A 63,681-nucleotide genomic window follows, 5' to 3' on the forward strand; every position below is an offset into this window, starting at 1 on the left:
TGTTGATCTTGTGCTCCACATCTCATTGTGTAGCAAAATCACATCCTTCAAGAACATGTACGTAAGCAGCAACTAGTTTCAGTGATTGGTGCAACCTTGCCAATAGGCAGATAGTTCATGGAGCACAGATATCAATCTCCCTTGTTCCAGAGGCAATGCAGATCTATCCCAAAGCATAGATAAAGCAATATAATGTACACATCTGATAAAAAACTTGTTAGGCTTTAAATATTTAAGATATTTAGTAGGTAGCTAACAGAATTAGCCAAAACATAACAGTTAGCTTGTTTAGGAACCCCAGTTATGAGAATAGATTTGGACTTGGGGGACTCTGCAGGAGCTTAACACCCCTAGAGAGCCAGTGAAGAATTTAGGGGATGTTTTGTAGGATGCTTTAATTTGTGTTCCTGACTAGATCTCTTTTGGCCTTACAGAAGCAATCAGCCAAAGCCAACTTCAGTCAGGACAGCCATCTTTAACTTCACAGCAGCTTTGCAGGTAAAAAGATGAGTAGCCAACACAATGCAATGCTTAGGTTATACTGTATATAGCTGTAGTTTGGCATGCTTTTGATATAACATTGCATTACATTGAATGCTTTTGATACAGATGCTATGCATGCCTATTTTCATGGGCTTATGTTGTTCTGTATATTCTTAAATTATAAAATTTACAACTCCAGTATAATTAATTTAAAAGACAATGTATGACCTTGGTTATGAAAATTGCTTGCACTTTTATTTTTAAGTGTCACTTTGCTTTTGCTACCTCTGGATTTGAAAACAATTGTTGGCCCCCAATGACAAGGGATTTAAATGCATTGTTCAACTAATAAAGCTATCACATATTTTGCCCAGCTCTTTCCCCACAACCCTCCCTCCCATATAACCCATCCCTTTTAGTTCTGGCACTCGTTTACAGCTTGCTATAATCCCTATTTGCATGCATATTAAATCAAAAATAGCAAGAATGCTTGCAAAATGTCAATTTTAAAAGGTTGCCTGCAATGTTAAGCACATAAGAAGTAACAGCCACAAGCGTCACTCTCAATGAAGAGTTTACAACAGACAATAAAAAGGTGATTGAAGGGCAATAATGAATAGGCAAATCAGAGGTTACCAAAGGGTGCTACTGATGAAGAAATTATTGCAGGAATATCACATGATGCTGAATCATCATGAGCAGATGTACCAATCTAACTTTCGCTTTTCACAGCGTACTTGTTATACACACACGCACGCACAATTGCTTATTATTATAATGCATTAAATTTGCTGCTGTTGCCCAAGAGCTTTGGGCTAGCAATAATGACTGTCAAAAAGTGTCACATTACTTGATTGCTTATTCCTTATCTTTCTTGGTTGCCATAGCAGCTCAAAGCTGTCTCAGATGTTTTAAATGAACTGGATCAACCCTTTGCTTTCTGAAGAGAAGTGACTTTGAATTAAAAAGGTCTAAATTAAATAAAGATGTAGGGAGCTCACTTGCATTTTGCCTGGGAAAAAATATAAAGAAATGCATTGTCTTTCAAATGGCTGAGGCCCTTCATCTTGATCATACCCTCAAAGCCCCTTGCATGAAGAGGCACTCAAAATAATACTGCAGATGTTCTTTGTTGAAAAGTGACACAGAAAGACAACCAGAAGAAGATCACAAAGCAAATGCAGAGAAAAACAATGGAACTTCGGAGTAAAATGCATGTACTTTATGATAATGACGCCAATCAAATAGTTTGATGGCGTCATTATGTCAGAGTCTTTAAATCAGTTATATATTTTTTTTCTTTATCGACGTGTCAATTTTTAACCTAAATATACTAGCGTAAAAACAATAAGCAGATCTTTTTATGAAGCCACTAGTTGCATGAGGTATTTGACGTTACATTAACCAGCTTCAGTCATTACTTTTATTTGTCCTTTATTTATTGCTGCGCAGCCCACGGAGAGCTCAATTTGCACTACGTGGAAATCTGCACACTGTGTGTGCATGCTCAAAAACTGCTTGTCCAGTCTATTAAATTTTGTGGCTGCTTAGTGCAAGTTTAAATTAACTAATTTCTAAGGAAACCTCTAATGATTGTGATCATAATATTTCAGATTTCTACATGACTGTGACAGCATGCACTGTGCAAACTTTATGATAACATATGTGGCTGCTGGAAATATGTGGTGATAGTGGAGCAACATGGTAAATTTGGTGGTAGCAAGAAGTGCTAAAATGATTTGTACAGCTGAAGAGACCTGTGATGTAATCATTCTTTCTGGGTTTGTTAAATCAACCATACTTTTAACAAGCAGGGTTTTTTTTTTTCTGTAGCTTAAATCTAAAAACATAGCTGAACACATTTGTTGCTTCGACTTTTACTTCGTACCCCCAAGCCACCTTGACTTCATCCCAGTAACATCACTGCAGTATAGCAATGATACACTTCATGGACTACTTTACATCTCAATGTATTTGACAAGGTAGTTAAGAAGTATGCAAGTGTAATATTAAGGGGGAAAAAACGAATAGCTGTAATTTATTGATCTAGATATTGTAAAATGGAAAATGTAAAAAGTCATATGTGGTAGACCAGTTTGAAATGTTGAACACATCCACAAAACATCTTTAGCTCTGTGGTACACAAGGGCAAGCAGTTATATGGACATCCATTAAGTCTTCCTCTGTGTTCAGTTTCTTCTTCCACTGCCATTCATCTGTCAGATACTTCATTTGCCAGCCACTGGTGGTGCATGTGGAACTGTGGCACTGTGTGTTAATCACTCTGAAATAAACAGGCCTCTACCACTGTCCCCTAGACCATAAGGGATACCCCTTGTGCTTGGTTTTACTGTTTCTCATTAGATGGAAAGAGGGAGAGAGAGAGAAAGAACAAGAGAAACTGTGGGAGCTAGTATGAGAAAGAGAGGAGAAGGGGAAGGATGTGATTATACTGCATGCCGATGGTGTCATGGGTGGTGGAATATAAAGGAGAGAGAGCGAGAGAGAGATGAAAAATAAATAAAAAAGACATGCAAGAAAGAGGATGGTACTTATAATGAGACCAAGATGATGAAATAGAGGAAACAGGCAATGACCACAGGGAGCAGTTTTGACAGAGCATGACATATTGCAACAGTGGCCACACATACAAGCGACGAATATCAGATGGTGGTATAATGTAATGTAGTGGGTTAATCACTTTGGTTATTATGTGGGTGTAATATAGATAGATTTGTTCACATTTTTTGGGTCAATTAAGAGACATAATTTCCCTGCCCTATCACAAAAAGAGGAGTTTTTTCTTCTAGAGGGGAGGTTTGATCCAATACAGAGACTCTTTGTTATAATATTTTCAGCTTTTATAAAAGTCACTTTTGCAGCCTAGTGTTGCTTAAAACCCCCCCAAAAAAACTCCACCTAGCAGCTGTGCAAGCTTTGTTCGCAAGCCAGAAAACACTAGAACTCTTTATGATATGTTTTTGTTGTATCTTTGTCCTAATTAGGCAGCAGACTGATCTCTAGGTAAAACATTCATTCAGAGGCATACCTTTGATGTTAAAACATGACTTTATTGTTCAGGCTTATTACATAATTTTGTAATTCCACTAATTTGTGCAGACAAGTACAAACTAGGGGACACAGTGTGACACACTATTATTTATTGATCACACAACAGCTACTAACTAAGAGATTAGATTATCATGTACATATTCCATCTGAAATTGTCTATTATTATTTTATTTTAGACATTTTGCATTGTTTAGTTTAACTGGTGATTCTAATGGTCTTGTGATGTGTCCAGGTTGTACCTTCCTTTTGCCCTATGGTGACTGGGAAGAAGGTTTTTAATGAGATGTGTTCTTCACTTATCATTAGGAAGATCATTAAGAATCTAAGTAGATAACTAAATCAGTCTACAGTCTGGCATTATGCTGCTGGGGAACCTAGTAAGTGTTGAGTTTGAATTTATTTGGATGTGCAGTGGTTAATTTTGGGTGTCTCATGTGTGCCTGCATAGATGGTGTTACACTCATAGTGATATCACCAGTTTAGACTGACACTAAGTTTACTTAGCAAATTCAGTGGTTTTGGTTTCGGCCTTTTGTGGGATGTATGTATGTATATATATATATATATATATATATATATATACACACACACACACACACAGTGGGGCAAAAAAGTATTTAGTCAGCCACCGATTGTGCAAGTTCCCCCACTTAAAATGATGACAGAGGTCAGTAATTTGCACCAGAGGTACACTTCAACTGTGAGAGACAGAATGTGAAAAAAAAAAATCCATGAATCCACATGGTAGGATTTGTAAAGAATTTATTCGTAAATCAGGGTGGAAAATAAGTATTTGGTCACCTCAAACAAGGAAAATCTCTGGCTCTCACAGACCTGTAACGTCTTCTGTAAGAAGCTTTTCTGTCCCCCACTCGTTACCTGTATGAATGGCACCTGTTTGAACTCATCATCTGTATAAAAGACACCTGTCCACAACCTCAAACAGTCAGACTCCAAGAGCTTTGGAAGGACACCAGGAAAAGTATTGTAGACCTGCACCAGACTGGGAAGAGTGAATCTACAATAGGCAAGCAGCTTGGTGTGAAAAAATCAACTGTGGGAGCAATCATCAGAAAATGGAAGACATACAAGACCACTGATAATCTCCCTCCATCTGGGGCTCCACGCAAGATCTCATCCCGTGGGGTCAAAATGATCATGAGAACGGTGAGCAAAGATCCCAGAACCACACGGGGGGACCTGGTGAATGACCTGCAGAGAGCTGGGACCAAAGTAACAAAGGTCACCATCAGTAACACACTACAACGGCAGGGAATCAAATCCCGCAGTGCCAGACGTGTTCCGCTGCTGAAGCCAGTGCATGTCCAGGCCCGTCTGAAGTTTGCCAGAGAGCACATGGATGATACAGCAGAGGATTGGGAGAATGTCATGTGGTCAGATGAAACCAAAGTAGAACTTTTTGGTATAAACTCAACTCGTCGTGTTTGGAGGAAGAAGAATACTGAGTTGCATCCCAAGAACACCATACCTACTGTGAAGCATGGGGGTGGAAACATCATGCTATGGGGCTGTTTTTCTGCCAGGGGGACAGGACGACTGATCCATGTTAAGGACAGAATGAATGGGGCCATGTATCGTGAGATTTTGAGCCAAAACCTCCTTCCATCAGTGAGAACTTTGAAGATGAAACGAGGCTGGGTCTTCCAACATGACAATGATCCAAAACACACCGCCCGGGCAACAAAGGAGTGGCTCCGTAAGAAGCATTTGAAAGTCCTGGAGTGGCCTAGCCAGTCTCCAGACCTCAACCCCATAGAAAATCTGTGGCGGGAGTTGAAAGTCCGTGTTGCTCGGCGACAGCCCCAAAACATCACTGCTCTCGAGAAGATCTGCATGGAGGAATGGGCCAAAATACCAGCTACTGTGTGTGCAAACCTGGTAAAGACCTATAGTAAACATTTGACCTCTGTTATTGCCAACAAAGGTTATGTTACAAAGTATTGAGTTGTATTTTTGTTATTGACCAAATACTTATTTTCCACCCTGATTTACGAATAAATTCTTTACAAATCCTACCATGTGGATTCATGGATTTTTTTTTTCACATTCTGTCTCTCACAGTTGAAGTGTACCTCTGGTGCAAATTACTGACCTCTGTCATCATTTTAGGTGGGGGGAACTTGCACAATCGGTGGCTGACTAAATACTTTTTTGCCCCACTGTAAACCATAAGGCAGAGGACTCTAAGAACCGAGAGACACAGAGGGGAAATCAAACATGCAGACACAGACTTACACAGAACAGAGGGGACATAGAGAAACATGAAGGGCAAGGGATCGAAACTAGAAACTCATAGAAACTCACACCAAGTACAAAAATCACAATGAACTAAAACGCTGGGTCAGGAGACCCAGGACCCTGACACACCTCCTGTACATGGATGACATCAAGCTGTATGCCAAGAGTGAACGAGACATTGATTCACTGATCCATACTACCAGGCTATACAGCAATGACATTGGAATGTCGTTCGGACTGGAGAAGTGTAGTCGGATGGTAACAAAGAGAGGGAAGGTAGTCAGAACTGAGGGGATTGAACTACCAGAAGGCAACATTGCAGACATAGAGGACAGTTACAAGTACTTGGGGATCCCGCAGGCGAATGGGAACCATGAAGAGGCCGCTAGAAAAGCTGCAACCACCAAGTACCTGCAGAGGGTCAGGCAAGTCCTGAGGAGTCAGCTGAATGGTAAGAACAAGATCCGGGCCATCAACACGTACGCCCTGCCCGTGATCAGGTACCCTGCTGGGGTAATAGGCTGGCCAAAGGAGGAGATAGAAGCCACTGACATAAAGACAAGAAAGCTCCTTACCATGCATGGAGGGTTTCACCCCAAGTCCAGCACCCTGAGGCTGTACGCTAAGCGGAAGGAAGGGGGCCGGGGACTGGTGAGTGTCAGCACCACAGTCCAGGATGAGACAACGAACATCCAAGAATACATTGGGAAGATGGCCCCAACTGACCGAGTGCTCAGTGAATACCTCAGGCAGCAGAAACCCAAGAAAGAGGAGGGAGACGAGGAACCATCATGGAAGGACAGGCCCCTGCACGGTATGTACCACCGGCAGATAGAGGAGGTGGCTGATATCCAGAAATCCTACCAGTGGCTGGACAAAGCTGGACTGAAAGACAGCACAGAGGCACTAATCATGGCAGCACAAGAACAAGCTCTGAGCACAAGATCCATAGAGGCTGGGGTCTATCACACCAGGCAAGACCCCAGGTGCAGGCTGTGTAAAGATGCCCCAGAGACAATCCAGCACATAACAGCAGGGTGCAAGATGCTAGCAGGCAAGGCATACATGGAACGCCATAACCAAGTGGCCGGCATAGTGTACAGGAACATCTGTGCCGAGTATAACCTGGAAGTCCCGAGGTCAAAATGGGAGATGCCCCCAAGGGTGGTGGAGAATGACCGAGCTAAGATCCTGTGGGACTTCCAGATACAGACGGACAAAATGGTGGTGGCTAACCAACCGGACATAGTGGTGGTAGACAAACAGAAGAAGACGGCCGTAGTGATCGATGTAGCGGTTCCGAATGACAGCAATATCAGGAAGAAGGAACACGAGAAGCTGGAGAAATACCAAGGGCTCAGAGAAGAGCTCGAGAGGATGTGGAGGGTGAAGGTAACGGTGGTCCCCGTGGTAATCGGAGCACTAGGTGCGGTGACTCCCAAGCTAGGCGAGTGGCTCCAGCAGATCCCGGGAACAACATCGGAGATCTCTGTCCAGAAGAGCGCAGTCCTGGGAACAGCTAAGATACTGCGCAGGACCCTCAAGCTCCCAGGCCTCTGGTAGAGGACCCGAGCTTGAAGGATAAACCACCCGCAGGGGCGTGCTGGGTGTTTATATATATATATATATATATATATATATATACTGTATTTTTTATAATTAGTTCCTGCTTCCAAATGTTTATAGTGAAAAAGCATGGAAATTACACCAAGTGACATTAACATTAACAAATGACAAACCTTTTAAATGTGTCCTTTTTTGCTTTAATTTATTAAAGTTAAATAGTGAAATGTTATTCTACTGGGCACACACTCCAAACTTCATTTAAAAAGTTCTACGGCTATTTCTGTTTTTCATTTTGGTCAATAAAGGTTAACTGTCACATACTTCTAAATGCCACCTCAAATAAGCTCATTATAAACCGTCAGCCTGTTGCTGTTTGATCTATGTTAGAGCCAGGTGAACCAGTACAGACTTTATGTCCTGACTTCTTGATGCTACAGTGCTTCTGACTGTTAAAGCTGATTACATGCAGATACCTGACATACTGAAAATACCACCAATGTGTCAAAAGCAAGCCACAGTAGAATACTTAAAGAACATGGAAGTAATGATGAAAACTGGCCCCAGGCTACCCTGTAGTCAGAAACATCAGATGCTGTAGCTACAGTATTTCTCCCATCACATTTATCTATTGAGATGGAAGGAGGGCAGAGCAGTGTCAGGAGAAAGGAGCTTGATTATTGTTTTTGGATCAACAGTAATTGGCTGATTCTGTTAACTGATTGCTTGGATGGGTAATTAATGGGAAAATTGAATAACTGATTTGAAGAGTAATTGGTTTGTGCATTTATTAATGATGGGTGGGGGGGTTCTATTGCCCAGGAGTCACAAACGTTATTGAAATGTTCACCCACAAAAGAATAACTTTCAGATAGCGCTACTGTACGTGCATTTGTAAGATAAAAAACACAGTTTGTGTTCCTTCAAAAGCATCACACCTCTCATCACACTCTTTTAGAAATAGCTACAATCAGGCAAACCTTTCATCATCCTACACCTAACCCCTCTCCTCCACTGTGTGATGAGCAATTCAAGATGATGATGATGATGCATTGCTTTGACATATCACAGACTTCAATGCCAGTGCTTTCACCAAGCTACAATATGTGGCCTGGCATCGTACCAGTTAGGCTGTATATATACAAACGTTCACAGTTTAGCCTGAGGCTGGTAATGAGCTGGTAGGCTGTGGAGTCCTCAGTGGAGAGCGAGATGGGAATGTATCCCTGGGCTTCCACTGGGCTGCTGGATAAACCTGGCCTTGCTGAGACTGAGAACACCCACTCACATCTGCAGTATCTGCTTTGTGACTCAGTGGATATCCCTCCTATCACAAGCACGCACACACAAAAACACACCCTTTTTCTCCACCCACCCCACCCCACCCCCACCATATCATCTTCCCCTCACCCACGCTTATACACCCACGCACTCCCAACTCCCACTCACACACGCCTGTGATACTGTCAAACACTTAAATGCCAGACGACCTTCCACCTACCTAGTGCATCCCACATGCACAGACGAAGTGAGAGGAATACACATATGCTATTCCTGAACACACACAGACATACACACCCACTTGTGGAAACAGACACGTACAATATCCTGCTGTCCTAGGGGACAGGGTTAATCCCTTTCTCGCTCGCACTTTAGCTTCTACTTCACTTCATGAGGCAAAAGATGACCTTTTAATCCATAAAACTTTTTGTCGGGTTACTCCTACGTGCCACAGCTTAGTTATCCCTTTTCGACACATTGTTAAGATCTTACTAATGTTAGACTTGCTCAGGGCATTTTTTTAATCCTTAATAAACAACAAAAACAACAAATAAAACGGTTTAAATTGCTGATCTATTTTATTTGGGTGATTAAGGTTAAAATTATTTTTAAAAAATATGTGAGATTGTCTATAGTGGGAAATGCAAAAATGCAATTTATTGCAAAGAAGCAATCTTTTATTATTATTATTATTATTATTATTATTATTATTATTATTATCATTTTTTATACCAGATGTTCCTTGTCACGTTCTACCTTGCCAGAATCTGTTACTTACATTCCCAACAGTGGATACTAACCACTCAGGTAACGTCACTTGAGGCAATTAATCACACTTTGCACTGAACAGGAGGATGCACTGGAGGCGAATAACAAATGACTGCAGGTGCAGGGAAGGATACATAGAGAGATGGTAAGGCAGGTAAGCACTTGAAGACCACAGGGCCTGTAATAGATTTAATATACATTTACCAACCACATTTTTAAGGACTACAAATAGACCACTTGTTGAAGTTCAAACTGAGCATCAGAATGGGGAAGAAAAGTGATTTAAGTGACTTTCAACATGGCATGGTTCTTGGTTCTGGTGGATCAGAAACTGACGATCTATTGAACACACAACATGTCAAACCTTGAAACAGATTGGCTACAACAGCAGAAGATCACACGGGTGCCACTCCTGTCAGCAGAGAAAATGAAACTGAGTCACAGACATGAATCCATCTTGCCTTGTATCAACATTTTGGGCTACTGTGGGTGGTGTAATGCTGTGGGGGATATTTTCTTGGCACACTTTGGGCTCTTCAGTATAAACTCAGCATCATTTAAATGCAACAGCCTACTGAGTATTATTGATGACCATGTCCATCCGTTTATGACTACAGCATAGCCATCTTTTTATGACTGTTTCAAACAGGACAATGCGCCATGTCACCAAGGTCTCGTTTCTTGACCATGACAATAATAATAGTTTTCTGTCACCAGATCTCAGTCCAGTTGTGCTGCTTTGGAATGTGGTGGAATGAGAAATTCATAACATGGATGTGCAGCCAACAAATCTCCAGCATCTCAATATGGATTAAAATCTCTGGGGATCATTTCCAACATTGATGTGATGAGGCTATGTTAAGGTAGAATGCTGACTGGTTGAAAAGTTAGCATGAACAGGACAGGTGACAGTGGAGTTCGTTATAAAGAGAAAGAAGTGTTTAAAAAAACATGTAAATCAAAGATCAACAGGCATGCATGCACAATACAACCACTGACTGCAGTGTACAGTTTTTTTCTGTCATTTCCTTGACTATTATGACTTCTGTCTCCTCTGTGGTTGAGGCTAACAAGGACCAACACCAGCCCAAGCATAAACAAGAGCAGCCCTTATTATCAGGTGTTGTTTTGACACTGCGTCCTGGTGACAATAGGCTGCACAATTACATGCTCTGGTACCTTCAGACAGGGACCTGCAGCAACAGCATGTGCTGTACGCTGATCGCTGATTATTATCACTAGCAAGTGACATGAACATCACTGATCATCTTGGTACAATGTGTTTCTGGAAGACTCCAGAAACATACATGCTGCTATCTCAACATGTACCAACAACGCTGTGCATAAAGTGGGTGTAGATCAAACACACCCTTTACGACAGGGGTGGGGACTCCAAACCTCAAGGGCCGGTGTCCTGCAGATTTTAGATATCACAGGGTCAGCACACCTGAATCAAATAATTAGTTGATTAACAAGCCTGGAGAACTTCAAGGCATGTTGAGGAAGTAATTCAGCAATTTAAATCAGCTGTGTTGGATCGAGGACACATGGTCAAGAAACAAGACCCCTGCAGGATTCCGTCCCTAAATTCTACCATCTAGGAATGTACCTGAATAAGTCCAATTCATGGAGAGTTTACCCCACAAGACCCAGTGGATCTGGTACCGGATAGCCAAAGCTCTTAGATGTTTCACTTCCATTATTCAAAGGGTCAGAGATTCTTCAGTCACGTGGTGGAGCCACGTATGGTTGTAATGTTGTGGCTGATCGATGTATGAGCAATAGATTGTGGTAGAAGTGGCAGCTGGTAATGGCAGAGAGAGACTCATTTCCGCTACGTGTTACAAGTGATGAGATTAGTCTGCTGTGTGTACGAGTGTGTGTGACAGAAGGAGGGAGAGAGGGAGACAGTATAATTGGTGGATTAGAGAAAACACTGTATATTTTTGCACGAGCTTGAGTTAAGAGAAGGAAATTGAAAAGCAAGTAGGTTACGCGATGAGTGCATACGTGTTTATTTGTGAAACAAGGAGGAAGGCCCCGTGCTGAGCCAGACAGGCAGACAGCTTTCCACATCTCCCTCTAACAACACCTCAAGGTCAGCTGAGGTTAGAACTGCTGAGGCTGGAATCTGAGTCGTCTACTGCACAACCAATATCTGCTCAGCTTTGTTCCTTTTTTTTTTTTCCCTATCAGCACTGTATCCCACAATCCTCTGCAGTGATTAAACATCTGAAAGGGAGTGTGAATTGGGATGATGGGATAGAGAACGACACCGAGTATTTGAGTGTGCGTGTGGGTGAATATTTTGGGCCATGTGTGGAAAAAAGAAAGGAGGAGGCAGATCTGCAGACAGAGACAGATGTGACTCGATGGTTGTGAATGCCTCTGTTTACATTTAAAAATAGTCTTGTACACCTCAGCCACACCTCATTGCTCCTTTCCACTGCAGCTATGTCAGTGTAAGGAGAAATGTCAAACCAAAGGTGACGCAAAAAGGGAGGGAAGCAACCAGAAAAAATGTTTAAGCATATTGCAGAATGATTTTCTCTATATGTCACTGTCAAATGAACAGAGATAACCATCGATTCTGCCATCTCTCTGCCCTTTAGCTCCCTTTCTATTCTTATGTGCAACATCACACATCAAATCAGCTTTTAAAGCCTTAGATGGACTTTTTTTCTTTTATGTTTCTCTGCATTTAAAGAGAAGAGGATCAGCTCCAAGAACATATTCTCTGGAGTGTGTGCCTCTACGCTGATGTTATTGAATGAGTGATTGAAGTTCATCCATCGAAATCAGTACATTACAGCATAAAGAAGTCTAAAAGTTTCACTGGCTTTGGGCCAAGCTATAAAAACAGTATGTTTAACAGCTAAAGTTCTCACTAAACTATGTTGAAAGCAGATGAAAATCATTAGTAGTATTTCTGTCTGGTTATGGGGGCTGCTGAGTCTTATTATTCTCCAGGCATGCAGCAAGATAATCAGAACCTCTTGAGATGACATTATTATTCACAACCCACCACTTTTCTTCTGTCAACATTAAAATGTAGGTGAAATGTGATTTGATGTCACTCATGAATAATAATACAGCTGTACTTTTAAAGACTATATTTCAACTTGCAATAAGAACTGGATGACAGCTTTCAGGTTTTCAAGATTACTTTTTGACAAATAGTAAAAAAGGGAGGAAAAGTTTCACTTTGGTGTGACAAAAGCCTTTCTTTGCTGCTCTGTGGCGTATATTTCAAGACCTCATTGTAGTTTCCCTCCTTTGTGGACGTAAACCATTTTACTTATTAAGTATCTTTCTTCATTAGACAACACGAATCAAAATAAAAAGTAATAAAGGCAGTGGAATTAGAAATAAGGTATAAAATAAATGAAATTATTACTTCTCAATAGCACTTCTAAAATACTTGGGTCTTGAACTTAACCTCCTAAGACCCGAACTCTTCCACGGCATGCATTTTTAATTTCTCTTTGATATTTGGGCATATTGGGACCCGATGAATGTAAAAACAAAGAATTACCAGATTCTTTTTTTTTTTACCAGATTTTTGGTTCTAAGAAAAATGAAAGCCACATATGAGGATATTTGTTTAAAATTTCGATAGAACAGTAGCAGTATAATGTCCTCGTAAGTGGATATCAGGCCCTTGTAGAGCAAAATTGAGTATTTTGGTCTAAATAACCCAAAATGTGATGTCCACATATGTGGACGCCAGGTCCTAGGAAGTTAACTGTTTTTTAAGCTATTCACAGAGTCAACACATTTCAAGTCTACACCACTACCTACAAAAGGTTTTGAAAGGTCTACATGTCACAAAGGGTCACAGTGATAATGAAAGAGTGTTGGCATAGTGTTATTTTCTGGTTAGCTTGGGCCTTTCTCTTTCCTGTATCTGTAAATCCTGTATAGGTCCTCTTACAGTCCAAAGACATGTTTGGTAAATTGGTGAGTGTAAGGTGTGGCTGCAAGGTAGATAAATATTTAGTGCAGATCAATATATATGTGAATATATGGGGAAAAGTTATACCTAGCTTAAAGTGTAAAGCTCTTGTGGGGATGAACAGAAAAGTATTTTATCAGCATAATATAATCTGCAGTATGATCATTGCTTTAACAATGTAACAGATAGCTTTAAGATGGCCTTAAGATGTTTATGCATACAAGTTATTATATTAATTTTGTATTTCAGGTGCAGTTATAACTATTTTATACATATTGCATATCTGTGCTTATTTGAGTTGATGTTCAGGTTCTTTAAAGGTCTTAAGCTTCATCTAGTGAGAGTGTCTAGGTGATACATGCTGAGGGAAAACTAGAACATAGAAGGAATTGCAATACATGCTTACAAAACACTTATATCAGGTTATTTTATATTAAGGTTTTAGTAGAGGTTCTTGGTTAAAACATTTATTTAGTAGAAGACATACACATAGTCTCAGTGAGCCTCTGGTCTGGTAAAAGGTCAGAAGTGCAACAGGTGAATTGAGAAAGAGCATTTGAGGACGAGACACAGACAGTAGGAGGTGAAGAGGTGACACAAAGAGCATGTGAGGTCAACACATACACACACATTAGTTAGATTTATTTAGAGGAGAGATTAGTTATGTCTCGACAAGAAAGAGGAACAATTCACTTTAAGATAAGAATGGAAAGTACCAGCCATGAAAATAGAAGATGATCTTCTGGGTGAAAAGTCATTCTGGTGTTGATCTGATCTATGTATAAAATGTACCGGTGACGCATGAAGGGGCGTCAGTAAACAAACCCTGATGTTATAAAATAATTGTTTGTGCTTTAGTAAGTCGAAGATCAATTGCTGTTTCCAGTGATCTTCCCACGTGTGAATTAAAATCTTCGTTTGACTTCACCCGGCCGGACCAGTGTGGTTATTTTTCGATCACCTCTTGTACCCTTTCTCAATTTTTGAATCTTAACACTCTCTGAGTGATCAGTGAGACTAGAAAAGCTCTATGAAGGCCATTTAAGCTAGATCTTTAATGGAGAAAGGTGTGTGGTTCTATAAGGTAATCACAATTATTTCGAACTAGAATCTGAATTTGACTTGGAGGAAAGAGTTTCACAGGACCTCTTGGTCAAAGCTTTTGCAGACTCATTCTGAATCACTGCTTAAAAATCCCAGGATGGTTTGCAAACTGAGAAATTAATTAAAGCAGCCTAAATGAAATGGAAAAAAAGTAGCATGAATAATCACCTTTGTCACAGCCTGAGTTTCTAAATATCTTTCACATGCAAAAAGAAGAAAATCTTACACTGTGGTGAGACCCCAAGAATTCTGACTGACACTTCCCTGCTACTTGGTGTCACACACGGACATAAATAAAAACCTCATCGTTTTTGTATCACATTTTACACAATCATTTCTAATTAGACATATTACAATGGTTAAAGGTTTGTAACAATATTTTTTACATACCACTCATAAAAAATACCTTTCAGTTTATGCTCAACTGCAAATGATTACCAACAGCAAAAGTTCTATCAGAGTGTCATGATGTGAATGAGTGTGTGGTATTCTTCCATTTGAGTCCTGTGAGTTCCTGTGTCCGCCCATGTGGATGAGGCTCTGGTTCCTCACCTGCTTCTCTCACCTGTAATCCATTGACAGCAATCAGCGACTCTTAAGGCCAGTGCAATCCTGCACTCTTTGCTAGTTTGTCAGCTACCTCATGGTGATAACTAGGCCTCCTTGTCTCCCACAGCTCATGGTTTTTGTTTGGTTTGGTTTGGTTTGGTTTGGTTTGGTTTGTTTGGGGGGGGCCCTTGTACTTACTCCCATCTCCTTGTGTCCCTAGATCTCTTGCCTCCGATTAACCTCACCTGCTGTGTAATGTCCTGGATGCTGGCCACACCTGGTAACACTCTCCAAACCTGCTCGAAGCCCCTTTCCTGGAAACAGCACTACTCACTGGACTCGCCTGCCATCACTCCTGGATTCCTGGAGTCACAAGGTTGGAACCTCACCTTTCACAGACCCCTTCATTCAGCCAGACGCTCACTCGGCTACTCTCCCGAAGCCTCTCACATCCCACCTGAAAGTAAGCCCGAACCGATTAAACTCACCTTCGGCCATCCGCACCACAGCTCTGGATCTAACCGCCCTCTCCTCTGTGTCAGAGACCCTTGCTACATTCCTCTTGTCGCCTTTTGTACATGTTTCCTGTGCACAATAAAACCTTGTTAAATATCATCTTGTTTTGTCCATCGAGTCTGCTTTTGGGTTCCACTCCCACGTACTAGCCTTCTGGCCTGTGACACAAAGAGAGACAGAAAAGGAAAATGATGGCTGAACCAGAGATGCTTGCTGTTAGTGGATCAGAATACTGCGATTCGCATAGTTTTGAGGTTTGAAGACGACTTCGAGATAAGGGTTGTTTTGAGACTGCAAAGGCTCCCCCCCCCACCCCAGTAGTAACAGAAGGGAGACATGTTTAAGATTGTTATTTATTACATGAATGTCAAATGGGGCAAACTAGGGTTTCATAGAGTTGTTTATTCCATCTCACTCATGAATGTAAGTATTTTCTGAAGATTTGAAATACATAGTGTAGGAATTACGTGGGATAATATTGTCTTGATTATTCATTATCTTATTTCCAATGAAAGGAAAATATTACAATTTGCACATGAGAAAACAGCTGCAGCAGGTGATGCAGAAATAATAAAACTACTATTAGTATCAAAGGAAAATTTTTAGATTTCATCTATTATTGGAGATCGGAGAAGTGTCTAGCTCTGGCATCACTGGCCTATTGTTCAAAGCACCTTTTAAATGAAGAACGTGAACTCAGAGTTCAGTGAATTTCCACAAACTAACACAAACAAATCTTTGTGAGAAAGAACAATTGAGTCAAACTGAAAAGCTACAGAAAACGTAGCAGTGGAAAGGTGGTTCAGGATGTAAGAGCTAATTTCACACCAGCAAATCAAAGAAGCAAAATTAAAAGACAAATCAAATAAGACACATAACACATAGAAGAGGGGTTTAATAAGACAGAGTGGGTGGACAGAGGCAACAATCATCCTGAAAGTTTGCTGGTAATGAGCTGAGCAGAGGAAAAAAAACCTTCAGAGGTCTAAATAGAAACTGGAAAGATCTGTGAACTATAGCCTCATGAATTCTAAATTATTCTTGGGATTTTATTTGTAACGCTTAAAGCTGGAGTTTGACACACAATATTTCTGACCTTCTGCCTTCAAACGTTTCAGTTTGCAGTTTACTTATTATATGATCAATATCATGCACATGTAGTAACTTCAGCACATTAACAATTTGCATAACAAAGCAGTTAATCTGCTATGCAGCTGCTATCACGGAAGAATGAATTTGATCCAGAAAGTGAGATCAAGGGGTGAGCTTGCTGTAATGCCCACTTGGGAAACAGAAGACTGAGAACAATGGGTGTGAGGGAGAGGGAGGTCTGTGAAAGTGAAATTGTTTTCCAGAGACAGATTTGTAAACCGCTGGAGCAGCTTGTAAGCAGCTTTCACTCAGATGAAACAATACCAACAGAGTCGTACATCTGCAGGCTTTCAACGCACGTGCTTTCAGAGGATGTTTGTGTTTCACTTATGGCTAATATTTGGTGTTTTTTCCTGATGGAAGCAAAGCATCAGACGTTCTCTTTTTATGTACAGTATATGCCCTTTGCTGCTAGTCGCAGCCTACAGTGTGTCTCAGAGCAGTGTGGGTATTAGCAGTGAGCTACTGGAGGGATGTAGGGGAGCCATGCTAGGCCAGCAGGGCTGTAATGATGATCTTCACCATGAGTGATAATGAGTGCTAAGGTAATCCTCGCCTGGGACCACAAGCAAACACACAATAAACACACCATTCTCACACAGTCATGAACACAATGTCACCAAGATACCGCACAAGCACTTATCTGGAATCACCCCCACACTTTGCCTGGACTTATCAGTCTGGGTACTGAGCATGCAGGGAAATCGGAGGCGCACAATCTTGCCCCTGAGGGAGGGAAACTTATGGCACCCCAAAGACTGTTATGGTGACACCCCCCTCTTGCTTCTTCTTCTCATCCTCTTTTAACAGCTTTATTCTTTTATCACACAGGCAATCAGATAGATAGTGGTGTCCTGAAACCCTTCGTACAGCTCAGTGATTGGGGACTGTAGACAGTGGACCTCCCTAATGCAACCCTTGAGCCCTGAGGTTTTTAGCTGGAGCCACCTCTGAAAGAAAAGAAGGGGAGAAGTATGAGAAGCAGGAAAGATGAGTGCTAGAGGTTTGTGAGTTTCTGTGTGCAGAGCAGAGAGTGTGGACAGCAGAGTTTCAGGTGTTTTTTACGAAAATGGATGTGTACATGAGTGGGTTGTGCACATAGAAGAGATGCTAGTAGCACAGATAAAAGGAAAGAAAAGCGAATCTCTTTCCCATGTGTCATAAGACTGTCTCTTTGAATGAGAGTTAAATCTATCAAGTCAAAGTGGAAGAGCTCCGTCTCTCGCTCTCTCACCTCCCCAACGCAACGTCCTCCCTTCCCCTTTGCTCATTCTCCCTCTCTTGCTCTCTCTCTCTCACTTTAACTTCCTCTTTGATCTGATTGTTTCTCTCCCTCGCTGGACCAAATCAATCTGCCACCCACACATCATGTTATCACGAAAAGAAGACAAGGACACGTGTGTTTGAGCCGGCCCGCATGACACTTAATGGCTGTTTGCGCATGTCCGTCTGTGAATGTGTGTAGCTTAAGTGTCCCTTCACAGGCACGACAGCAGTCTTCCCGCTAAGCTTATGAATAAATATGATATTAATCCTTAAAATATGGAGGAGGGGATTACTTTGTTTACTACGTGCGTTTCTCCTGAAATGGAGTGCTACCACAGAGTGATGGTGGCATTTTTGCTTGTCCAAAAAGCTTTATGAAAAGGCATAAAAGAGTAAAAAAAAAATGAACGGAAGAGGAATAATGTGTAATATTTCTGTGTGTGTGGATGTTGGCTGTGTGTGGGTGCATAACTGCCATATGTTCTTTAGGCAATTCATGGAAAATAAGAGATACGTTGGGTATTACAGCTCTATTTTTAGCACAGGCAATCTCAAACCATGCTCCTGCTTCCGTTGCTTTTAAATCTGCTCCAGCAACTTGCCAATATTTCCTCTGTCTTCTCAAAATCCTCATCATGATAAGAGAGAATATGAGTGGGGAAAAAAAGAGGAAAATTTCAGAGAAGCTAAGCAACCAATCTCCCAAAATAGGTCAGTTTGAAAGCACGATGAATTTTCATACAGCCTTTTAAAAGGCTTTTTAGGACTGAGGACTGTGGAGAAGATGCTGCTGAGGATCCCTTTCTCTCACACGCGTACACAGAGCTGGGTCGAGGTTCACTGAGGGGGCTTGAAGACTACTACTGCCCCCTGGTGTTTGCCTCTGTGGTAGTGTGTTTTTCTTGGGCGTACATCCAAAGGCTCACCCCTACTGAGCATTTGGAGAGGCAAAAACGTGTGGGTTCAGTCTCCTCATATAGAAATCATCTCACCGAGGCTTCAGTCAAGGTGTGGGTGTTAAACACTGAACGAGAACGGATGAGATGTCCATTTGTTCCCCTTCACACGCCTTCTTTATGTAGTGGAGCCTACATAAACACATGGGAGAAGAAGAAATCAATAAAGATGTGCCAGACTTACCCACAAAATTGGAGCTCTCATAAGCTGCCACCTCACGTTCCGCCTGTGGTTGCATAAGAATAGGGAGGGAATCTCTGACTCATCATCCCAAAATAAGCCAAGCAATTATTCATATTTTAGGATCAAGTGAGTTAATACTGCTGACAAGGCTCTCAGCTCACCTCCAATCGCTCTTCTGTTCAACTCCGTTTAACGAATCTGCCGTATCTCTTAAAACAGCTTCTTCACAATGAAAGATTGGACTTGTGGTTTAAAATGTTCCATAAAAACTTGTTTTACTTATCATAAAAACTAATTTATTTAACTCATATTCCGAGCCTTTTCTACACAATAAAATTCTGTATTGCATTGTAGACCATAATTGTGTCCTTTAGCTTTCTGTTCAGATTTTATTTCCTGCTCCTTCTCACCCAAAAATGAACAAAATTAGATCTTGAACATTAGAGAGAAGGAGCATGTGCCTACCACCGCAAGAGGTCCTTGATATTTTAAGTACCACGTAATACTTGCTATCTTGCTAGCTATTTGCGTCCCTGGATTTTTGGTGCATAAGATTTTACAAGACTGTGTTTTATCTGTTTATTAAGAGCATGTTATTAAACCAAGCAGACCTTGGGGACTAACTATAGCTAGTTGGGATTTAAATATGAACATGTTGTGTGCATTTTAGATTATTATTATATGAAAAATGATGCAATGTTTATATGTTTAGAGACTTCTGAGTCCCATAGTGAGTGAAAACTGTATTTCCTGATTTTAGAATGGGTAATGACACGAAATATTTAGGGAAATAAATGATCTGTGATGTTTCAAGTAATGAGGATAGACAATGCTACATGTTATACACAGAATCAAATATTCTAGGTCTTAAATGTAGATATTATACAGCATCTTTGAAGGCATTTTTGTACCTACCCATATGCTGCCAATCTGGAGCTACAAAAAAAGGCAGGTTGCAGAGACTCACAGTGGATTATAATGACAGCATGAAGCTGTTGCTCAAAGCCGCAAGAAACTCCAGCACAAGCCAGATGTTTGCTAATGTCGGTATGCTCACCTGCTCTGCTGTGATAAGAAATCTTTCATTTAGATACATGCAAAGGTTATCGAAATCTGCAAACAATATTTTGCCTTAAGCAATCCTCAACCCAGCAGTGGCTTTCTGCCAATTCATACAGAATGAAGTATTTTACCAAACTTTTAAAATGATTTTTCCTTCATAATCCCCATTCCAGTCTCATGTTCTGAAAGATGTAGGATAAACGGATAAAAGTCACTTATTACGCTCTCTGGCGAAACTGAAACATTCATGATCAAAAGATTGCTGTTATAGGTCACTTGTCCGACAGTAGCTTTGAAGTTTTTCTTTTTTTTTTTTTTCTTCAACGCAACAATATAGTGTCTAAAGGCAACTTGCAGTTCATTCTCAAAGTTTCTGAGTAGTTTTATGAGTATTTCCCCAAAAGGCTGAAAAACAGAGAGAAATAATTTTAAGGAGACAGAGGTGGCAGGATTACTAAATGAACTGGAGCTGATCTGGCTCTGAGGGTAAAAGATTGGTTTCATCAATTAAATGTGGGCAATATGTCTTATTTCCCCTGGTATCTAGTCATGCTGATTGGGGCGGGGAGAAGAAATAGCCCCATTTTGGAAATGACTCATAAAGTTCAGTTTAACATGGTTAACTACTGCTGGCAAAAAGCAACTCGATGTTATCACCACCGAATCCTAACACCAATCTGGTTGATCGCTGCTTGTCTGCTCACTGCAGAGCTGCAAGATAACCAGTCTATCCCCTGCACTCCTTCTGCTCTCAGCATCACTGGTCATGTAAAGGTTCCTCCTACTGTTTCGGCACTTTAATTTGATCCCCGAACCAAGAGCCACCATGCTGTGTTTGTTTGTTAAGATGCTTCTTTCTCTAAAAAGATATAAACATGTATCATCAAACAACCTGCATACAAGTATGTGGGGGATTTTATAGGGAATGAAAAATATCTCACTCACTGTACAAATTATAAAAAGATCTTGGACACAATTTTGTACACAGTGGGGGAATAATTCCCTGCTGAATTTGTACATTTGCTCACTTGCAAAAAATGAACAATCTGATATTTTTTATGGTAATTTCATTTTAATAGAGAGAGAAAATATCAGCTAAAAATCCAGAAAAACTACATTAAAGTTAAATTAATTACTGGAATGAAACAAGTATTTGATCTCGTACAACCCGCAACAAATTTACACTGTGTGCTGGCTTTGTGCCCATCAGACAGATTACAATCAATCAGTTACAGAAACTTCTGATCTCACACCTGTCCACAGAATTGATTCCTTCCATTCCAACCTCTTCACCACAATAGGCAAAACCAAAGAGCTGTCGAAGGACAACAAAGACAAAGTTGTAGACCTGCACAAAGTTGGAATGGTCTGCAAGACCATCAGCGAGAAAGTGACAACTGTTGGTCCGATTATTCAGAAATGGAAGAAATAACCATTAGTGACACTTAGTCTGAAGCTTCAAGCAAGAGCTTGCCTCATGGGGTAAGAATGATCATGAGATAGGTGGCAGATCACCCCAAAACTACATGGGAGGAGCTTATTAATGATTGATACACTGTCTCTCTCAATGAAAACTAAACTAACATAAAAATAGAAACTGTTCATTTCTTTGTAAGTGAGGAAATGTACAAATTCAGAAGGGGGTCAAATAATTTTTTCAACCAATGTAACAAAATCGAGTTCAGTCACCTCTAGTGTCTCTAGCCTTAGCAGTTTAGGGAATCAATTATTAACATCACACTATATCTCCTTTTCTTTCTACAAGAGGTCAGAAATCACAAAAGAACAAGAGGCCAGAAAAGTAGAAACATAAATAGTTTAAAGATTTTAAATAAAGCAAATGTAATTTTATGTATAATTTGTAATATCAGTGCTTCCTTTAGAATAATGTCATGGCAGAGCAAGAATATTAAACAATGTAACTATCAAAACTTTCCTTTCACAGAGAAAAACTGTAATTGTGTAAAAACTGAGTGATGCGTAAGAAAGAAATGGAGTCTACCACATGACATATTCACACATGCAGTTTCTGCTGTATGATTTTTCTACTTTATGCAATACCCTTATCCCACCTCTGTTGTAGATTTCACATAGATTGACAGAACAAAATTCTAATGCATGGAAGCACACACACACGCACACACGCACACGCGCACACACACACACACCCCAGACATCAGGTTCAATCCATCCTGTGATTGGGAATTGTTCTTTTTCTTATTAAAAGAACAGGTGGCCATGAGATAGCAGTCTCATTTTTCACTGCTGCTGCACTCCATGAGTCCAAACTAATGATCAAAACACTGAGCCGCTCCAAATCATCTCTCACCCCACACTGATAGATGTGGGAACTGATGGGAAGAAAAGTGTGGGTGCCTGCGAGTATTTGTGTGAACCCACAGCCGGTACACGATTGCGTGACTTTGTTTCCATATCTGCTTCCACACCTATATGTATATACATAATTGCATGTGCAGGTGTGGTAATACCAAGTGTGTTCATCTGTTTGCACGTGTGTGTGTTAGAGGCAATAGTGGGATATCTGTGCTTTCAGGGTAAGAACTGGAATGAGGCTGTGAAGCCAGTGGCTGTGACAGATCACTTGCTCTGCTCCTTTTCCACACTGTTGGTATTCTCTAAGCAGTTTCCTCTTCAACACACACAGAGAGCTTCCCATCTTCTTTCCAATTTTCCTTTTTTTTATGCAGTCGTCAGTCATTCGTGCTGCACCGTGCTTATCACTTACAAAGAGAAACCAGCATACATCTCAAAGGGAGAAGATGAAAGTGGTTTAATAATCTGTAATGTATGGGTGCCATTCATTGGCACAGAATAAAAGGAGAAAGAGGAGATGGTAGCAACAGTAAACTCTAAGAAATCAAGTCACCCCCTTAACTGGTGACTTTATGGGAGAGAATTTGGAGGTTGCTGTCAGAGCCATTGTGTTTTTAATTCTTTCTGGGCAGCTTTACTCGCCTCCAAATGAGATTACTGAAAACACAAGCCAGTCAGTGATGACAGAGTGACTGAAAGAAAAAAATTAATTTCAGCGATGTGTGAGGCGTGTGATATGTTATCTGCATGAATTTTCATCCCCCCCTGTCATAAAAACTGCGATAAAGGCCGACACTCTGCCACACAAATCCACTCAGGAGATGATTTTTTTTTTGTGATTTCAATTTGATAGCGCAGAGATGACACCGATGGAAGTGGGAAGACGCGATGCTTTGGTGTGTGAAATAAAAGTGTTTTCCATGATCCAAACTTGACAGCAGGCAAGACAGAAAAACACAAACTTTCCATTGCTCCCTTCTTTTCAGTGTTTCTGATCATGTGCCCCTTTCTGCCACTCTATATGGGCCAGTGAAATTAGTCATCGAAGGTCCCATCTGTTGTGTTTACGACTCATTTGTTTACTCACTGGTTCACATCAGAGCTTACTGAGGCCAGGGGGGATTCCTTCAGTGTGGGACAAGGTCTGGGCTCTAGGGTCAACTGAGCTCAGTGATTCATCATATTTTTCACTAAGTAGCTGTGATGAACACAGATTCCTTTCATTTCCATCTGTGATGAAAAGCAAAGTAGTGGAAAAATGTCACTAAAGAGCCAACGGAACAAAGACAGAACTAACCAACAGTTGGTTGGTCAGGTCAGCCAACGATTTCACTACTCATAGATTTAGATAATTTTCAAGAAAAAACAAACAAGTGCTCATCGTCCAGACGCAGTTTGGTAAAAAATGGTTTGTTGGTGCTTGCTGCCCATGGGGAAATAGCTGTGAGCATGAACATGGGTTGATAGAACAGGTGGTGATGTTAGGTAAGACTGCAATAAATTCACATTATGCAGATGAGCAGTAAAGACAGCAGAGGCAGCTGGAGACATTCACAATCAAAACTTTGCTGAAACTCAGTGTTGTCCACCAACACTTTTAAATATATGCCAGACTGGGAATTACCTCTTTGTCTAAGCTGATTTCCCCAGGCTTGCCTATCCATCCCTTCATTCATTTTTATACCCACTTATGCTAATTCTGGATAACAGGAACCTTGTGCTATCCATATATTTTGCTATGTAATTCAATCTTCATATATCAGTTCTTTGCTATCAGTGATGACATATACAAAAGTGAAAGATGTTTTCAATTTCAGGCATAATAGCTATCTTAGACTATTACACAGAAATAAATGCAAAAGTGTTTTGTGTATAGTGTATCGGTACAAAATAATGATTTGTTTTTTGGTATCCCAATCAGTTAACCTCCCTCTATATGTAGCTCTAGTTTTTCATGTGTCATTTCCCAGCTTGTCTTGTTCTCACCAGAGTTTTTCAGGCATTATTCTGTGTATCTTCTTTTATGGGTTGCAGATGAACAGTTAATTTTGCTTAGGAATGTAACTCAAATAAAAGATATGGAAGTATTTGCATGACATTGGAAAGAACAGCTGGTCAAATCTTCTACATTTTTACGAAATACTCCCTTCAGTGCTTCCCTTGTTGCCTTCCTTATCACTGGACCATCTTTTATGGAAGGAAAAAAGATAATACTGTTCCACAATTCAAAGCACTTTTCATGAAAACTAAAAATCAACTTCACCAGCAAGTCATACAAATCATGTAAATTTTGTTAATAGTGGGGTTTTCATTTTATGCTATTAATAGCGGATATATTTTGAACCTTCAGTGGCAGGTTAGCTATGAACATTAAGCTTTTTTTTATAAAATCTACGAATTACAAACATTAAGCTTCAACAATAAAATCTGCTCAGTATAAAGTTGTTGCCTCATGTGAAAAAATATTCTTAAAAAACAGGCTCTGTATAAATATGACCTATATTAAAATGCATGAATATTCAAAGTGAATATAAGGTTTAACATAATTCAGTTAACACTAGTTATGTCTGTTGTATTAGTATGTTAATAGACTTTGGTATTATTATTAATTAGTTTTAGTCCAATTATTACTCCCTTCCCAAAGTTCATGACCATAACTAAGTTCAGGTGTAGATTGATTGATAAATTGACAGTTTTGCTTTCATGCTAATCTCTTTACCAAAATAGACCAGCTCCAGTGCACACCCTATAACTGGAACATACCCTCTGTTCTCACTTCTTAAACATGGGAAACTACGGAGCCCCGCAGGGGACATGGGAGAAAAAAAAAATTAGGGAGAAAAAAAAAATTAAGACGGACTTTTGCGAGATCTCGCAAAACAAACTCAGGATCTCGCAAAACTTTTGCGAGATCTCGCAAAACAAACTCGGGATCTCGCAAAAGTTGAATTCCAACAATGGCGGCAGCTACTTAGTTGTAATATTACTCTTTCTGGGTCACAAAATACAGTTTTAAGATATTTTGAGGCGTGAATGTAGTTGTGTAAACGTCAGATACCTGCTCGGTTTACAAGACATCACATATTTGCAAAAGTGCTCCGACGTTTTTGGAGATCTGACACCCACTAGCTCGAAGCTAACGGGAGGTCGAGACCTACTACAGCCGGGAGGAACACCGCTTTCCCGGCACATCGTGCCTCGACCTCCCGGTCGGCTTCGAGCTGGCGGCCTCCGAAGAATGCGGCTAAAACTTTTGCGAGATCTCGCAATACTTTTGCAAAATCCCGAGTTTGTTTTGCGAGATCTCGCAAAAGTCCGTCTTAATTTTTTTTTTTCTCCCTAATTTTTTATTTTCTCCCTAATTTTTTTTTTCTCCCATGTCCCCTGCGGGGCTCCGTAGGAAACACATTCCCATGGATGTTGCAAAACCATTCCAATCCAATTCCAAGACAACCCAACAAAATCCAGGGCCTTAAGGAACTAATTATGAATTTTATCTTCCCCAGGGCCTATGGAGTTGTTTAACTACCTCAGTGTCCTCACCTCTAGTGATGGGCACATCATCCCCCTCGACCCTAGGCTCTGCTTCTTCTATGTAAGGCGTGCCAGCGGGAACTGTAGCTCAGGTGGTGGAGCAGGTCACCTATTAATTATAAGGCTGGTGGTTCAATCCCAGTCTACATGCCAAATATCCTTGGGCAAGATACTAACCCTCCACAACCCAGTTGGGTCATTTGAGCCATTTCGACGGCAGACCCATGTCAATAACATTACTACAGAGTGTAGCGCAAGTACAGCCGTGTGGTTCAAGTCCTTATGAATTCTCCTTTATATCAATGCATAACATGATGAATGATTAGGAAAAGACATGCAAGGTAATTTTGGGGGGCTGTTATGGACCGTCTAGGGGTGGCCAGACCATAACATAAGGGTGATCCATCCCCGTCCGACCCCAAGAAGCACATCACACAATTAGTACAGTTTGATGGTGATTTATTTACAATGAGTGGATTTAAAACAGGGAAAGGAGCAGACTATAACTTTAGGGTGGACCTAACAGCAGAACAGCAAACAAAAAGGAGCCTATCTCAAGGATAAATCAAACTTGCCTACTCAAAAGAATTAAACCAAATGACAGCAACTTACCTCCCTAACTAAAAAAAACTTAAGAAAACTGTAATTAAACAAAAAGGCAGTCCTACGTGCTCCTGTGTAAAACAAACATCACTAGACAGGTAACAAAGTCTGCGGGTTGGGATGGGCCGAGGATGAATGGCTGGCCGTCCATGGCGGTGTCATCAAATACGTTGCCAGTCCGCAGGAACCGACATTAAGACAGTCGTAACAGGGGCTGTTTGACTCTAGTCTTGATGTTTGTTTTTTTCATTATCCTTTTGCATAAAACATCTGACCTATTATTTATATATTTATTATTATTAGTATTATTATTTTTACTATAGTTCTGCTATCATAATGAATATCTTAAAAAAACAAACACTATCAGCAGCATTTGTTTGTTATGACTGACACCTGTGTGTGTGTGTGTGTGTGTGTGTGTGTGTGTGTGTGTGTGTGTGTGTGTGTGTGTGTGTGTGTGTGTGTGTGTGTGTGTGTGTGTATCTCAGTAATAAAGTCTTTTTTTAACTGCACTGTGTGGTAGTTTTGGTTTGTTTCACTAGGGGTTATGAACTGAACTATTTATTAAAGGTCGTCTACAGAGCAAATAAGCATATAATGTCAAAGTACATTTGTAAAATGGATGCAGACTATAGAGCATAGCCTATTAAGTATTTTTCAGGAACCATGTGTGAGGTATTCATTAATTAGGACTAAGCAGCAACGTTTCTGGTTTGTTGTGTTTCTGTAATTACTTAGGATTTTATGCATACCTTCTTGTTAAGCATTGCCAATTATTTTACCAGGAAATGTCAGTGTCTTGCAGAAAGTTAACAGCCCTTCCTCCTTGTTAGACATTTGAGCCAACTTTGTCTCAGATGTTGTTATAAAATATTGACAAGATGTCATGCAGCATTTTCACTGATGCTGAGTTATACTGTGCTTGTCATTCTGACTGGCCATGTAGAAATGATCTTGTGATTATGGTGCAATGTCAGGAAATAGAGTCTATTGTCTATTCTTGGAAGTCTTCTTTCTGCACTTTTCTCTATTTCCACTTTATTAAGTAATATTTGTATGGAAGAAGAAAACAATTTAAACACCATAGCCAACTCATCGGCCTTCAAACTAATTAAGCCTATAAACAGCTAACTTAATTTTACCGTTTCCGCTTCGCCAACTTTTGGCTGACCCAGGCAATTAAAATTGTGTAAATGTTAGGTGTCAGGTGTTACGACAAACTGCATGTAAGGATTTTACAAAGATAAAAAAAAATTAAAAACTCTTCCTACTTTCTCATTCAGAATGACTTTTTTTAACTATTTATACTTTACAATATAGTTTTGCACACTTCCCCCGAAGTTTACTCTTAATTTTAACATTATCTTAAAATTGAGGATATGATTAGAGATGTTGAAGTTAATGTGCATTGGCCTAGTTATCTATTTTGTGCACTGTGAGCCACTAATCTCTCAGTTTGCTGTCAAAAGATAAAAACAAACCAAAACATAATACTCTTGGATGGCTCAAAGCCACCATACTGTCACTTTATCTATTGGCATACAAATCCTGATTAGAGCTTAAGTGACGCCTAGAATGCGGCAACAATCCAATCTAGCCTTTGTTCTACAGAAAAACAAAACTTTTCAAAGTCACACCCCTGAAAATTGATGTTCTGTATGTATTTAAACAAAACCTGTCACATCGTAAGTAGTCATTATTTGAAAAACCCTGGGCTGTTGTGTTCCAAGCCAATGGCCACAGCCAAGACACAAACTTAGGTCCAAAATGGTAGAAACAAGAGCCCAAAGAAGCCAGTTATGTATGCCACACATCACATCTTGCATAATACAATGTCAACATTCATTATATAAAGTAAATTAGTCTATGCTGATGTTATTACATTCTTGTGTGCTTTTAATGTAGAGAGAACTGTTGCTGTGCTTAGAGCTTTGCTGACCTAGAACTTGGGTAGAATTTTTCACTTCTTAATGTGTCCTCTGAATCTACTCATGCTAACCAGAAAAACTCCACTACCCTATAAGAAGGGATTTATTGGCAAATGTATACTCAAAGGCACATCTTACATCAAAAGTAGACTTGATTCTTAATTAAACTGATAGAACACAGCAACGGTGACACCTCTGCGGTGCTCTGCCTCAGTAAAACTGAACAGCCACTAAAGTTTCTTCTGAGTAATGATTAATGCATCCAATTTCTGTGATCTGTATTGAGCGTAGCATCATGGGTAATTAAATGATGGTCTACAGAGCACCGACTGCTCTCATAAAATGACAAGGCCATAATCATCATGAAGCTTGGTTACCCTCTGACTCAAATACTAATTGCGCATCAATAACCAAGCAGAATATGTCACCAAATTAAAACCTCAAACAACTCAAGCTGTACAAACAGTTCAAAGCTATAGCATTTCCGTCAAGGACATCAAAAATATGCATGACTTCACATACTTTATATTCACATATTTAGCAATTTCACAAGCATATTTGGTAAGATGCAAATTCAACAAATACATTCTGAGTTAAACATATTTACATTGTCAAAAATCAGAATTGCACAGAGTTGTCTAATGTAATAGATAGTGCTCCAACATGCTAGGAGGTATCTTTGTTGTAAGAGGTCCAGTCTGTCAGACAGACCAGAAAAACAGATATCAATGCCAGATTCAGGGGGCTTTCAGCCTCTTGAGACCAGATTTAGCTTGCTTTATAGACACCCCAAATGGATAAGGGCATGCTGTAGATCAGTCAAAATGGAGAAACAAGACAAAGTGCCCACATCAACAAGCCACAAACAACGAGAAAGAGCCTCAACAATTCCACTATAACAGAGACCCAGATTTAAACGTTCACTTCTCCACCAGCATGGAATCAGTACTTGGCCTATTAACCATAGAAACAGAACCACAATCACAGGAAGGGAAGAAAACTATTAATAGGTAGGAAACTATAACGGAGATACACTTCAGTGATAAAGCCAAGAAAATACTTAATCAACCTTTTAAGACTAATAGGATGAAATTATTGTTGATATTATTGTATTTGCTTTACAGTTACAAAGCTCATCATCAAAAAGATTGATCAAGAATTAAAAACTATATGTTTAACAATTACTTATGAGACTGAGCAGACAGATGGTTAAGAGACCTGGGATTGATCTGAATTAAGTTAAGAGTTGGATTTAAAATCAAGATTTGGACATGAATTGACCAAAATTGGGGAAACTTTCAGTCTGAGTATAGAACACATACTGTGGGCAAAAATATAACTTCTCCTAGTGAATATAATAACAAGGATGAAGAAGAGAGATGTGCTTTGATGAGGCAGTTATACTTCTTCATGACACATAAACTTGTATTGTTTTAAAAATGTCAGTGCAACCTCAAAAACAAACATACAGTACTGAGAAGCACATATACAGTAGATATACCTATATAGTTTACTTTGCTAACATTTATATCAAGCATGTTATTCTTATGATTCCCGTTCTCCTTGAAAATAAATAGAGCAATAAAAAAAGATGCCCAGCCCAGTCTTGTTGACATTTTAGGAAGTCCTTCTGGAGCAGTAAAGTTGCCCATATGATGGATATTAGAGCTCTACAGACAGTGGGAAAACAAAATGAGAAATGCTTATGGATGTAGAGGTGCAGAACAGAAGGAGTGAATGGAGTGAAGGTGGATAAAATCCTGCAAGAGCAGAATGCTGAAAAACACTAGTAGGAAAAAGAAAAACTAGTGACCTATGTAAATAGTCCATCAGTAAAAAAAAAAAAAAACAACTTCAAAATATAGATTAAAACAAGAGATGTGCTTAAAAAAGACAGCACAGGCAGCTATGATGATGGACACTAACCAAAGAACCAGATAAAGAAACCCTCAATAATCTTTACTAAATCTTTTGTTCTTTTCAGTACACTGGTTTGTAAAGAAGCTCTCCAGAGGCAAGTCTCCGTTTCAGCTCTTTCCAAAGCAGTTCCCTCTCCTTCTGGGCCCCCTTCATGAAGCCTCGGTTCTCCTGTGCTCTCCGAGACAGGTAGGGCATTACCTCATTCACTGGTCCATAGGGAACATACTTATAGACAGGGAAGCCTGCCTGGCCTGGAGTGAAACAAAAGAAAATGGGATTGATAAATGTAGACAAAAACGATTTCTCTCTTTATTTGTCAATATTATGAAATTCCTTTTCATAAAATATCATTTTGACTGACTAGTTTAAATGACAGGAGAGTATACTTTTTACAGATTATATTGGACAAACTCTATAGAACCACAGCATGAGCATCATCTTGATTGGTTTCTCTCACTGAATGTTTGCTACGATCTGTGTAATCAGACGAGACTGCAGTATTTGCACTGACATCCTCAGTTTACAGCATTTCTATTTGAAGATTTCCTCTCGTCTGTCAGTTAGGCTCGCACACTGTGAAACTGCTTTGCCAGGGCTTAACTCTTTAGCTCTGTCGAAATAAATGTTGTTTTAACTAATCCATCCAAAACATTATAACATGATACAATAAACTCTGCCCTGACAAGCACATCCTGAGTAACAGCTTATCTGAAAACTGAATTATAAAAACTAACAAAGGTACATTTGGTGCAGTAAGTGATGGACAAATAATATGGGTCTCAGCTCCAGTCTGCTTTATTTTATGAAACAACTTCTTTATTGTTTCAGGATTCAAAAGCAGTGCTGGCAGCTCCATCCCTCAAAAAATCAACAAAGAAACACATGCCTGTCTCTTTACATCAATACTGGTCAAGGCCATGTCAGCTTCAGCCTCACATTGACAGACAACTGCCTGCCACCACTATGTCTAGCTTTGACTGACAAACAAAGCGCTGAGATCCAGCAGAGGCACTTCGTTAAGAGGACTGTTCAATACTGAGGTGTCTTGGCTCATATGTCATGCAGAGTGGCTTCTACATGTGCACTCCTTGGGGCCTGTGAGGTACGTTTGTGCAACTTAAAGGTCTTATGACAGAGTTGAAAGCATCACAGGGTGTATGGCCTGTCTGGCTGGCACTGTCAAAATTATTCTTACTATTTATGACAAGACAGATTGGTACCTAGACATTGCATGGTTGTGTATTTCTGCTTCTGTACTTTTCTTACCCAGTGGGAAGCTGATTTGATCACACATGCCCAGTAGCTGACCAAAGTATACCTTGTTTTCTGTGGGAATGAGACCCAGCTCATTCATTCTGATTGAGAGAGGATAAAAATATAAGCATGTTTATACAGATGCAATTTTGTATGAAAGAATTATAGTTTTAAGTTTCAAGTTACTGGATACAGCATAAAATTTGCCTTGTTAAGGTGTGTTTCACTGTGTCTTCATTGTGGGAAGCCACCATTACATTTGCTTTTCTGTTGAGTGCAATCTCATCCAACACATAGTCCAAACACCTTGCACAAATACATGACACACAACAGGGACAATTTAGGTAGTCATAATAATAGGTTTGTTTGTCTTTCAAGTAGGAATTAGTAACTTCTTTTATATTGTTCACTATAAAATATGCATTTTTATTCTATTGTGCTTACACTGTTTCATGGCACATTGAAATAAATCAATTTCATCAGCAGATCACATTTATTGTAAGGTGTGGGACTACTTTTACAAACCTATACTCCATAAAAAATCTCTATAAACATCAAGTACTCACAGTATGTAAACAGAAATCTGGCCCTGTTCATTTGTTTCTCTGTTAGTAAGGCTATATTAATACACATATTCATAATCACCATCTGCATGTTCTGAATCCACCTCATGTTATACTGTATCCAATTAAGCATCCTGAGTTTTTTCTTCATTGATTACATTATTCCATCAAAATCTTCTCAAACTCTTGAGACGAAAGCTTGTTGCCATAAGAACAAGACTGCAGTAACTCCAAATAAAAGACTCTGTCCTTTGTGGTGTTAACCGGTGCCTAAAAGGTTGACAGTTTAATTCTGTTATTTAAAAAAAAAAAAAAAAAAAACGAAAAAAACTACAGTAAGCAGACTGTTCCTCTCTGAATATGATAAATGAGAGCTTGGCTAACAGCAATCAAACTCTACATGTGTAGATTTATGCAGAACAAACAGACTGACAAGCCTTGGCTCTTACCTGTGGTACATCCTATTGGTTGACTCATAGTCAGGGTTAATAGGGTCTTCATATCCAATCTCTTTGGCCCTTTCTCGCTCCTGATACATGTAGGCCCCACGCACCAGCTTGGCAGCAAAGTGCCAACCCTCACGTCGAGACAATTCTACATCCATAGTTACATTGTCATAGGCCTCCTGCAGAACAAAAAGGAGGAGCACCGAATCATGAAAATCAAGTCCTCTAAGTTTAGGTACCAGTTTTAAAACATGTTTTATATACAGAGCTGACCGCATTTCCATGTTTATTACAAGAAGAAATGTGCAATGATATACCTGCTTTATTTTTACAGAAGGATTAGTCAACTTAATCTGGGTTACCTGTCCTATCTACCTTTACATAATAAATAAAATGACGTGTAAAAAAAAACAAAAAAAGAACTATGGAAGACAAACTCTGTAAAACAAAACAACTGTCCAATGTGGAGATGATGTATAGCACCACAGCATATCAGCACAATGGCAGGGCCGAGGGTGATGATTTGGGCTTGGTTTGCAGCCACAGGACCTGGACACCTTGTATTCTACGTATGCGGAAGGATTTTAGATATGAGCTCATTAGTTAGCTTGGATCCAAAGGACAAAAGAAAATATTTTATAAGAATCAAGGTATTAACCTCTCGATCAACTCGAGACCTGTGCCTAAACAAATGCCCACTAGTGAACCAAAGTAACAACCGCATAGTGAAATGTTTAAAAATTCCTCCAAATGATTTGAGAGACTGCAGAAGTCCTACAGAAAATAATGACTTCAAGTTTTTCCTGTAGGCGGCTCTATAAACTATTGAACTATGAGGAGTATTTGGTTTTTCACAGGATTGCACAAAGCTCTGTGAAATTTTTCTTTTTTCATGACTGTAAATGCCAGCAACATAAAAAATAAAACACTCACAATAAACCTTGTAGTTATGTTGTAACCAACAGATAATATTCTAAAAATACAACTATTATGAACCTATTATGAACCTATGCACTTTTGATATCATAATGATAATAATAATGCTGGGAAAAACACACAAAAAATAAATCACCATATTTCCACCACTATTGTTTTCTCGTCTTTGTTGCGTCACTCTTTCGAGCCCAGCTTGGCTGACTAATAGAAATCTGTTTACATGCTGGCATTTGGACCTGTCACAGCATGTTTTCTTCGATAAAAATTACAACGGCTGTGTCAATGGATCTCATTAATAAAGAGAGGAATCTCCATCTGTTTTGGTTTTATTTGTTTGGGGTTTTTTAGCTATTTTCAACAACTGTTCATTGGATCTATTTCAAACACACTGAATATATTACTAACCTAAAGAAGCACATTGTCAAAACTTGAGGTTTCTTGTGAGCTGAGAACATGGATTTAATCACTCAGTGACAATAACAATCCTCCCATTCACCACAGAAACATTTTGCATAAGCAAGGCATTAGTAGAAGTTTGCAGCTTTGAAGATCTGTTTTTGTGCCCGCTGTAGGCCCGACCTTTAGGTAGCATTGATAGGTGTTGAAAATGACAGGCTTTTCTCCGTTGTAGGTCCTCTGCATCTCCAGTGTTAGTCTGCTAATGGCTGGCTGGAAATAGGTTTGCTCTGCATCCACCATCAAACGAACACCACTCTCTAGGGCATGCTGAAACATGAAAGATCTCATTATTTTGGTGTAATATCATCTAATATCCTAGAGTTTCATTAAAATAGTTTTCAAGGTTGAATTAATGAACATTTTTTATTAAATAAATGAAACAAAAGAATCAGTGATTCTTAACACTGTGACATTAAAACACAGTAATAATAATAATAATCCCTGTAATTTTTTTAATTATTATTATAATTATACCAGTGCAGCTTTTATAGACTATAGTAGCTATATACTTATGGGAATTATATCATATTTACAAGATTTACAAATCTCATTTAACCGATACACATAAAAACATCTTACTAATCGCATATAGTTGATCTATAGGTGTTTATTCATAGTAGTTAAACAGCAAATTGCCTCTAAGTGTGGGCATGTTCATGTATGGTAATCAGTCCTTGTGGCTGGTATGTAATTACCTTCGCCAAGACATCTACACGCTGTAACATCCGCTTCATTTGTTGATCCTCCTCTACAGTGAACTTCCCCAGCAGAGGCTCCAGCTTACCTAGCTATGAAAACAACCCAGGAGAGAATCCACTGTGAGATACTAATAAACCAAATATCACACAGCATGACACCTATTAGTCTTCCCACTTTATGGCTTCTTCTTAACCCAGGGCTAAGTCATTCACCCTAGAAATTCCAATGAATGATGCAGAAAATCTGCAGTTAAAGGTTGCAGACTTTAAAGTAAATAAAACTCCAAATGGCTGTTTACGATTTGCAGTGTAATTGAGCTGATTGTGTTCAAGGTCTGGTTATAGTAAAATAACTTCAGATAAGAACATTTAAACTTCAAAAAGCACTTCATTTTCACTATAGCAGCCAGAGAGCAAATGACCATTTAGTAATGAAATCCTTATTTTAAATGTCATCACAATTAATTACTAATTTTGCTTCAGTTTTTCCAGTTGCTTCTGAAATGAACATATTACAACAGGGAACAAAAATAACTGGATCAATAACAACAGCCTATGGCAGCTACAGTACATTTGAATGAATTGCTTAGAAGTCAGAATTAGCTCAGCAGGCACAGCTGACACTTAAAACTCTCCTGCCTGCTACAACCTGAAAGCATGCCAAACTTGGAGCAGTATTATCTAAGTCAATTGTAGTCTCCAAGGAGTAATGGTAGAAATATATTTTAAAAGTGTTTCTTAATTTTGAAAACTGTTTTCTTTAATCTATTGTATCCCAACAAAAAAATCTCTCTTTTTCAGGATTCTATGCTACTGACCTCTACATTTGGAACAACAAGCAGATCCGATATCTTTGTTCTGTCATCTATTAGGCTGTTCCAGTCAAGCATGTCAATGCATCTGTCAGGAAAAAGGATGGAAAGTATTACAGGAACAGGGTTTTGGTGAAACTATTACCAGTATCTTTTTGTTACCAGAATCTTTTTTTGTTTTTTTGTTTTTTTGTCTTACTGGCCACTTTGTGGATAATTATGTTTTTAAAGTCAAAGACATATTTATAGCTACCCCCTTTTTATTATTAATCATTACTTTTATTACTTGCCGAATTTTGTCAGGTTAGCAGAAAGGAAGGTGATGATTATTTCTTCCATTTTTTAGAAGTAGTAACATATATTAAAGGGATCGTATTTTATAGTATTAAACATTGTATAAAATAAATTATCAAATGCATGAACTAAGAATATCTTCTTTAGTTTAATTTACTTTATGAAATTAATATTAGTTTAAAATTTCCATACAATTTTTTTTCATGAATTACTTCTTCTGCAAAACTGCTTCACAACTAATGAAATATTTCTCTGTGTCAACACGTCTTTTATAACTATTTGAGAAGTCCGGTCTCGCTTACCCTGTCGAGTCCTCTTTCCTTCCTGTAAACCAGCCATAGAAGTCACCATTTGCACCCAGTTTGGTCATGAACTCCTATGAGAATACAGAGATTTAAAGTTCTGCACAACACACACTAAAAACCTGTCTTGCATTATCCCAGTTGTGCATTTATGGAAATGTAAAACCTATCTGACATGTTTAGCACATATTACACAAGTATCACCATAATTCATCAATGCGAAAAACATGGAAAAAGAAAAAAAATACTACCTGCAGTTGTGTAAGCTCCAGCCTCTGCTCTAAGGCCTCCAAGCCATCTTTACCCTGCTGTGACGCTAGGAAGGTGAAAAACCGCCGCCATTTCACCAGCACCTCTGAGAACTGGAGCTTTTGTAGAAAGAAAGTAGTGTCATTCAGCAAAACTAAAAGCTTACACTGACTTTTTCATCGCTCTTTAGTGCCTACCAGAAACTGAGGTCGTCCTAGTGCAGTCATTTTGATGGCAGAAAAACCATCCATTGAACTCCCACCTACAAGTGGCACATAACATTAAAATAAATGAAATGACAAAAAACTAAAGATAACAGTGTGATGGTACGATAGAATGATGTCTGGTGTCATAGACTACAACTTCAATGCAAACACATACAAGTGTGGCTTCTCCTGTGTTTGCCTACCAGACGCTTTGATGCATTTGATAAAGGTTTCCATATGTTGGTCACATTTGGCCTCGTCAGCATAGAAATATGTGCGGGCTCCGGTCACTCCCCCACGGCGGTCGCTGAATTGTTTGTGCGCTTGATATTTTCTCTCTCTGTGGTCCTTGCCTGTGAGTGAAAAACACATTTGCATATCATTACTTTTGATTACATCTCACAGTACAGTTTGTCCACAAATGAGGGGGAAAAATAAGGCAGTTTACCTATGTTCTCTTTCTCTGCAGCAGACACACATGAGCTAAAACAGAAGTTATATGAAAGGATAAAAGATCATGGTCATGAATTTAGGCAACTTCAAAAATGTGAAAACTTGCACTATTTTCTGTGAACATTGTGGCCTTGTGGCAGTGGCATGCTCGAGGCTGCAATTGTGTTTACTGATGCTTTGCTGAATTTCTGCTGCTCACCCTCTGCAGAGGGGAGTTGCAGCATCACTCCACACTTGACCTATTCCCCCCTCATCATAAGGCACAGGGGAGCTCATGTAACCAAACAGATGACTAAACAGTAAGCATCCTGGACATCAGAGACATCAAGAGGCTTCAAAGCCAGGAAAACTAAAGGGAGCCATATTCTTTTAACTTTGCTTGCTTTTGACAGGGACTCTTTTTAAAAGCAAAATCTACAATGGAGTCCATCTGACATGGTCTAAAAGTGTACTATTTTAAATGTTGTTTTTTTTCTTTTGTCCTTCCCTTGCATGATAGTGTTTTATATACAATCTGCTTATGCTTAAAAATGAGAGATTTACTATTTCCTAGATTTTTTTTTTGCTGTCGTTCAGATACTATTGATTGATTTTCAGCCCTAAAAAATAAGACGCCAAATCTCCAAAAATTAAATTGAATTAAACAGCTTCAGTGGACAGTGTCTGTGTCAAATAACATTTGTGTTACGCTCTCTGTGTCACATTTGGGATATATTTTATCGCCAGCACAAAACACTGGCACCCAGCTGCTTTAAAAAGCATGCAAGCCTTCAAAAGCGTGCATTTGTCAAATCTAAAGTGTAAAACTGGGAATGTATTTTTAGTATAGATGGTCTACACATCCAAAGGCTGTCACTGTAAATATCATGCGTTCAACATCAAGCTAGGATTTGCTTCTGTTCCTTATACAGCATCTTCCTTCTTTTGGAAGAAACTGACTAATGTTGTTGCTATCTTGACATATGACTGGAGAACTTGTCAAACCTGCTGTCTCAGATCAAGCTGGCTTAATGTGCCTTGTCCTACAGTCTCAATGTTTGAAGGTGTATGTTTGGCAAACAATATCTTTCTAGGCTCAGATTTGATACCTCGCTTGATGTTTCTAAGCAGGCATCCCCCAACACAAAGGATATCAAAGCTGTGCCATGACATCTTGTTACTAGTGATGAGGTCTTAAAAATATATGCAGTTAAAATAAAAGGGAGTTTATAGCAAAGAGCTTACCTAGAAGTTTTATCACTTTACAGAATGTGATAGGATGACAAAAAATTATGTCTGGCTCAAGATGTTATCACTGTCAGCTGTTACTCTATGTCAACAGACTTAACCATAAGATACCTGACTAGAGGTAGCCCCATTTATTCATCACATCTGAGCTTTATAAAACTAGAGAAATTCTGAGAGTTAGAAAAGGTCAGTCTTTTTTCCTCAATATTAACTTTTTTGCTAAGTATATCTGACAAGTACATTTGTCATTTTTACTTCAAAGAAAAAGGAATCAAAATATTCCCTTTTCTCTACTGATTTGTCTCTGGAACATCTCCAAAGGGGACCAAAATGGCACTCGTGCATTACTCATAATGCATGAATGCCCAAAGCTGAAACTAAAGTAAAAGTCCTGCTATTGCCCACAGAGATACTGCTTGCAAAAGGTTTGCACTGTTGTCCAAGTTTACATCATCTCACAGATCACTTAGGAATCCCGTCACACGAGCTGCACGAGGCAATACCTAGCAAGTGAGAAATTCTCTTCAGCCAGCCAATTCCACACTAGAAAGCCACAAGTATGCCAACAATTCATGGTGTAAAGAAGATCGACCTCCTGGCTAAAATAAAAACACATCTATATTTGGTATTAAACTACAAGAAAATGCAAAAAAATGTGCTTTTGCTTTGTGTTGTTTTTTTAATCTGTAATATGTGTAATACAGACAAGCATAGCCTGAATTCAATGTGTCTTTGACAGTAATGGCATGCAATTTTGGGCCTGAACCAATTGTGAAATTCTAGGTCAATACTGATATGTAAATAAAAAAAGGGTATAGATGATTTTTTTTGTATTCCCCATTTTGTGCAACAGGGGAAAAAATCATTATCAAGAAATAAATTTTTTGAGTTATTTCCTCCTTCACCACATTATAGCTGTTCTCACAAAGGAATTCCAGGTTAAGTTAAGTCAGGGCACTGTCCACAATTGCCCTGCATCCTGTACAGCATAACAGGAGATAATACCAATCAGAAGTGTTCATAAAACTGAAATTACTCACTTTGGTTTAGGTGAGAGCTGCTGCATGGGTAAGCAATTGTCTGTTCTATTCTCAGATGGATGCATTAGACATTACACCGACATTTTACCAGGGCGCTGGCAGGGTAAAAACTGTTAAATGTGCAATTCAGCTGCGTCAACCACTTGTTTTCTCACATACAGCTCCACTGGGTGGTTTTGATAAACGTTCAGGGCTGCAGTACAGGTGTGAAAACAAACAAATTAGGGACAAGGGATCCAAGAAATCAAGACTAGAACATTATTAGGACACAGCAAATATCAGCCACTGCAATAGTTGAAGGTCATTTAAAATTAATAAGCTGATGGCAGTCGGCAAAGCAAATACTGCCTAATATATTGGTACATCACTGTGTAATACCTTTGACCTTATCCAACCAGATGTGGTTGGATAAGGTCAAAGGTATTACACATTACAAAGGTGAGGTGTGGGGGGGCTGGAGCCTATTCCAGCTGACACTGCGCAGGAAGCAAAGAACAGTCTGGACAGGGCACCAGTCTATTACCCATGCTAACACATTCCAAACCTTCAACCAATTTAGAATTACACATTCATCTCTGGTGCATGTCCTTGGACAGTGGAAAAAAAACCGTGAGCCCAAAGATGTGCACGTTAGGCAACAAGCATGTCAAAACCCAAAACCTTCCTTCTGTGAGGCAACAATGGTTATCACTGTAACGGGGTTGAGTCTATTGTATTATTAAGTAAAGCAATAGAATTTTCATACTCCATTTCTTTCTGCTCCGCTTCCTCCTGACTGATGTCTTCCTCAACACTATAGTCCAGGACAGAGCCAACGCCGTAGGAGTGGTTCTTCTGAATCAGTGGCTTGATGTCATTGTGGTCCTCACCAGCCACAAACTGACCATAAAATGTCATCTTCATGAACTGGTCAAAGGTTTTCTGGCCTAGAATCTTCTTAGCCAGATCCATTACCTGGGCAAAAAGGGAAGGACATTACATACATTACATTTCTGATTAGTAATTCTAATATGTTTTGGGCTTTCATCATGTCTTTTACATCGTCCCCATTGATTATGTAAATATGTGTGCCATGCTGGATGTGTTTTAATGCACTCTACTCCCATGTATATAACACATTTGCTTAAAAGTCTTAGATGAATGGAAACTGCCTTGTGCCCTGATAGATTTATACAGCAGCCTGTATGCTAACAGTACACTACAATAACAGGACAGCTGAGGTTATGTAACATGGACTGGATAGCTGAAAAACAGGTTGCAACTTGAGAGGTGTGCATTGCATTTAAGGGTGGAGCGGAAACTGTTAGGCCTGTCTTCATATGAGAACATATATAGCCTACAGTACATTACTTTACATACAGCCTATGGTTGAGATTTGATCAGCTGACAGAACTTTTGTTTACCTTCAACGCTACTTATGGCTGACATAAATGGGAATATTCCCATATTGTTTGAAAAGAAATTGTCAACATCACTGTCAATGCTATATCTATTAGTAAAAAATAACATAGTAGCAATTAAACTGTATTATATAGTATATAATATAATATTGTATTATACTATACAATTTATCGTCCAGTGACTTGCTTACACCTGTTTTCTTTGATTGTGACATCTCATTTGCTTGTTATGCGAACGTTTCACATAGAATTCAGTATTTATGCTCAACTTTATTTTTAAAAAACTGTAATTAGAAAGTGATCTGAACACCTAAAGGCACATTAACAAACAGACTTCGTGTTAAATTGCCGGGCTGCGCGGTGAGATAGCGCCTCATTACCTCTTTGTTCGTATCAACCAGGAAGTCATATGAACAAAGTTTGAAAACCACCAAACTTCTGAGAAGCTCTAATGAGTCTTTGCTCTTGTAAGCCTCCCGGGTCTGCTCAAAGTCTACGGAGATCTCATTAGCAGCGGCGGCGGCGGCGGTGCCTTCTCTCCTTCTCCCTCCTCTCCCAGACAGTCCGGGACACTCTGACCCGCCGCGGCTTCTGACACCGTCATGCTCCGTCTGGGCCGTCGAACTGGAGGTCACGGTGCAACGTACTGCTCGGTTTAAGACTAACCGTTTAAAGTGGATGTCCGCCCTCGCCCGTTTGAGGGCTGGCACGGTTTTGACGTAAAACATCAGCGGATAGCTGGCCCGGGTATCAGCGCTGAGGTGAAGCTAGCACACCAATAGTGTTTGCTAGCTGCGCGTGCCCAACTGTAAACAAACTCGGGCCCGAACGGGCACATTATCATCACTTGGTTGGTGGTTTGAGACGGTGACGCACTCACGGCTTCCTTCCCGAAGTTTCCCGCATCTCTCCACCAGCGCGTTTTTTTTCTTCTTTTTTTTGTGAGCACGTTGCGTTGTTGTGGGTATTTTTTTAATTGGCAATGCTGTCAACTTCCGCAGAAAACACGAATTACCATGACGTGTAGAGGTACAAAAAAAATGCTTGTATTCCACTTCACATTAGGTATTTTCCTAATAAACATTTTGTTTACTATGTTAGACTCAAGGATTAAATGGCAATTTCTTAGGATATAACTTAAAACATTAAAATAAGCTATATTGGTATTTCTTCAGCTTCTGCAGTTGAATTTGCCATCACTTTGGTATAGCTAAATATATCGCTTCGGCCTCCTTCCTCTGCTTGTTCTCAACTACTACGTCCGGTATCTGGAATTCACACAGGTCATTCTTATCCAACCTTGGGGGCGTATCCCATTTTGACCTCGGGACTTTCAAGGCCATACACTGCGCAGATGAACTATGTCAGCCACTTGGTTATGTAGTTGCATGTATGCACTGTCTGCTAGCATCGTGCAACAACACCGTCTGCATACATAGATAAATAGTACCCATATGTTATTATCCAAATTATATTAAAAAATTATGCTTTATTATGAAATGGGCGCATTGCACGATCATGATTATGTCAGACCTTTACTCAAGTTTTCTTGGATAAAACTTTGTTTTATCACCTGTAAATTAGTATCCATTTGGGCGTTTCCATCCTTTCAGCAGTTGTTTTCCATTTTTCGACGAAGCAATATGTTGTAAATGTGTAGGACACAACTTAGTCAAAATTAGGTTCACAGAAGACACTGCTATATAGACAAGAATGTGAAATGCGTATAGTGCTGCAGTTTGTTAAAATGAATTCATGGATACAAAATCACTCATACAAAAGTGATATGTTCAACTTACGTGCGACGCACTTAGAGGATTTAATGCAGGGTACTGTCTATCAGCATCACTACGTTCATGTTGACAGATGGGGGAGCTATTGTCTCAGTTGTGGGTAATACACTGCTGCCCCCTGAAGCCGCCACACAAAGGCTCACACAATAATAAAAAAAAAAAACCAAAAAGAAACCCAACTACTTTAAAATACGGTTTGGTTGAAATGCGTAGTCTTCTATAAATTATACTTATAAATCTGATAAGTCAACGTCTAAGATGATCTATGTACATAACTTTTGTTAATAAATATAATATTTCCACTAAATGTCATCAATATAGGTAATTACCTCTACTGTTTGTTAAAATCTAAGAACGGAGCACAATACATTTTTTCTTTATTTCTTTTTAACCCTTTTCCTTCAATCAGACCCTGTTGCGCACAGGCTTATGTAAATTTGGTGGCTCACGCATGGCGCACTGAGCCAAAGATAGAGTAACAAATCAGGAATTTCCCTTCTGCCACTCCTGAGAGCGCAAGAGAGGACCAAAGTTAAGGATTAAGCGCGTCTCATTCGAGAGGAACAAAAGCGACATAGTGACACTCTGCTTTATTTTAATTTTATTTTTTTGTAAAGATTATCAACAGTCTACACATTCCCAGAAGCTCCGAGGACACATTTTGGCAAGAGAAAAAAATATTTGATTCATTTTGAATCTGGAGGCATGTGGCTTATGACCTCTTTCAAGGAATAAGTAACACAACAGGAGAAAAGACGTTCACTAAGACTACTGCGATTGCAACTTTGGCTTTATGACTTTTTCTCCTTTGCGGTTGGAGCTGCCGTCGCTGGTCAGTTTTGGAAAGTTTCTCGATGGCGTAGGTGGTGGCGAGACTTTTTAAAACACCTTAAGGATTTATTAGCCTATTTAAAAGGGATGCGCATTCGTTTTATGTGCATTAAAGAAACTGGAGTGTGCAAAGAACACTGAAACCCAGCCGTCGTAACTTTTGGATGAGGGTAATGCGGTGTAAATACGGCGTCTAGAAGGATGATGCTGCTTGTACAATGGAAGTAAAGAACTCTTTTACTTTTCTTGCGTTGGTTTGTCTTTTCTTCTGCTCCGGTTTCAGCCAAGAACTCAACCCCAAAGGCAGGAATGTGTGCAAAGTACCCGGGTAAGCATGCAGGGGGAAAATGGGAGCTATTCGATTTGTTGTTACTGCAAATCAGCTTGTACAATAAGATTTGCAATAAGATGACATTTTTTTGCTTCTTATTCTCCATTTTCGGGGGGATGGGAACTTCCTTCAAAAAGGTTCCGCTAGAGTTGGGAAATAAGTAGTTATTCAAAGTGTTTTTTATTTCTTGTTTTGTGGAAAAATGCGTAACTTTATAAATTTGACGTTTCCATTGGTGGCCTTGTGCGTAAATAGTGGTCCTCCAAAGTCGCCGAATATTTTGTGAAGCCATCCGCCGTCTTTAGTATTTAAAAGATACGTATTTTAGGTCAGGAGATCTTAGAAACACTTTGTTTTTTATGCATTATGTCACGTCGACCCACCACCCCCTCTCCCTTACATATAACGCGCTCCCTGTTCAGTGTAGCCATAGCAAGATAGCAAGAGGAGGAGTCCACTGAAGAAAAGCATAGCTATACAGATGTGTGTGCTACATCTGGAACCGAAATGTTTTTGTTGCTCTGAAGAGGGCGCTCTTACAGACCCTTACAGCACTCGTGGCACTATTTAATAGTGTGGTTGATAATGCACTTTTAAGAACCAGATTTTGGAGGAGTTAATGAAACGCAAAACTGATAGGATTTAGGTTAAAATCCTGTCATAAAAGCAAAAGTAAGTGATCCTAAAGGCATTTCTTGGTGATCTCCTGAGCCTTTCAGTAACTTGTGTAAAAGAAAAACATCCAAGCCCATAATTGCTGACTGTAGTATCCAAGCTCGAACTGATGTTTTGAATTTTGTAAATTGTGGTAGGCCAGAAACAGCAAATGTAATCCAGGGATCATTTTCCAGTATGTTCTAAACAATGTGTGATAAGTAACCATATACTTGTAGCTGATTACTTTAGGATGGATGAGCTTAAAAGTTATCACTTACTTTTTTTATGTTGAAAATGTTATCGGACCAAAAATAGCTTATTTGAAAAAAGAGAGCGAGAGAGGGGGGAAATAGCTTATCTGAAAAGCCACACACTGTATTTTCCTGTGCACTCAGATAGAAAGTCAGCAGCAGCTGCTCTTCAAAAGCTAAAGCTGTGCTGTCATCTTGCCTCACTGGGCAAAACGTTGTCATTTGCCAGAAAGGAAATTCTGTTCTAGAGTATTGTTATGCTCTATGAAGTTTTCAGCATGCTGTACATGACCTCTATTGCTCTACAAGGTTGATATTGTGCCCCTCTTTGCACTTTTCACCATTCATGACACTGAACTCACCATTAGATTGTCTTTTTTTCCCCCACTATCCATTTATTGTTCTATTTTTATAGCCCTGAATCATATGAACAGAGGGAAGTAGTTCATTATTTATCACAACTATCAGCATTCCAATATGTCTCCTCATAGTGGAAAATCAACTGCTGAATCTGGCTTTAATGGCAATACATCCTAAAATCATTTGCCGGTGCCCTCAATAGTCATTGTTTTCTAGCTTCAAGTGTTCCTAACAGTGTTTTGAGAATGCAAAAAGTTGCTGGCTTTGTGATGTTTTCAGCACTAAAATCTTCTTTTCAAATCAGTGAAAAAGCAGCAATTGAGGTCGTCTGTGAAAGTAGTCCGTGCATTCTTTCTGTGGTAATGAAAAGCACACAGCATGTAAAGACCAAATTAATTCCATTAAACAGTGAAGGTAATTTCTCCTTCTGCATTCTGGCATGGATTGGATTAATGTTAATGGTTAACAAAGGGTCGATTATAAAGGGTTGATTACAGTTTGTCCAAATTTGGTGTGGCACACTTGGAAAAAACAAAAAACAAAACACAAAACAAACAAACAAAAAAAAATCTAAACAAAACTGTATGAAAAAGAAAAAAAGAGATTCTTTGGAAAATTTCCTTCCATACAAGTCAAGTAATTCAAAGGTTTGACCAATGATCTTGAACACGTGCCGGTTTTGGCAGGATAATAGAATTGTGCTACTCCCTTCCCATCAACTGAACACAAACTGCCATCTTCAAACAATTTAGGGCAAGCTGACGTGTTGCAGGGGCCCCACAGAGGTCACCAGCATGGGAGGAAGAGGACATGCAGCCGTTCTTTCCTGTTAGGCCCAATACTTGTCTGCAAAACTTTGCCTCTGAATATTCACACTCCATCACAGGCTGGGGAAGGCAGAAAAGCCTGTAGAGCTTCAGGAGCTAGTAGCTTTTGAGTGTATGTGTCTTGTAGAAATTGGAATGAACCATATTGAGGTAATTATACAACAATGTGCTAAGCATATGTGTAATGCATATGCTTAGCACATTCTGCTTGCATTTGCAGAATTTGGCAACAGCTGCATCAGTAAGAAGCACAAAGCCAAAGAAGCAGGAACTTCGTGTGAATGTTGTCACTTGAAATATATTTGTTTTGCTTTATTTTAATCAAGTGCTTCATCTTTCCCCCCTTTCATTCTGTACCTTTTACCCCCAGATCATCAACACCAGTGTGCTGCAGTGGATGGGGGCAGCTAGGAACTGAATGTCTGACACGTATGTACCACACTTAGAGCTAACATTTGGCAGTATGTCATATGGCTCATTGTGCACACCAATAGAATAATATGGCCTATACTTTTCACCTCAGCCCTCTGTGAAGGAAACTTCACCTGCAAGGACAATGAGGTGTGTGTCAGGCCAAATGAATGCCGCTGTCGTCATGGATACTTTGGAGCTAGCTGTAACACCAGTAAGAATTTTTTTCTCACTTTATTTTTCATTTTGTGTCATTCCTGGTATTAAGCAAATACATTTTACATGTTAAATATAAATGTTCCAGTATAGTACTCTCGACAGTCAGTTTTTCAACATATTGCTTATTGACACAACAAATATCTTAAAAAGTTGGCAAAGGCTAGTCCAAAAAAACAGGTATTCAGAATTCATGTACCTTCAAGATTTTGGATGATGACCAAATGACCAAATACATGTATAATAAATGGCATTCTTTATGCATCAGCTAGTTCTTATATTTCTCTCAAATTAGTTATCATAACATGCTTTTACACAAAGTTCCAATGTCAGTGTTTGTAGCTCAAAGCACTACTGCGCTTAAGTACAACCTTCCAGTTTTACTAGTATTTGTAGTCTTAGACTCTGTAAGAACTTCTCCTGATTGCATTGTCTTTTAACAGAATGCCCTGCAGAGTACTGGGGACCAGACTGCAAGGGAGAATGTCACTGTTACCCCAATGGCCAGTGCGATGATTTGACCGGCGAGTGCACCTGCAACCACAATCGCTGGGGACCTAAATGCGAGAATGTTTGTCTTTGCCAGAAGGGCAAGTGTGACCAAGAAACAGGAAAATGCACATGCTATCCTGGCTTCTGGGGTCCTCAGTGCAACAACAACTGCTACTGCAGCATCAATTCAATCTGTGATGTGATGACAGGGCGATGCTTGTGCAACCCTGGCTGGACTGGGAGGAACTGTGCACTCCAGTGTAACTGTAACAATTCACCATGCGACCAGTTCTCGGGACGCTGCCAGTGCAGGGAGAGGCTTTGGGGTCCACGCTGTGAGCGAAACTGCCAGTGCCTCTATGGCAAGTGTAACCAGGCTGATGGTTCATGTACCTGTCTGCCTGGGTACCGTGGGAAGTTCTGCAGGGAGCCATGTCCTGCTGGATTTTATGGTCAAAACTGCAGGATCAGGTGGGATTATTATTTTTTTTTAAAAGTAGGCAGAAAGCAGTGTACCATTATTTAAACAGGAAATTCTGAGCTTTTCAGATGCATAATGTTGAGTTTCCATGCCTGGTCCATGTGATATTGCAGGTCTGTGGGTTTTAGAGGATTTAATATCTAAAATCTTAAATCTAAACATGTCTAATTTAATGGAACAATGCCCAAGCGAGATTCAATGGAAATTGGTATTCAGGAGGTAATGGTATTCACATTGTCCCACAATCATTGTCACAACACAAGAAACGTGCAGTACAATTGCTTCAAGTACTGCTACGGTTCAGTGTTTATCGCCTTCAAATGATTAGAGCAAGAATCTAAAGCAAACTAATACAGCTGGTTTCATGAAGATTTTGATCACTGAGCTGTCTCATTACATTTAGATAAGAGGAGACAAAAAAAACTGTGTTTCATTGGCTGCCACCAGGTGTGGGCACTGCAAAGGCCAGCAGCCCTGTAAAGTGACAGGAGGAAGCTGTATTACATGTGAGAGAGGATGGAATGGGACTCGGTGTGATCAGGTCTGCGCCAAGGGCTTTTTTGGTGAAAACTGCCAGGAAGTGTGTCCTACGTGTAAAGATGGTCACCACTGTGAGCCCATCTATGGCAAGTGTTCGCACTGTAACCCTGGCTGGATTGGGGACAGGTAAAAAAAAAATGCACACACACGCACGTGCGCACATGCAAATGTGTAAAGAAAAGAGCATGCTGTTTTGTTGTTTAGTATTCCTTTTAAATATTTAACTACTAGCTATTACGAGACTATTTCTGGCACTGTGGTAATGACCATGACTCATACTTCTAAGCTTTAAAATGACATTATGTGTAATCAAGACATTCTTTCTGTGTGTGATAGGTGTGACGTGCGCTGCCCCAATGGCACATATGGCGAGAACTGTGAAAACAACTGCAGTCATTGTTTTAATGGCATCTGTCATGTTGTTACCGGAGAGTGCCTCTGTGACCCCGGGTTTTATGGCACATAGTAAGTTAAACGACACCTCAAAGATAAAAACAGCCTTGTTTATACCCTTGACAGCTGTACAGTATGCAGTGGCAAAGGGTTGAACGTGGTGATATGATGTTTGTAGCACATTTATATATCTGGGGACTTAAAAGGTTGAGTTTGTGTTTTGATGCATGTGTTTAAACGAATAAAATAAAATTTAGGAACAAAGAAAGCAAAATTCTCTCAAACACAGCAGAAACGATTGGGATATGGAGCTAATCCCAGTTATCCCCTTCTTTCTTCTTTTGTTCCATGTAACATACTGGTTACTCAGACACAACATTAAGCAGATGTTTTCTGTCTCTTCTCTGTTGTCAAGCTGCAATATGACCTGTCCAACTGGCCAGTATGGAATCAACTGTAACCAGACATGCTCTTGCCATGACAAGAACTGTGATCCTGTGTCTGGTGCCTGCTATCTCCGTAAGAAAATCTTTATTTTTACTTTTAGTTTTTTATGAGCTAACTGATGTGTTGCGGTTAGCGAGTATGTCAGAAACTAGTGGGTCTTTTTTATTCTCCTAACTTGAACAGATATTTCTTACTTTATACTGTACACACCAAAAGAATTCAAATGCTCTGAACTGTTTATTTGTAAATTACATGCCAGCAATACTGCCTGCATATTAAATTTCTAATAGTTGGCTGTATATGCTGAGTAGCAACAAATACATCTATTTAGGTCAGTGTGTGTAGTGGGACACCAAAGGGCCTTGATTGTGTTTCCAGACCTAGACCGGTGTCCTTTTTATGGCTGTGTTTGTTGGCTCTGTTCCTGTCCAGCCGCAGAAGAGAGAAAGGAAGGAAGAAAAAAAAGAAAGGGATAGAGGAAAGGAAAGAAAAATGAGAAACTGGAATGGATACAGAGAATAGAGAAAAAATACTGTTTGGAAAGAGATTATTGGAGGCAGACGTGGAGAATATCACACACAAAGACTGCATGAATTTTGGCTAGTGAATATGATGGGTGGTGGCAAGTTGGTCAGTGATAAACTAACCCTTTGCTACTTTTACCTCAACTCCATTCCAAATTGAGGGTGACAACATGTCAAGGACAGACCACCCAACAACCAGAGACGTATGTGACAGCGTAAAACCCGAGGCTCATTGCTTTTTTACTCCTATGTGTTACTTCTCTTCTGGTGCTTGTCTCTCTTTCCCAATACTAAATGGTGCCCATAACTGTACAATACACCACTGATTGTCTTTGGGGTGTATCAAACTTCAAGTGGGAGGAATGCTAATAAATCTTTGAGTTATGATGAAGGGTCTATAACAAAGAGGGTGTGAGAGGAGGAAGCTAATTGCAGAAAATCAACAACAAAAGCCCAATTGGTTTTAAAGGGGGGAGCGCTATAATCTACAGTTATTGTCAAATCTGCCAGATTAACAAATACACGAGTTAAACACTATATTATGGTATCTTCAATGCGATTTCATATTAATTCGTAATAATGTCCTACATGCCACGCTTTTTTGTTTTAGCTATGACTGAGAGAGCTATTTGTTGAAACTGGTATTCAGACTTCACCAACACATTGTGGCACACCCACCATTCCCTGCATTTTGTCTTTCAGAGCCCAACCAGCGGATGGGTGTGATTGCAGCTGGGACCTTGGTCTCCTTTTTACTGATTGTCCTCCTCTCACTGCTGTGCTGCTGCTGCCTCTGTCGGCACAAAGACAACCACAAGTGAGTGACAGATAGGTGCCTTCACCTCAGCGGTCCACATTAGGGGCTTGAGTTTCTATTAGGAGGCCTGCCCTGGTTATAAAAACAGAGAAAAATATTTTCTTTGTACATTTTCTCACAGGTTGTTAAATTAATAAATGCACATAAATTGTATTTCAAGAGCTTTTATATATTGACATTATATTGTGAATAGCAATATGAGCAGTCCCTGAGCCCTCAAAAGAGGCAGAGGGCCAGGTTTAAAATGCCTAGTTTGAATGATTCATTTGGATTTCCATGGCGTCATCCCTTTTCAACAGCAAAAAAGCCAAACGGATCTTGTGTGGACGATTCAGCAGAATCAGCACTAAACTTCCCCGTATTCCACTGAGGAGACAGAAACTGCCCAAAGTAGTCGGTGAGCCCGAAAACTATTTCTCATATACCACCACAGTGCTACCAGAAGCTTCTGTATTCTCTGTAATCGTTGTCTTTGATTCTTGCACAGTCTGCTAAAATGTATATTTTTATTAGATTCAGTAAAAGCCAGTGAATGTAATGATATTCTGTGTAAGCAGTATACGTAGATGGTATAAAAGCTGTGTTTTAGTGGCTATCAGTGCTTTCAAATGTTGTTAATTTTAACGTCATGTAGACAATGACGCTAATGTCTGTCAATCAGTGTAAGCATTTTCTTTTAGTGCTACCTTAGGCTGCTGCCTAGAAGATGAATAGGGTTGAAAAGTGTATGGTGGCTGCCAGGCGAGTATGAGGTTTCATTTGAAAAGAATGCACTGGTTTTAGAGCCCATTATTATTCTTGGCACTGCCAAATGCCATGTGTTCATATTATTACGACCCTAAACTTGGGCTTTTTTCTCCCTATTTTCTTTACTCTTTTCCATCATCTTCTTCACAAGAATTTTTTTTCTTGTGCTGAGGAGGAGGCTGTGTTATTAAAAAGAAAGCCAGTGGTTGTTGGGGGCCCCACATGGTGGTGAGTGACGAGCTATCAAAGGCTGCACTGTTTGGGTGGACGCTGTAGTTCTGCTGCTCCATGTGGAGGTCTCGTGGTGTGTGACAGATGTGTTTGTGACCCCAGGCTTTGGGGGTTTTTTTTCGTTTTTTGTTTTGCTTTTCTACAGATGTCAGACTAGTCAACGTATTATGGCTATTTGCTTTGGATTTGGAGTTGTTTAAATTTTAAAACACTAAGGTTTGTTATCAAATCATTTCCCATTACCTATGCAATAAATACATTCATTTGTGCATCATATCAGACAGCAGAAGCAATATTTGCTGCGCTGTTAAATGGAATTTCCAATATTTTCAAGACACTGACTTATCCTGACATTTTCTGATTCTAAAATGATAAGTTAATCTGTCAATCCAATCATCTCTCTGTATTTTGTAACATTTTGCAGACTAAAAGCATATATGGCTGGTCAGTGACACAGATGTTCCCAACCTTACTTTGATTTGTGTTTTCTGAAAAAGACAGATGCTTTAAAATGTGTTTTTGAAGTCAGTGTAGTGCATAAGGGGTTAAATCATAATGACCTGGTTTCTTTTCCAAGTCTGAGCAGCATGTGCTTTCTCATTTTTCCAACTGATTATTTAAGCTACAATCTGTCCACATTATGCCTCATTTGAAAATATAACACATGGACTGTGTTGCCTGTGTCATCCTATGGGACATTAATGCTTATTTGTGAGTAAGTGCAAATCATGTAGGTAAAAGGATTTCTTAAGAATGCAAGTAAAGAAAAATCTATTTTTAGGCCTTGAAAAACTAAAGTTTCAACAGTTTTAGACAGTAAATGTGAAAAATGTTGCAGTCAGACTTGAAGGCAGACCCTCATACCAACCTTCATCTTCTCCTTCGTTTGTCCTGCATAAATCTTTGCTACCCTGCTTGCATTTGTGCTACTCACAGAAGCATGGTTTGCCAACATTTAGAAACTCCAGCTCCGACTGAAGCCACACAGTCCTGCACACAGAACACACAAACACACACACATTCCAGAGGGGGGCCATAGGGCTGGAAACAGGAAGTGGTCAAATTTACCCCAGCTAGTGTCAGAAGTGTGATTTATCCACATCAGGGTCAGTGGCAACAGATGTGGTAAGACCAAATGATAATAAAACAGGGGTAGGGGAGATGGGGGCTGGGGGGTGTTGGCTCTCACCTAAAAATTAAGTTCCCATGAAACTAAATTCAATTTTCAGTTTGTTTGTAGTATTTAAAAATGTTTATAGTCAGCCTATATTTGCCATTTGAGTTCTTGCTGTCCTATCAGTCAAATGTAATGGTCTGATAAAGCAGAACATGGTGAAGAAATATCTAATGTGGTCAATGTTTTGAAATGGTATGTTTATAAACAATAATAAACAATCAATGAAAATTAAGCTAAATAAACATTTGGAAACACATGGAAGTTGAACCACAGTACCCTAAATGAAAATCTTTCACATTATGCCTCCATATGCCTGCTTTTCTTTTTAAATATAAGACTTTTTTAAAATCAATTTGTCTTTATTTTCCTGAAATTGAAAAATGCAATATTTATCAGCATGGGAACTACATTTTAGAAGTCAGGGATGAATTAAAGGACAGCATTTAGTCCTAGCAAAGTTAGACTCAATAAAAAAAAACCTATATAAACACACTGTCACCTATTTCCCTCTTGGTGAAACTAATGCTGTTTGCTTGCATTTTAACATTCCTTTCTAAGCATATTTACTCCACACCCTGCACATTCGTATCTGTCTGGCATTCCTTGCCTCCTCTATATCCAAACGCTTCCTCATGGACGGATGCTAAGACCAGCTGCTTTTTTTCTTCTTTATTTATCCGGGCAAAGTTTGGCTGGTATTGCAAATGTGTTTGCTGCAATACTCACAGTGTAGTTGGGAGTTGTCTAATCAAAAAGTCAGAATATTTTCTCAAAGTCACACTTTGGCTTTTACTAGAATGACCCAGTTACTGTTATACTGCTGTATATATTCATTCTTTTAAAACAGAAGTGTCCAAATGGCTGTAGGCTGTACGCTGGCTTTGTATATGAGAATTTACATGCAACGTTGCAACATATGTCCATGCTGTTTTAGGCTGAAGTATATTTTTATTTACTGTTATTACTGGTGAACCATATTATTATTCAGTGCACAGTTTTCTAGAGATGGACCAGGTGTTTGATCTATCAACTTTCTTGTTGTATCCTCCAGACTTCCACCACCCTACTGAGCAGCTGTGGTGGTGGAGTTCTGTTGTGGAGATGGGTCAATAATACCCTGTTGTGTGTTGGCCTTCATGCAGAGAGGGATCACAGTGGCGTCTAGTCAGCATAGCGATCTTCCTTACTAGACTCACAGTCTGGACCAAGCAATTTTTAAGGACAGCAGTTGTTCATCGCTGCATACATCACTTGCAAAATGCCCATGTGTTAGATCGCTGACTAACATGACTGAAATCTTTGCCGTTCTACATTCCTTTGTCCTTCAGTCTGTGCCTGTCTGCCTGTTGCTACACTATGAGGACCCTGCATAAGTGGTGGAAAAGACATATACAATAGCTTTTTTCCTGTATAATTCAAATATTTACTTAAGCATAAATAGTTTTCGATCTTACATTGAAGTTCCATTCTGGCTTCAGATTTATTTTTATAAATTAATTAATATAAAACATAGAGATAGCAGATTGTTATGGGGATATCTTAAAATGATACTGGAAATGTAAGCCCTCTGTGTTTAAAAATACTATCTTGTGACCTCTTTATATATACAAGTAGTTGAGACAGACATGTTGCAACTGTTTTGACATTCACCCCTCAGTGCATAAAACAAGACAATAGAACCCCAAAATCAAATATTTTGTTCAGGGAGTTAGACTTCTTGTTTTGATGAAAGAAGGAAACCTTTTAAGGAACCATTTTAGATCAATGTAAAAATAACCAAGTGAGTCATATATCTAAGGGAAAACCTTGACTTTCAAAACAGATTGAAAGGGGCAACGTAAAATTAAATTAGAAAGTAGAAATTCAGATAAAATCCAGCAAACTAAAGGGGAAAACATGACTCAATCATGTTGTTTTTGGAGAAAAAGTTCAAAGCACAAAAGGCTCAACAGAAAGTCACATGGTGTGAGCCACATTGATTCACATGGGAGGCAAGAGAATAAACTTCAGACTGGTTTAGGGTGACAGATAAACCAGACTTGTTTGCTATAATGGGAGAATATAAAAACAGCGTCTAAGCAGATAATCTGCTGGATTTTCTTCTTTTGTAACATTTTAAAAGTGCATCCATATCAAACACTAATACAAATGCAGCAAGAATATAGAGAGATACATTTTGCAAGTCAGGCTGCAAAAATCTAGCTGTAGATCTCTTAAACTAGCAAATCGTTTTAGGCCAGTCTTGGCCAGTGTCCTGGTAGTTAGGGGATTCCTTCCATAGATGGTTTATCTAAGGTCTAAACAAACGCATGGACCCATGTGTCATCAGGAATATAAACAGGAGCATCTGATGTGGCCGGTCATGCAAGTTAACACCCAGTATGGTTTAGTCCGGTTCACACCAGATGGGAAGATTAAGCTTAAGTACCCTTCAGAAAGCGCAGCTGTCCTGAGACTGAAGGGTTAGCAGAATGCTGTAGTGTCTGAGGACAGAAAAATGAGAGAGTGAAAGGGAGATTGTGAGAGGGAAACATGACTTGACCTACTTATTGTTAGGGAGAGGACTCCGTGGAAGATGACGATGAAGAACCCATTTGTGGTTCATTTTGCTGAACCCACAAAATACTAGAAAAGCCCAGCAGAGACAGTAAGCAACCACATAACATTGCAATGTTTTATCTCACCATTCAGCTCTTTATTAGTATACTGTATATTATAAAGAGCGTTGTTTGTTGGTTAAGATTTTCCAAGCAAACTCTAAAGAAAATCTGAATATCGTCAGCTGTGGGAATTCAGCTCCAGCTAATAAATTATGAATGGGTATGAAACTATCACCATTTGCTTTTAGAAACTCATAGTGTCAGAGCCTTTGTTAGCTCACATGTAAAACCTATTTTTCTACAGAGTTAGTTAAACCAATGCTTTCTACAACTTTGCTGTGAGACTGAGTAAGAGCAGACTGTTTGTCCTGTAACACAGTAAAAAAAAACCTCTGACTGACCTTTTGACTTTTGCATTTGTTTTTTGTTCTCAGTAGCCCACCATGACCCAGAGAACACCTTCAACTGCAGCTTCATTGAGCCCCCCTCTGTGGCTGAACAGCACTCCCCCTCCTCCTGGTCATCCCAGGGGTCCTTCTCTTCTTTTGAGAGCGGAGATGAGGGGCCAGTTTACTGTGTTCCGCATGAAGGTGAGTAATCATGTAAAAAAAAAAAAAAAAAAAAAAACAGTTCAGCTATCTTGTATGGACACACATGCGAGATAATCATATTCCCCAATGTGACTATCCAGTGACTCACTCACTTCTCTAATAGCTACATAATAGTTGGCATTTATGCCATTTAAATTTAGATTCTCCTTTGAGAACAAGAAGAGCATAAACAGGAAATGGAATGGTCAAGTCAGCATATTGCACACATCCAAACAGTGACTAAATCCTTAAAGTTTGGTGGAAAACACCCATTCCGTCAGTTTCTAATCTTGAACTATGAAATTGCAAATGATGCTTTAGCCAGTTTTAGTCTGTTTCTCTTTGATGTGGGTCTCTTTACAAAAATGGATTTTGAGTAAGATCATCAAGTTGCCAAATTGACCCAGTTATTGACCCAGTTATTTTCAGTATAATTGAACAACAGCAAACATGCAGTAAACGTAGTGATCATATCAAGTAATGTAATGCTGCAACAGCACGTATAATCAGGATTGAAATAAACAAACACCATTTTTGAGTAGCATCTCTTGACCTGCCAATGATCCACAGACTCCATGAATGACAAGCGGAGCCCCAGCCCTGCAGCAGAGAAGCCAGAATCTGTCCCTGATGAAGATGACGCTGGTGAATACACCTCCCTGAAAGACACAAGTGTAACCAAAACAGAAGGTAGTGAGCCACAGTATGCCTTGGTCGCCCGCCTCTCCAAGCAGTCGAAGGAGGATGAGAACAGTGGCAAGGATAGAGATGGCACTCCTATATTAGAAGCCAAGCGCAATGGAAAGCCACCGCCTTCACCTGGCAAGCCCAAACCCCGGCCACCAGACCCATCCACTAAACCCAAGGTGTCATGGATACACGGGAATACCACAGGGTCTCCCCAGCCTGAGCAGCAGGGGGGAATTAAGGCACTTGCAGTGTCAAAGGAGAAAAAGAGAAGTTCAAGTGATGGCTCATCTAAGAGTGAAGAGTGGCAAAGAATAAAGGAAAAGCATCATGACCGACAGAAGATACAGGAGGGGCAGGAGGCAGATGCCAGTGGCTCCCCTAAAAAACACAAACCTCTGCGAGGAAAAAAGTCTGGGGATGAGCACGGCAGTCCCAGTCACATGGAGCACATCAATGGTGTTGTTCAGAGTGCCCTCAAGAAGATAAGTAATTTTCACTGCTCCTCGCCTGAAAAGAAAAGTGTTGATAGTTCAAAGCAGACCCCTAAGGAGCCACCCAAGAGCCCAAAGGTCATCCATCCTCATATGAACTCAGAGGCTGCTACGCTGCTTGCCGCTCAGCTCAAGGAAAAAACCCAAAGCATCAACAGGAATGAGGGAACAGGGCTGACAAAGACCAATGGTCTCTCCACACCAAGGGCAAACCGGGAGAAGCCCACACCTCCACAGAAAGCCAAAAGAACCGGCTCCACTGGATTGAGCCAGATTGAGCAAGGCTCCACCAAACCCCAGCTGCCCACCTCAAGTAGCCTACAGAAAATAGTGGCACCTGTAAAAACCAACCTTGGGACCCCTGAAGCCAAGAGCCCGGAAAAGCAGGACTTGAACGGCTCCAGGACAGGGGACCCACTGGATCCTACACCAAAGAAGACTCCCATAAAAAAACCACCCAGGAAGAAAGGAAAGGAAGGTACTTTGGATACATCTGAAAGTAAAACACCACAGCAAAAGACAGCTATTATGCCACCACAGGTTGTGAAATAAGTGTTTTGAACTACAAATTGCACAAAGTTTATGATGGATTTGCAAAAGACTAAAATTTGTTGGAAGTTTAACCACAACATAGTTTTTCGGTCAAGGAATTGAAATTTTACTGTTAGAGTTTAGGGTGAATCCAGGACCAGTCAAGAATAAGAAGTGCTTTAGATCAAGAGGAACAGTTGAGTCATATTGGTAAGGTGTATTATAATAACCTATATACATCATTGTATTCGTTTCAGGAGTCCTTTTTTTAAAGTAACAACTATATATCAACCTCACACCACAACCTGTGCCTAAACTGGACACAACTGTGAGAACAGTGGTGCAAAAGCATAATCCAAAGTTCATTCATTTCTTTTACTCTGCAGTATGTCCACCACTATACTTTGCTTATATGCTTAGACATCCATTAGATTTTTTTTTCTTTCAGTTCTACCACTGGCTTGTATGCCAACCCGTACACTGTATCATAAAAAGTTTTGAAAAATTAAATTCTGTACAAAGGGGCAGAGAATTGTCCCTATTCAAAGTTTCATCTCAGTGAATAAACACTCTAGGACCACCAGCTGGTCAAACTGCAAGATTTAACCTTTAAAGTACATCCCCATTTTTTTCTCTTAAAAAGGTATAGTTGAAGTTTTGGGATTGGGTTGTCTTCAGAGCATGGTGTCATCATTATCTGTCATGTGGTATTTTTTTTAAAAAAGGCTTTAAAATTGACACTAAAAAACTTAGTAGTAAATGAGTTATTACATGCATTTTTTTTTTAATTTAAGGGCAATAAGTTTTCATTTGATTTATTAAAAACCAAAAAAGTTCCATAGACTTGAGACCCCCTTTTGAAAAACTGGGCTTTATTAATATTTTTTCAGTTTTTCCTACCTTCAGCAAAGTGCGTAGAGATAACTATACACCAAAAGTCGTGAGATTTTTTCTGTGCCTGTTTATTGCAGTCAATCAGAATTTTCAAACAGGAAGTGAAGTCATAACATAACCAAAAATAAGGTTTTACAACCTTCCAAGAACATGGCCACTGAACCTGGACACACCTATAGCGTGACACAAAACTTGGTGTTAGGACTTCAGGTTATCCAAAATTTAATTTGCATAATTTCATGACTGGGGTACCAAATTAGGCAAAAACACATTTTTCATACGTGACCTTGCAGCCACAGACTTAGCATGATTGGATTAAATTGATATAATGTCTCCGGCCTATTTTACTGTTTGACCGCCTCATATTTGCCTGCAGATATATTCACGAATTGAATATGAATTGCTGTTGAGGTTAGAAAACTAATTTGCCATCCAGGTGTCAGAAAAATAGCTATTCTATATATGCTCTCCACAGGTACTAAAGGTACTAAAAATAACCAAAAACTGGTCCTCGGAGTATACCAAGCCACTCCCCCCCAATTAGATGTACCAGCACACAGGAATACAGATCTGACCTGAATTAGTTTAGGATATAATCCTCATCTCTTTTATGTATTTTAGATAAGGGTCTATTTGATGTTGATTCTTAAAAGAAACACTTTAATTTATGCTGTATTTGCTGCAGAACAGCATCTCTAGCAAAAGAAAGTCTATCTTAAATCTTAAAAATCTTACTCTCCAAGCTTTTAATGATGTTATTCTTCACATCTAAATTTGAAATTTTGACACACAGGTACACGTGAAATACTACATTTAGAATCATCTAACGAAATTATCCGTACTTATGAGACAGATTTAATTCCGCTTTGAGCATTATTACTGCTTCTTTTTCCATACAGAAATAAAGTATTTAGGGATTTTCAGCCTTTTGCTCTCCTTTGTCCAACTATTTCATATACATGGCTTTTCCATACTTCTGCTTAACCCAAGCCAACATAATGTGCTCTTACTGTATGTTTTATTCAATCAGCTAAACCACTAAACCAAAAATGAAACCCCAAAGCACACCTCATTTTATTTCATGCTTATTATTCACTTTGAATTCACTTACTTTCTGTGTGATGAAGTTTTGTATGCTTTATTTAAAAAAAAGCATACCATTATATGGTATCCTCCTATTAATCAGAAGTAAAATATAGTTTTGTTGAAATATTCACCACTAGTGGCATTCTTTGCAGATCAGACTACAGAAGAAGTCTGCCATGTGTCTCTGTGTACTTTCAGTTTAGTCAAAAAGTGAGGTTGATATTGCGTCAAAGGTATTTTCATTTCAAATTACGTTGTGTTATGCCACCTGGGTACTTTCTGGAACTAAATCTTGACTAAGATCTTTTCTACCTTAAAGGATCAGATTATCTTAAGCTATCAGAACCATGCTAAAATAAAAAGGTGTAGACTGTAAGACTAGATGGTACTCGGGTCTTATAATTTGCCTCAACTGTGGATCGGTTTAAGTGAAAAAAGCTATTTTTGCCTAATGTTATTGCCAGTCTCTATTTTAACTGCTGATCCTAAAATACATACACAAAAAAATGGTATTGCAGTGAAATACTCCATCTTGAAAAATTCAATTTTTCTTCAAGATACACACGTGAAAATAACTGTCACAATATGAGCTATAAATAATGGATAATGAATTAAAATAAGCAGAAAGTTATACCAACGTGCCATGGTGTGTTTCCGTCTGAAAAGTCCACATCGCACCCTCAGCTAATTTCGTGAACCAAATATTGCTGTTTTGTGTTTTTATCAAGGTACAACATATTTCTCTGGTGATTTGTTTTTTCAACATTGTATACATTGTGTAAATTTTATTATCTTTGTAAGCTGTGCTTATATGACCTTTTCAGTGCCTATATGTTTTCCTTGACATCATTGAATTTACTTTTATGTTGCATTCTCTGTTTTCTTTTGTTGCTTAGTTTGGGCTCTGAAGCAAACTTGGAGTATCAGTGCTTTCCTCCGGTCAAGTTTACATTGGCTTTGTAATTGTTCTCTGTTGATGTTATGTTTATGTGAAACTTAACTGCATGACGCAGAGTGTAATTATATGGCATTGATAGCTGCAGAAGAACCTTGTAACCTTTGTGCTCCTTCCATTTGTTATTATTGCCTGCAAAAAACGAACTCATACAAAAAGGGTTGTACAGTCGTACTATAATACCACTCCTGAAGCAATTCCATATACTTTTGACCATAATGTTGTGTAATTAGGAAATGACCATTTTTATCTGACTGGTCTGTGCTTTTTTCTTTGGCTTACAGAACATTTTTGTAGAAAAGGGCCTGAAAAGCTGCAGAAAACATTACTGACTGTAAGGTGTATTTTGTCTTTTGTGGTTCTTTCATAGCAGTTTTGATTTGTTTTTCATTTGTGTATGGTTATTTGGTTGGTTTTTCCTCATTTACTTCTTTGGAATAAAAAAGCAATACATGTAGCTATAGAGAGCTTTAAAAACAGTCCTCATTGAATCAGTTTCCTGTGACAATCATTGTATACCGTTTTGCATCTCCTGGACATTTTAATGGGATCATGACCTCCTATTGGCTTCTTTTTCTATTGCCTGATTCCAGTGTACAGTCCACTAGAAAAACAACATGGTAAAGAAGTATAAATTTTGTAATACATCATGTATTGTATTCTCCTTAACAGATCCACTTTTATTTTATCCATTCTTTTAAGTCTCAGCTGTTAGGCTACACAGTACTGCGGATGTTCTCACAGTCATTCGGTCATAGCGGCTCTTCAAAGACCCTGAGGGAACCAGGGGACTGTCAGTTTGGCTCCTTCAGGAGGGGACAAGCGCTTCTTTCATGAAGGAAAAACAGTGGAAACTCTGTGTTAAGGAGTTAATCACGCGCTGCATATGTCTCGTCTTTTGGAAGGGAGAAAAGGGGATATAGCCAAAACTGGGCCACAAGGCAATGAAGGAGGATGAATGGTTGTATATGAGGATGGATGGATAGGTCATGTGATGGGTAATTGGAACCAGAAGATGAAGTGGCTTTGTTTAGGTTTCTGCTCTTTTGACATGATGTTCTACTTACAGCTGTACATATGTGTTATGCATACAGAAGTTTTATGCTACATTTTCAGAGCTATAAAACATAAGCCTGGTTTCCAATACTTTTTTATGGAGATAGCAGTGTGATAAAGCTTTTTACTGACACTGACAGCAATAATGTTGATGTGACCTTTGCAGAGCACTCTAAAAAGATGTCTTTTGTAGAGCAGAGCAAACAATTTAATCATTGTGGTGATGGTTTCCTTATTTGTCATACAAGTGGCAAAGTGCCAGTCACGCCGCCACTTTGCTTTGGACTTGAATGAATTGTAACAAATTAAACCATGAACGAGTTAAATTCATGGTCCAAAGAGGATGAACCTTGATGATTCTGTTGCATCAGTATTTTCAGACATTATGCTACTTTAGTCACGATGAAGATTAAATACTTTTATTTTATTCTATTTGTATTACTTTATTTTTGTGCATTGAATGAAACCCAGTGACATTTGGTGTTGACATATATGGTGCATGCATGTGGAGTTTTAATAGCCATTTGGATCATTCATTTGGCAAAGCCATTCAAATTAAAAACAAAATTAATTCAGTACTTTAGTTTTTTGGTTCATAACCAAATATCCGCCTAATTAATGCTAATTAGCAGATGTTAGCCTGCTGATATTGGCATTAGGCTTAAAGAATCCCTGTGTAGAGCTTCACAGAGCTGCTGACCATACTGAAATGTACACTCTCACGATGAGCACCCCCCCCCCAAAAAAAGTCATACCATCTTTCATGTGACAACAGCCTGAAGTCAGATTTACTGCTAGAATAGAGAAGAATGTTAACACAACTGCCTCCATCTGCCCATCCGCAACTCACAGATGGAAAAGATTCTCAGCTGAGGATACCGAAACATGTTCTCTGTCTTTTCATCCTTGACATGCTGTGGGAAAGTCACAGATTGGAAATGAACATTGCATGTCACCATTGCACAGAATCTCAGGATCAACCGTGTTGATTAAGCATGTGTACAACTTTTGATGGATTTCTGTGCCTGCTGCTCGTGAATAGAACAGATTTACAATTACAGAACTTGTCCTGTTTCATATCAACTTAAAGTAATTTTTTTACTCATTTATTGACTTGGCATTGAAGGTTACGTGTAGCACTGCAACATAAATGCACAAAAAGGAGCTACTACACTGGATAATGCCAAGCTTGGTCAAAAAGTCAGGGGTAGGCGTGTGGGAAGGGGGTTCAGTGACATTTCGGCTGCCAGTCTAAACATAACTTGGAGCTGGGGCGCCCTCAATGTGCCATGTCTATAGGAACAGCGAGGCTTTAAAACTCAGGCCTATGAGTCAGCCAAAAGCCCTGGACTCAAAAAACCTATTCCAGTCCCTGTGTCTCTATGGCAACAGGAATAGATTGGAACCACATCTGGTAGCCATTTCAGTCCCTGCAAGGAAAGGAAGAAAGAAATTTATGAGTGAGGGGGAAAAAGACAAATATTTTCTGCAATGCAAAGCAGAAAGAAAGTGGAGTCGAGTTACACTTGAAAGTGGTTGAAGATTATTAATTCAAGCATGGCCTGAGTCACGAGCCGTTTTTCACTGTCCGCGTAAGTTCAGGACAGTGGATTAGGTTCAGTAAGAAGTATTCAGTGTAAAGAGACGTGTATCACCTCTATGCAAAGGCATGCACCAGAAACAAAGGCAAGAAAAAGAATATTCTATGCAAATCTCTCTTTTGATTTTGAAAATCTGATATTGAAATGTTCACGGTGTGAACACGGTTCATGAACTTTGCACAAATTATTTCTCATAAAACCTCAGTGTGATGTAAAGTTTGATTGAAGTTCAAATGAACAGTTGCTCTTTGTTCAAGTGTTCAAACAATGTCTGACATTACTGTGTCTGCTGTAGTACGATTTTTCTCAAATGCTGTCATTCCCCTGGCTGATCCATTGCATCAGACATGGCCAGAGGAGATTCAAAAATGGGCTTTTTTCCCCCCGTCTCTTATCCCTGTCGACAGGCTGTCTGCGAGAAACACTGTCTAATTGCAGTCTTTCTTACACATTAAATGTTGTTTCTCAGCCCTGTGGAAATGCAGTAACTATGAAATGACATTTACTGGAAATGGAGCTGGTGCTTTTCTTGAGCCAAAACCACTGAAGACTGTGGTCAGCATGCAACCAGAAGTGGGGAGGCAGGGGGGGGCACCAGCATCAAATGTGTTTATAGATTTCCAGTGACATCTACATACTCTGCGATTTAAGACTGTCATTATCATAAACCCAAAACTTCCACGCGTTGGCTCAGAGCTAAAATAGGCCGCTCTTAATGCACAAATTAAGAGCAACCGCACAACAAGCCGACCTCCCAAATAGATGCCTAGACAAGCTGGTAAAGTGATGAAACTAGGTCAAGAGAGTTGAAACTGGATGAGGCTCAGTTTGGG

General features: G+C 39.4%; 2 protein-coding genes across 3 annotated transcripts; one reads left to right on the forward strand and one right to left on the reverse strand.

The window, feature by feature from the left end:
• Positions 1-26,480: 26,480 nt before the first annotated feature.
• Positions 26,481-42,070, reverse strand: prodhb (proline dehydrogenase (oxidase) 1b). Of its 2 annotated transcripts, XM_086315202.1 has the most exons (14): positions 41,209-42,070; positions 40,174-40,382; positions 37,157-37,191; positions 36,912-37,061; positions 36,700-36,764; positions 36,505-36,621; positions 36,254-36,327; positions 35,664-35,745; positions 34,843-34,935; positions 34,268-34,414; positions 32,756-32,931; positions 31,951-32,049; positions 31,756-31,844; positions 26,481-30,740 (listed from the first exon to the last, which is right to left on the reverse strand). In XM_086315202.1, exons 1-14 carry the CDS (start codon positions 41,554-41,556, stop codon positions 30,550-30,552), a joined length of 1,875 nt encoding a protein of 624 aa, XP_086171328.1. In that variant the 5' UTR covers positions 41,557-42,070; the 3' UTR covers positions 26,481-30,549. The 2 variants fall into 2 exon arrangements, with proteins under 2 accessions (XP_086171328.1, XP_086171329.1); XM_086315203.1 differs by lacking the exon at positions 31,951-32,049.
• Positions 42,071-43,001: 931 nt separating this feature from the next.
• scarf2 (scavenger receptor class F, member 2) lies at positions 43,002-60,654 on the forward strand. Its single transcript, XM_086315204.1, has 11 exons — positions 43,002-43,780; positions 46,249-46,307; positions 46,402-46,503; positions 46,949-47,468; positions 47,926-48,144; positions 48,355-48,483; positions 48,827-48,930; positions 50,085-50,199; positions 50,499-50,596; positions 55,389-55,544; positions 56,115-60,654. Exons 1-11 carry the CDS (start codon positions 43,671-43,673, stop codon positions 57,275-57,277), a joined length of 2,775 nt encoding a protein of 924 aa, XP_086171330.1. The 5' UTR covers positions 43,002-43,670; the 3' UTR covers positions 57,278-60,654.
• The last annotated feature ends 3,027 nt before the right edge of the window (positions 60,655-63,681 follow it).

This window comes from Aulonocara sp. 'chitande type north' Nkhata Bay, linkage group LG12 (assembly GCF_057382095.1).
Source record: "Aulonocara sp. 'chitande type north' Nkhata Bay isolate Kocher_YH1m ecotype deep benthic linkage group LG12, A_spYH_male_GT1.1, whole genome shotgun sequence".
Taxonomy (NCBI): Eukaryota; Metazoa; Chordata; class Actinopteri; order Cichliformes; family Cichlidae; genus Aulonocara; species Aulonocara sp. 'chitande type north' Nkhata Bay.

What these genes read in the sequence shown, in the direction of transcription:
- scarf2 (XM_086315204.1), top strand. Translation starts at nt 43,671, where the DNA reads ATGGAAGTAAAGAACTCTTTTACTTTTCTTGCGTTGGTTTGTCTTTTC. An exon ending in TGGAGCTAGCTGTAACACCA is followed by an intron (nt 46,504 to 46,948) that starts GTAAGAATTTTT and finishes GTCTTTTAACAG; the next exon opens with AATGCCCTGCAGAGTACTGG. An exon ending in CCTGGCTGGATTGGGGACAG is followed by an intron (nt 48,145 to 48,354) that starts GTAAAAAAAAAA and finishes TGTGTGTGATAG; the next exon opens with GTGTGACGTGCGCTGCCCCA.
- prodhb (XM_086315202.1), bottom strand. Translation starts at nt 41,556, where the DNA reads ATGTTTTACGTCAAAACCGTGCCAGCCCTCAAACGGGCGAGGGCGGAC. An exon ending in GCGGAGCAGAAAGAAATGGA is followed by an intron (nt 37,192 to 40,173) that starts GTATGAAAATTC and finishes CTTCTGTTTTAG; the next exon opens with CTCATGTGTGTCTGCTGCAG. An exon ending in TGCAGAGAAAGAGAACATAG is followed by an intron (nt 37,062 to 37,156) that starts GTAAACTGCCTT and finishes TTTCACTCACAG; the next exon opens with GCAAGGACCACAGAGAGAGA.